General features: G+C 37.4%; 1 protein-coding gene across 1 annotated transcript; it reads right to left on the bottom strand.

The window, feature by feature from the left end:
* Positions 1-51,182: 51,182 nt before the first annotated feature.
* Positions 51,183-53,071, bottom strand: FSHB (follicle stimulating hormone subunit beta). Its single transcript, XM_025879047.1, has 2 exons — positions 52,913-53,071; positions 51,183-51,413 (listed from the first exon to the last, which is right to left on the bottom strand). Exons 1-2 carry the CDS (start codon positions 53,069-53,071, stop codon positions 51,183-51,185), a joined length of 390 nt encoding a protein of 129 aa, XP_025734832.1.
* Positions 53,072-72,089: the final 19,018 nt, after the last annotated feature.

Below are 72,089 nucleotides of genomic sequence, written 5' to 3' on the forward strand. Positions count from 1 at the left end.
GAACATTCCTGAATATTATAAACTTCCTCCTAGTGAAAACAGAAATATAACCACAGGGGCTAATGCTAGAGAGATTTTACAGGTTAACTTTTGCCTTGGCCTTCAAAATATAGTCAGAAATATTGTTTTTCCATCCAATTTCAAAAATTTGAAATGGAATTGAGATTAAGCGAAAAACATATCAGAACATGGTCCCCGCTTCACGGTGGCCAGAGAATCTCTGGACGGAGGGTGGGTGACGAGGGATTGGGCCAGAAAAGAAAGCAGGGGAGGAGGAGGTGGACTTCTGAGAGCTAGATCTTGAGTCCCCAGACCCAACATTCTGGACCTAGAGCCACAGTTTCTCACATGATCCACCTGTTGCTAGAGTTGCATTGGTATGAGGTGCTCTGGCTTGGTTTAAGGCTGACTCAGCCACTATATTTTTTCAGGATGAGCCCGGGAATTGCTGCTGATTGGCTATGACCTCCACTCCAGCCAGGTGCAGACAGTTGTCAATTCCACCAGCAGGTGCAAGAAGCAGTAATAGGGACTTTAAAAAGTTTGCTCTAAAGGCCAGGAAGCAGAATGCAGACATCCTAGATGTGGGTGGGTAATAGGGGGCTAGCTGTGCAGATGAGCTTACTCACAGTTGCTCCTCTTAGTGCCTGCAGACTTTAGCTCCTGACCTGTCTTTCGTTTCTGGGCTGTCCACATGCCCATATATCCCTTTCAGGGCCTTTATAGTTCTCCCACATTCCTGTCTGTCTGCTTCATGGCTGATTTCCAGCCTGTTTACTCTTCAGCTCCGGGTGTGATTACCCCTTGGAAGTCTTAGGTTCAACTAAACTATCATCGGCCAGACTTAAAATAAGCTTCATTTGTGGAGATGTTGGTCAGGAAAAATAGCATGCCAGCAAAGAAATCAAATGTATTCTCTTCGGTGGGAGTAGGTCTTGAAACAATCTGTATGGTCATCCAGGAGCCAGTTTTGCGCCCCGACCCAAGTTTTAGCTCAGGTGTGAGAAGGGGAGATTTAATTGGTAAGTACAATATTCACTCTGGCTTAGAAGCTTTGTGTGCCAAATATGACCTGGTATCTCACATGTTACATACAATCTCAAGAATGAGAACATGTTCCTTCAAGAGGTATGCTTACTTACAAAAGTTAACCCTTTCAGGGACATCAGAAGCTATAGATTCCAAACAGGAATTTATAGTTCATATACATAACTTTCAATCCAGATGCTATTTACCAATCAGGAGTTGTTTTTACCATAAGAACAGTTGCTTAGTAGCACAGCTCTTCTTACACCTTTATCAGATTTCAAGAGAACAGTGGGAAAATGTTAACCCAAGGTCAAGTTTGTAGAAGAGGAGAAAGGGTACTGTTTTACTGAGAAAATATTATTTGAGCAAAGACTTGAAGAAGTGGGAGTTAACCATATGGCTATCTGGTGAAAAGTTCTCCAGGCAGAGGTACAAAATACCCAAGTCGGAGGCATGTCTCAGATGAGTGAGGAATGTGAGGGATGTCAGTGCATCTAGAATAGAGTGAGTGAGGATAAGGTTAGTAGGAATTGGCTAGAGGTGAATGATGGGGGATGCAGCATTAGAAGTGCCTCTTAGGATGTTGTCAGGACTCTGAATGTTTCTCTAAAATAGGGAGGTATTAGAAAGTTTTGAAAAGAAGAGTGATGAAATTGACTTTTATTTTATTTTATTTTTTTTAAAGATTTTATTTATTCATTTGCGAGAGAGACAGAGAGAGAACAAGTAGGGGGAGAGGCAGAGGAAGAGGGAGAAGCAGACTCCCTGCTGAGCAAGGATCCCGATGTGGGACTCGATCCCAGGACCCTGGGATCATGACCTGAGCCAAAGGCAGACGCTTAACCATCTGAGTTACCCAGGCGCCCTTGACTTATATTTTAGAAAGTTCATTCTGAGGGTGCCTGGGTGGCTCAGCTGGTTAAGCATGTGACTCTTGATTTCAGCTCAGGTCATGATATCAGGGTCGTGAGATTGAACCTTGTGTTGGGCTCTGCGCCAAGTGAGGAATCTGCTTGGGATTCTCTCTCTCCTCCCTCTGCCCCTCCCCCTGCTCATGCTCTCTATCTTTCTAAAATAAATAAATAAAATCTTTTTTTTTTTTTTTAAGAGAGTTCCTTCTGTCTCTTGTTTTGGGAATAGACTCTAGGAAAGGGTGGAAGCAGGGTGTCTTGTTGGGAGGCTGTTATAGTAATTCAGTATGGACAGTAATTTGGTCTTGTGTAGTAGCAATTGAAATGAAGGATACTAATTACATTCTTGATATAGACAGAGTGTGCAGTTCCATGTTTAGGTTTGCATTCTCTATAAAATGCAACTCATTAAGGTTATTCAAATATCTTTATAAATGAATATAGAACATAAAGAGCTACAACAAGATTTCCTGAGGAATTCAAAAATATTTGAAATATGGCCAGTAAGAGAATGAAGCAAGTGAAAAAAAAATAAGAAAATAAAATAAAATAAAATAAAAGATCCCTATTGCCCAGACTGAAGTATGAAAATCTTTGAAGGCTGCATTGCAGCCTATGAGAGGCCAGTGCTGTGTTTCTAAGTGTATGGGAAATTTATTATCCTTCTATTTTGTAAATTACCAGGCATTTACTTTCCCTCTCATCTTTACTCAAGTGCTACATTATTGGCCAGCCCCTTCTTTGCCACCCTCTTTAAAACTGAAAACTACTTTCTCCTGACTCCTCACATCCCCAGTACCACTTCCCTACTTTATTTTTCTCCATAGCACTGATCACTGTCTGATATATAATGTATTTACTTATTTATTTATTATCTGTTTCCCCATTAGAATGTAAGTTCGTTTATGAGCAAGTATTTTGTCTGTTTTGTTCATTCTTATATTTCAGTAGTTGACAAATACTAGGCACACATATATTTTTTTAGAGGGGCGACTGGGTGGCTCAGTCGTTAAGCGTCTGCCTTCAGCTCAGGTCATGATCCCAGGGTCCTGGGATCCAGCCCGGGATCGGGCTCCCTGCTGGGCTGGAAGCCTGCTTCTCCCTCTCCCACTCCCCCTGCTTGTGTTCCCTCTCTCGCTGTGTCTCTCTCTGTCAAATAAATAAATAAAATCTTTAAATGGTATATTTAATGCAAACCAGTTTGATTTCAACTTACCTATATATATTTTTTCCTGATGTACTGTTGTATTGGTTGTTTGCTTTTAGTGCAAGCTTGTTTTTGCATGTCTTCTCAATTATGGAAAATTGCAAACACATCAAAAGTAGAGAAAATGGTATTAAGCCCCAAATAGCCATCACCCATCTTTGATGATTATCAACTTAGGAGACATCATTTCCCCATCCTTATCATCACCCCCTCCACAAATTATTTTCAAGCAAGTCTAAGGCATCGTATCATTTTAGTATGTATGTTTAAGAGATTAGGACTCTTAAGATATATAGTTGCAATACTATTATCATACTGCAAAAAAGATATATAGTTGCAATACTATTATCATACTATTCTCATGGGAGAAAAAAAAGGAAATATTTCCATAATGTCAGCAAATACACAGTTAGTGTTTGAGGTTTCTCAGTTGACTTATGTTTATTTTAACAGTTTGTTCAAATCAAAACGTAAGATCTCTATATTGCAATTTGGTGGATGTATCATTTATTACTTCAGTAGTGCTTTATTTTATTTTATTTTATTTTTCAGTAGTGCTTTATAACAAAACCCACAATACTTCTGAGGTAAAAACAAGAAGTTATTGCTAATTGTTAAAAAAAACAAGTTGCAACTGAGTAAATGTAAAGATCTAATTGGTTTTATTCGATTCAGTAATCAGGCAGCATCTCATCTAGCAGGGAGAAGATCTGAATTGTACAAAATGGAAGGTTTTTATAGACAGAAGGACGTTAGGAAGAGAAAGTTAGAAGAGTGGATTATTTCAGGCAAGGTTACCTTCCCTTAGGAGAAGACAGGGGATCTTATCATGCATATTACCTCATTAGTGCTAATTAAGAAATTTCAGACTGATTGGTTTAAAATTCCACAACTGGGGGAGGCGGAAACTTCAGGTAAGTCAGGTATTAAGTCCTGGTGGAGCTTAGCAAAAGTGACTCCATTTGGGGTCTGTTTATTTTTAACACAACCCATCTTTGTCAGTTTGGCAACTCTGTTGCCAAACTTGTGTGGGCTCATTTGCATATCTGGGTTTGGCTGGCTGTTGGCTAAGTGGACAGGCTCTACCTGGGGTGATTTGGATGATTTGGCCCTAATCCATATGTCTGTCACCATCCAGTAAGCTATCCCAGGCATGTTCCCATAGCAATGGCGAAGGAGTGAGACAAACAGTAGCATGCAAGTCTCTTGAAGTTTGGGCTTAGATGTGGCATACCGTCATTTCTATCTCATTCTTCTGGCCAAAACAAGTAACATTACCAAGTCACAGTGTCCAGTTGGAAAGGACTACAAAGTTAAATTACATAGGGTGGGTGAAGAAGAGGGCAATTTTTTATTAGTCTATTGCAGTGAATATATCACGTAAGTCTCTTTTAATCTATTGGTTTCCCCTTCATCTTTCTTTATTTTCCTTGTTGCAATTCATTTGTTAAAGAAAATGCCATTTTATTTTTAAATTTTTTGCTTCACTCAGACTTTAAATACTTACTGTTCACTCACTCTTGCTATTATAGTGGGTCAGTTTTTCAGCCTAAGCATAACTCACACAACTGCCTTTGTGCCGAGACCTTTCTGGACTCTAGATTTAGGACTTCCTTAGATCTCAGTAGAATTTTTTATTAAGGAAATTCTATAGGCAAACTCATAGGTATATGATTGTATTTTCAGATATCTTAATTAAAGTGTGGGTATATATTACCAGTTTCCTTATTAACAAGAAAAAAATCCTATCTATGTTCCTTTTTTCCTCATGGTCAGCTGAAAATAGGAACTGGGAAAATGCAGCCACATGTATGACTAGATGGAGGTTTCTTAGCCTTATCCTGCTAGGTGGATGATTTATTGAGTTCCAAATAACTGACATAATATCTTAATGTTAAATAACATTGTTTATCTTTAAAGTTATGGTGAAATATATTTTAGGAAATTGCCCATAATGCTCTGACATAAAAAATGAGGTTTGACCTGCTTACAGTAAGCCCAGATAGTATAGAAAGATTCTAAATGACTTCCAGTTATTTGTCCATGGGTACTATTAGTAGTTTTTCATCCTTCCTTCCAGAGAAGAAGTTATGCATTCACCAGCATATAGAAATTTTTCTATTTTTTAGTCACAAAAAGGGATCATGCTTTATACATTATTCTGCACTTGCTTTTGTAACTCAACAATATGGCTTAGCAATCTTTCCATTATCAGCTAATATAGATCTCCATCCTTGTATTATGGGCTGTGTGGTATTTCATAGTCTGTGTCTGTCATATTTTATTTAGTAAGAGCTATAATGCTGAAACATGTGTTTCCATTTTCAGCTACAGTAAAAACCCTATACATCCATCTTGGTTGACTTTTGCAAGCATGGCTATAGACAAATTCCAATGGCTCACTAGGTCCAAGCTTAATACACTTTAAATTTTAGGTGTTTTCAAATTGCCTTCAAAATATTGCATAAATTTACACTTCTACCAACAGTGTCAGTGTTGGTCATGGTTAAACTTTAAACATTTTTGCTCATCTTCTAGGTGGAAATAACATCTAGTTTTGGTTTGCATTTCTTGAATTATGAATTTTTCCATGCCTAGTGACCATTTGTTTTTATTTTTAAAAAATTGTATGTTCATATCCTTTGCTTATTTTTATTAGATTGTCTTAAACTTGATTCATGTAACTTCTATGTTAAAGAAATTACTCCTTTCACATATGTATTATAAATATTTCCCTCAGTCTTGAGTATTATTTTTTATTTTTTTGAATATTATTTTTTTAATGACTATTTTTTCATGTTCTCATATGACTTCTAAATTGTATCTTGCTTAGAAAGGTCTTTTCCAGTCTAAGATTTTGAATGCATTTATTGATTCTTTCTTCTAGAACCCTCAGGGGTTTGTTTATATATATATATATATATTTAAAAGATTTTATTTATTTATTTGAGACAGAGAGAATGAGAGAGAGAGAGCACGTGAGAGGGGGTAGGGCCAGAGGGAGAAGCAGACTCTGCCGAGCAGGGAGCCCGATGCGGGACTCGATCCAGGGACTCCAGGATCATGACCTGAGCCAAAGGCAGTCGTTTAACCAACTGAGCCACCCAGGCGCCCTGGGTTTTTTTTATATATATATTTTTTATTTTTTATTTTAATTCCAGTGTCGTTACCATACATTATTATATTAGTTTCAGGTGCATAATATAGTGATTCAACGTTCCAAATGTTACTCGGGTGTAATCTTAATTACATCAAGGTAAGTGTACTCTTAATCCCCTTCACCTATTTCAACCCTCCCCACCCCCACCAACTCCCTTCTAATAACCATGTGTTTTCTATAGTTAAGAGTCTGTTTTTCGTTTGTGTCTTTGCCCCCCGTTTTGTTTGTTTTGTTTCTTACAGTCCACATATAAGTGAAATCATATGGTATTTGTTTTTCTCTGGCTTATTTCTCTTAGGATTATACTCACTAGATCTATCCATTGTTGCAAATGGCAAGACACCAACACTTGTTTTTTCTTGTGTTTTTGATTTTAGCTTTCCTGACAGGTGTGAGGTGATATCTCAGTGCAGTTTTGATTTGCATTTCCCTTATGATGACTGATGTTGAGCATATTTTCATATATCTGTTGACCATCTGTATGTCTTCTTTAGAGAAATGTCTGTTTGTGTCTTCTGCCCATTTTTCAGTTGGGTCATTTGTTTATTTGGTATGAGTTGTATCAGTTTTTTATATAGTTTGGATACTAACCCTTTATTGGATATGTCATTTGCAGATATCTTCTCCCACTCAGTGGATTGTCTTTTATTTTTTGGTTGTTTCCTTTGCTGTGTAGAAGCTTTTTATTTTGAAAAAGTTCTACTTTGAAAGACCTGTACTCTGAAAACTATAAAACACTGATGAGGGGCACCTGGGTGGCTCAGTATATTAATTGTCTGACTTGATTTCGGCTCAGGTCGTGATCTCAGGGTTGTGAGATTGAGCCCCCCTTCGGGCTCTGTGCTGGGTGCAGAATCTCTTGAGATTCTCTCTCTCCCTCTGCCCCTCCCTCTGCTCATGCTCTCTGTCTAAATAAATAAATATTGAAAAAAAAACCAACATTGATGAAAGAAATTGAAGACAACACAAACAAATGGAAAGACATTGTATACTCATGGATTGGAAGAACAAATATTGTTAAAATGTCTATACTACCTGAAGCAATCTATAGATTTATTCATGTAATCCCTATCAAAATACCAACAGCATTTTCTATAGAACTAGAACAAATAATCCTAAAATTTGTATGGAACCACAGAAGACCCTGAATAGGCAAAGCAATATTGAAAAAGAAAAACAAAATTGGAGGTATCACAGTTCCAGACTTAAGTTATATTACAAAGCTATAGTAATCAAAACAGTATGGTACTGGCACAAAAATAGACACATAGATCAATAGAACAGAATAGGCAGCCCAGACCTAAACCCACAATTATTTGGTCAATTAACTTTTGACAGAGCAGGAAAGAATATGCAGTGGGAAAAAGACCATCTCTTCAACAAATGGTTTTTGGAAAACTGGAACTCCATGCAAAAGAATGAATCTGGACCACCTTCTTACACCATACATAAAAAATAAGCTCAAAATGGATTAAGGACCTAAATGTGAGACCTTGAAACCATAAAAATCCTAGAAGAGAGCACCCACAGTAATTTCTCTGACATCAGCCATACCAACATTTTCCTAGGTATGTCTCCTCAGACAAGGGAAACAAAAGCAAAAATAAACTATTGGGACCACATGGATTTATTTTTTTAAGTGTTTAAATCTTAGATCTTTCTGGAAATTATTTAATTGCTACAAATTAGATAAGGATCTGACTTTCTTTTCTTTTTTGTTCTTTTTTTATTAACATATAATGTTTGTTTCAGGGGTCCAGGTCTGTGGTTCATCAGTCTTACACAATACACAGGGCTCACCTCAACACATACCCTCCCCAGTGTCTATCACCCAGCCACCCCATCCCCCTGCCCCTCTCTGTTCCAGCAACCCTCAGTCTGTTTCCTGAGATTAAGAGTCTCTTATGGTTTGTCTCCCTCTGTGGTTTTGTCTTCTTTCATTTTCTTAATTGGTTATCTAGTTGCCTCAACATGATTTATTGAATAATCTGTTCTTTTTGACGATTTATTTGAAATACTTATTTATCAAATGGATTCACATCCAATTTTGAATTCTCTCTTACATTCTATTGATGTTTATGTTTTTTCTTCAGTCCCAAACTAATTTAGCTTTTCACCATGTCTAATTAACAGGGTGAGCTTAAACTTTCTCATTTTCTTTTTCAGAATATTTCTGGCTTTTGGTATATGTTCCTTTTTCCAGTTGGACTTTATTTATTTATTTATTTATAAAAGATTTTATTTATTTATTCATGAGAGACAGAAAGAGAGAGAGAGAGAGAGAGAGAGAGGCAGAGGGAGAAGCAGGGTCCCAAGGAGCAAGGAGCCCAGTGCAGGACTTGATCCCAGGACTCTGGGATCATGACCTGAGCCAAAGGCAGACACTTAAACATCTGAGCCACCCAGGCGCCCTCCAGTTGGACTTTAATTCATGTATACAAAGAGGAGGCTAAAGAAATCTTTTCTTGTCCTCACCTGTGTTTTTTTACACATGAACGTAACAACTGTATATGTGTTTATTTCAACTGGGTACTAGATCAGTGAGAATATAACTGATTTGTATACTCAGAAAGACAAGTGGTGGAAATCTGGACAATTTGTTTTCCATATACATGGTTCCCAATAAGAAATAACAAAATCCTCCATGTAGAATTCTAGAGGCTTGGATGTTTGTGTGTAGGTTGTCAAAACCTTGTGATTCTTATTTCCACAGTGATAAAAACCTACCAATAAATATGAATAATAAGGGATCCAGTAAAAATATTTGAGAATAATCTCTGATTCACTGACTGGGAATTTTCATGCCTTCTTTCCCAAATCTCAAAGTTCACTTGGTGTCATCAAGTATCATTTTTAATTTTGTATGTTTCTTTGACATTTTCCCAATCTTTTTTGGATTCTTCTGTGTTGGCACTAAACTTAGAACAATCTCCTTGGGAACCTGATGCCCTTTCACTTCACTTCTTTCATGTTCTTAAATATTGACAACCATTAGTTAAACTCCTAAAATCCTATCTTTCCCCATGGATTTTATACTAGATTTGATTTATTTTCTTATTTGCACTTCCCATTGTAGAGGAAGTGACAGCTAGCATGTTGCCCTAAATGCTTATACCTCACCCTCTTTTTTAATATAAATTGATATTTTAGCAGCTGGCTGCTCAGCCCAGGGAGATTTCAGAACCAATCAACATTTTTTTGGAATTTTATTAGAACTCTTAATCTTACTGATGCTCTAAGGTATATATCATTATTCCCATTTAGCAGAAGAGTAAACAAGCTAAGAGAGGCTGAGGGGAAAGGAAAACAATAGTTACATTTATTGTGAATTTATATGGTAAGAGTTGTTGGGTGCTTTAGGCTGAGGGCAGTGACGAGGTTTGTTTTGTTGACCCATCCATCCTCCATATCTAGAACACTGCCTGGGACATAATGCATGCTGAATGTTATTTGTTGAAAGCTTGAATGAGCATTCATTCTGCAAGGCTGGATAAAAATGGCTGGTGAATAGAGGCCTGTTCTCCCTGTGTTGAATGTATATGCAGTGTAGCCCTGTTTGTATATGTGTTAAAGAAAAATCTTTAATAAACTTGGATTACTTAGCTCTGTGTTTATCAGACCCAACTATCCTCCCTGACTTTTGGAAACTCCAGCAGGATTTTTATTTTCTAACAGTTTTCATCTTTATATTTTTAGTCCCTCTATGTTAAGGCTAGGGAATATATGCATTGGGGCAATATATAGAAAACTATGCTTATTCTAGAAGCGAGGTATCTGGAATGTATTTCCCTTTGTCAAATGTTGTTACTCTAACTTCTTTAACACTGCAAGCATTATTCTTTAACACTGCAAGCATTATTCTTACGAAGGTAATGTTTGTATTGAATTTTAGATCCATCCCCACGGGTAAGAGTTCCATGGGAGAAAAATGTGTTTCATATCTTAAAATTTCAACTTATATTTTTGGGACAAACTCAGGCTGGTAGTCATTTGGCATTTAATGATGTTTGTGTTATCCACAACACTTCTTTCCATTGGCAGAATTAATCAAGGGTTGATTACACCTCCTCCACAAAGCCACTTGGTTTTTCAGTGTTTCCATCTTCATCGCTTCATATGCCTATGACAGAGCTCATGATTAATCACTCACTTTAAATATTTTGAACAACAGGAGTGCTGTCTTTCTCAACCCTGGAAAGCCTGGGGAAGGCTACCATCACTTACAGCACACATGAGGGGGTACATCACAATAGCCTCAGGGTCTCCTCCAACTCGGAGCCAATTTTTCAGAGAAATATATTTTAAAATTCAAGAGCAGTTGTATGCCTTTTCTTCTAAATTGTTGAGTGATTTAATGTCTTTTTAATGTGAGAACTTATTTGCATTGTCCCGAAGTGTTACAGCTTTTAAACCAATCACAAAATTGTACCAGGCTCCATTTGCTCCCAGATTTCAAGTGCTATAGTAACACGGAAGGAAAAATCCTACTCATTTCCCAAACATTGTTGGCTGTTTCTCTTGCTACTAATGCAAAGTTTTGGTTTTTAATTTGTTGGCTTCTGCAAAGCACAAATCATATTATTGGTTTTAAATGATGATAGATGCTATTATTTTAGATATGTGAGAAAGCAAAACAAGATTGTGGCGTGAAAATTCAATTTTAAATTGCTTGATTAATTTATTTTAGTGGCATATAGCAAAGACTATTCTTTATTATGCTGGAATAAGCCAATTTACTGTAAATCAGTTTAACAAATGAAATGCCCGGAGGTAACTTATAAACTGCAGTACTGTTTTTGTTGTAGTGAATATAAATGAATCAAATGCAAATTCCTGAGACAGTTTGAAAATGTTTCTAGCAACATATGTATATAAATCATTAACCCAACTTTCATAGTTGATTATATTCAGCTAAGATTTTATTTGTTTACATCTTCTCGATTCTGATAGAAATCTGAAATTGCCAACCATTTTAAATTACAGATTTCCTTCTATTTGGTTGGTAAGGAAGGTTCTCCATGCTTCATTCTCACTGGCCATGCTACAGAATGAATGTTTGTGAACCCCAAAATTCAGATGTTGAAACCTGATCACCAATGTGATAGTATTTGGGGTGGGGCCTTTGGAAAGTGGTTAGGTTCAAGTGGGCAAAGCTATCATGAATGGATTAGTGCTTTGATAAAAGAGACTCCAGAGAAACCCTTCCCTCCCCTTTCACCGTGTGAAGACCGCAAAAAGACTTGTCAATGAAACAGGAAGGAGCTCTCACCAGGGGAAAAAAAATGCTACTGGAGGGCACCTGGGTGGTGCGGTTGGTTAAGCGACTGCCTTCGGCTCAGGTCATGATCCCAGACTCCTGGGATCGAGTCCCACATCGGGCTCCTGGCTCAACAGGGAGCCTTCTACTCCCTCAGACCCTCTCCCCTCGCATGCTGTTTCTCTCTCTCAAATAAATAAATAAATAAATAAATAAAATCTTAGGAAAAAAAAAAAGCTACTGGCACCTTGATCTTAGACTTGATAGCCCCCAGAATTGTGAGAAATAAATTTCTGTGGTTTATAAACCACCCAGGCTGCGGTATTCTTTTATAGCAACCTGAACTAAGACAGAGCAGAAGATTGCTTAAATGAAAGGATGGTAAAGCTTTCCTAAAAATCTAAGTGTATAGTGGATTATTATGCAGCCAATGCAACAGGAATTAATATACTTAGAGAACTTTCCATAGATTCCACTGAGTCAGAAAAGCAAGATGTAGAAAAGAGGATTGTTGTATGTACACATAGGTGTGTCCTATGTGTGTATACTTACATATCTCAATATTTAGAGAGATAGAGATATATAGTTATAGATGCAAACATACTGGTTGTTAACATGGGTTTCCCAGGGAGTGAGGTAGAAGGGAATTGAGCCATTTTAAAAGAAAGTAAACACTCACCTAAAATGCAGATATTGTGTTTGTTAAAATGGGCATGTTCATACCAATTGATTTTGTTTTTTAGAGGGGATAGAAATAAGGTACAGTGGAAGTTGCCTTCATTTAAAGAATGGGAAGTATATTAGACTTCTCTGTACTTAAGCAACTTAAGTATTGAAGATTTTATAAGGAAAACTGGAAATCTGACTGATTTGTTTAAAAATTTTTGTAACATGGCATAATCAACCACCTTACTGATAAGCAACTTAATGGTAAGCAAAATCCCTAAGGTGGGTGAATAATCATTATATGGCTTTGTCTCTCCTTTTGTCAGCAAGCCATTACGTAGCACCTAGTAGTGGGCCACATAGAAGTAAGACAGGGCAAACTTCAAGGAATCGAGAGTATAGCTGGGGAGACCAAAGAGCAATTAATTTAAAAATGTTTGCCAAGTTGAAAAGGGAAAGAAGGGAAAGCTTCCCAGGCAGAGAGAACAGTATGTCCAAAGCCCCAGATTTGAGAAAGAGCATGGCATCACAGGAACTGTGAAAAGAATGTGCTTAAGCAATGTAGGGGAGGAAAGCTAGTTGGGAAGAGAAGGGTTAGGATATATCAGGAGACAAAACTAAGGTGAGTTTGGATGAGATTGTATAGTGGCTTAGTGGGCATGCTATGAAGAGCTCCTGTGCCCTACCATAAGTAATGGGGGACTCTAGAAAGTATTAGCGTGGAAGTGACATGATTAGATTTATATTTTTGGAAAAGTAACTCTAGCAGCAAAGCAGAAGATATAGTTGAGAAGAGGTCTGAGGCAGTGAAACCATTTAGGAAACTTTTGCCAAAGACAAATAGGAGAAAATAAGGGTAGACAGAAGAGGAAGGAGATATTGTGGAAGATAATATAAAGGTAGAATTAATAGAATGTAGAGGTTATTATGAAAGGTTGGCCAAGAAAGTCAGAAGTTAAATATGCCTATGCCTCCAGAAAAGTCAGTGTAATAACTAATTCTCCCTCACCAATTTGATGAGAAGGGGTAGAGCTTACATTTAGAACATGCTTATAAACAGACCAGCTAGTAAACACAAAACTAATTTTTACTAAGTGTTTATTATATATCAGGCTAAACATATTACATGCACTATTTCTTCACTAATATGAATTAAATAAATGTATATTGAGTACCAAATATGTGCCTGATAATGCTTTAGATATAATAATATTTAATATATTTCTTTATTATTATTATTTTCATTTTCATTTTATGAATGAGGAAACTGTAACTTGAACATGTTAAGGAACCTGCCCATGATATCACAACTAATAAATGGTGGAGTCAGGACTAGAATCCAGATTTGTTCACATCTCAAATATATCTTTCAAAATTGTGCTGTGTTGCCTTTTTGACATTATGTGGAGTCAGTAGGCTCAGTATTTCCCAGCAAAACAAGATACACAACTTACCTGGTTCCACATTTATTCCAGTGTCTCTAAATAACATGGTTTCATTGATACATTTTCATTTTTCCAAGCTATTAAATTCTCTTTGAAAAACAAGGATATAATCCTTTCCTCTCTTTGCCCCACTAAACACAGGCAACCTTTTTGTCTCTCATACTCTCAATGCAGTGATGATCTAATTTTGGTTTAATATACTCACTATTCTTACATTAGGACTATATTCCCTAATCACACTGAGCCTTGTAGAGATATATCATTACCTTTCCTTTACTACACAATTTTAATATTTGTCTCCTTTTGTTTATTTGCTTCATTTTTTATGTACCTGTTATGAATCCAGCCTTTGACAGCTGTCTAGAATGCCTCTGAGTGCATTCACTCACATTCAGATTTCTGTTCTGTCTTCCTGAGGAAGTCTTTCTTGTACTGTTCCTAACTGTACCATTCTGAATTGATTTCTTCTCTGTCTGACATGTTTGATCACCTTCTTGGTAAAAGGCGAAAGATTTATACGATCTGAAGAGAAACCAGAGTATTGATCACCTTCTTGGGACCTTCTTTCATGATCATCCTGAGATGCCTTTTCCCTTTTTCTCGTTTGTAGCCTGTTTCTGATTTTTCTTGTCTTTCCTATTTAATTCTCATAGAAGATAATTTTTTTTGAAATTTTTTCATGTTTGGAACAGTATTTTTCCTTTATTTTTAAATGGTAGTTTGGCTTGGTAATGAATTCTAGGTTGAAACTAATTTTCTTTCAGAATTTTAAAAAAGGATTCACCATTGTCAACTAGCTTACAGTACTAAGGTTAAGCCCCTATGAATCCCATTTTTCCTTTCTGGTAGATTGAGGGATATTCTCTTTGCCCCCAGTGATTGAAAATTGTCTGATGATAGTTTTTGTTTTGTTTTGTTTTTTTGTTTTGGTCCGGCCTGGGTGATTCTTCCTCCACATAGTCTCTCTTTTATTCTTTCCTCTCCCTTTTCTCCCCACCTCCTACATCTTTAGTTTAGAAGTGTGGTATAAGAAATATATTTGGTCTGGGAGGCCTGGTGGTTCAGTTGGTTAAACGTCTGCCTTCGGCTCAGGTCATGATCCCAGGGTCCTGGGATGGAGCCCCACATCAGGCTCCTTGCTCTGTGGGGAGTCTGCTTCTCCCTCTCCCTCTGCCTCTGCCGCTCGTGTGCACGCGCGCTCTCTCTCTCTCTGACAAATAAAATCTTAAAACAAAACAAAACAAAAGAAATATATTTCGTCTTTTTCCTAGTTTCTGGAACAAAGCTCCTTAAACCCTTGGAAATTCCTGAGTGATAGGAGTGTCATTTGTCCTTCATAGAGAGCCCCTTTTAGGCACATCTGAGCTTTAATGAAATGACTTAGGATGGTACCCCTAGTCAGTATCAGGTTGGTCACCAGAAAGACCAAGTAAAATTAAAGGGATGGAACTCTCAGCCCCACCAACCGACCTCTGGGGCAGAGGGTTGAGGAAGGGGGCAGATTAAACTGTATAAAACCTTTTGAACAATAAGATTTGATGAGATTCTAGGTTGGTGAACTCATCCATATACTTAGGAGGGTGGTACACCCCAGTTCCATGGGGATAGAAACTTGCTTTAGGGACTCTTCTGGACTTCACCCTATGTACTTCTCCATCTGGCTGTTCATCTGTATCCTTTATAATATCCTTTATAAGAAGCTGGTAAATATAAGCAAATGTTTTTCTGAGTTCTGTGAGCAGCTTTTACAAATTGACTCCAAGGAGGGAGCTGTGGGAATTTCTGATTTATAGCCAGTGGGTCGGAAGCACAGGTGAAAACTTTGACTTGTGATTGGAGTCTGAAGTGGAGGGGGGCAGTCTTCTAGGAGTGAGTCATTAACCTGTGGGATCTGATGCTATCTCCAGGTGGATAGTGTCAAAATTGAGTTAAATTGTAGGATACCCAGTCAGCATTTCCTGAGAATTGGAGAATTGCTTGGTGGTGTTAGAAAAAACGCATATTGGGAGAAGCTTTCCTTACAAGTGTGTTTTTCTGTGGCTTTCTGCTTAGTTTTAAGAGGGAACTAAAAAGCTAATTGAAAAAATGAAAACATGAGTATGGCTTGTCAACTGCACTCCCTTGCAGGTTGCTCTGACTAGGCCTTTTGAATGGGGAAATTTTGATGCTTATATCCTCCAGGGCTGGGGAGATCCTTCAGTCCCCTTCTTGGAGGGTGAAAGCTGGCTGAGAGCAACATGTGAGCCCAGTGGGGTAGAGATATCCTCTATTTTTAGTTAAGTGTCCCTTGAGGTCAGCTGTTCTCAGTGACTTCAGTCCAGAAGGGAGGTGCCTCTACGTTACTTTTTTTTTTTTAATTTCTATCTTCCATTCTTTAAAGACAAGATCTCCAGTCTTTTGTTGGAACAGAGCATTGCTAGTTTCCTGACTATTCACAGTGGGTTGGGGATTTGAGACCTACAAGACGTTCAGGTAATTTCCTTTTTTCTTCTTTATTTCTTGAGAGAGAGAGAGCACTCATGGGGGACAGGTGGAGGGAGAGGGAGAGAGAGAATCTCTATGACCAAGTGCAGAGCTGGAAGTGGGGCTGGATCTTACAACCCTGAAATCATGACCTGAGCCGAAATCAAGAGTCTGAGGCTTAACTGATTGAGCTACACAGGTGCCCCAATAATTTACATTTTTAAAGCCCTTATTCCTTAACCCACAGTTTCAGAAATATCTGATAAAGTTTCTACGTCTTTTGCCACGGCTGAGGATTCAATTTTCTTAAGCCTCCTAAGTCATTTTTTTTCCTTTTGCTTTATATTCTCCCCAAATTTGTTTTTGTTTCATCTCATGTTATCCATGTTTTTGTGGATTTGTGCCTTTAAAAAAAAAATCCCTTTACTATTTTAGTGGATTTTTGATAGGTAGTAGAAGTTGGTATGTATATTCAGTCTTCCAACTTTACCTGGAAGTCCAGAAAATGCCGGGTAACTCTGGAGTCTGTTGTGATGTTGTGCTTCTGATTTTGTTTATTAAACTTAATTTCCCTTGTGGCATCCTTTATGGAGATGAAGAACAACTAGCCAAAATACTCTCGTTGAATGAACTGGAACAGCCATGTTTTGTTATTGTTGTCTTTGTTTATTTGTTTGGTTTTGTCTCTGTCATCAACTGGCTTTGTGAGTAGAGTCAAATTCCTTAAATTCTGCTCCTTAGTCTATGTCTCTATAAAACAGAAATAAGACCCTGCACTCACAGTTTATTATGAAGATAACATCAGATAATCTGGCAGTGTTTTGTGAAGTTTTAATGTGTTCCATAAATGCAAACTAATCTCTATGTGAAGACATCTTAGTGTTTTTCATAGTATAAACAATGCCAATTCATAAACCTTTTTTCCCCCACGGATTCTTTTTTTGTTTGTTTGCTTTTATTCCCTGATTATTTTTGTTGCTTTTCCCTGAAACTTCTCTCCCTTTTCCAAGAGCAGCCAATTGCTGTACCCTATCCAAGAGAAGGAAATGATTATACTGCACTCTTTTATGTCAAACTTCTGCCAACACCTCCTGTGGCATTTCTTCACTAAGAAACAATGAGGGAATAAATTCATCTTCAGTTCATTATGTCTTCTCTGTTTCTCCTGCCTTTGGATATTCCATCTGGTTACCCTAGGTGAGGTATTTTTTTCCTTGTGCCATCACCAAAGTTGCAAACTAAATGAGAGTACCTGTCAGCAACTTACCCCAACTGGCAAACTGTGGAATATACCGCTCCACTAGCTGAAGAAAAAGTTCTGACAAAAAAGGGCCTGGATTCAGTGACCTAAGCCAAAAATAGTTACAGGCAGGAAAAAAAAATCAATCATTTGTGATTCTCTGCTGGCAGCAAAGAACTCCAAAATAGCTGCTCTTCTCCTGAACTTTCTCTGAAAGATTAATTGTCTCATGATTGTATGGCATCAGTTCCTGAAATTCATGTGCTAGAGATACAATTCTTGTACACCTTTTGTAAGAAGTTTCTTTTGAGGCTGTTGATGGTTGGAAGCTCTACTTTTTGCAGTATAAAAAGAAAGTGACATGGCTTTTGACATCTGGACTTGATGGAGAAGTTGGGACCAGCTGAGCCCTCTAACTTTAAACAACTAGAAAACTGGAAGAAAAAATATGGAATAACTTTTTTTTAAAGATTTTTTATTTTATTTATTTGAGAGAGAAAGAGAGCACGAGAGTGAGCATGAGCAGGGAGAAGAGGGAGAAGTAGGCTTCCTGCTGAGCAGGGAGCCCCACGTGGGGATCAATCCCAGGACCCTGGGATTGTGATCTGAGCTGAGGGCAGATGCTTAACTGACTGAGCCACACAGGCGCCCCTGGAATAACAATTTTTAAAAACACTAGATAATAGGCATCCCAGAACTCTGGTCCCCGAGAAGGGAAACAAATAAGGTGAGTCCTAAAATCACTTTGGTTTCCTGCCAGAGGAAGAGGGATGGGAATCCTAGGATGAACAGAATGATCCCTCTGATTTCAGGAGACAGATCACAGTGTGGAGAAGGGATGAGATAGCTGGCATCTGCAGGACAGAGTACAGGAAAGGAGAAAGCTATGCAGAGAAAGAGTTCCAAAAATCTGCATATGAGTCCCTTGGGTCTGATGCTGAATACAAATCCAGAGATTTATAGGTAGAAACTAGTGAGGCCAGGAAAAGATAATTGGGTAGTTATTAGCTGAGAATTCCCATAGTGCACACAGGGCTGGGAGATGTTAAAATTCTGACCAGCTAGAGTAGAAAGCCCTCATTTAAAACCTAGGACATTTCCAGAGAAACCCCAGAAAGGTCATAATTTAGAAGTATGGCAAAACACTATTTAAAAGCTGAAACAAATCTAGCATTCAAGAATGTAAAATTAACAATGACTGACATCCAATAAGATACTAAAGCAGTAAAAAACTTTAAAACAACTATTATTAATATGCTTAAACGTAAAATGAAAACATGAAAATAATAAGAGAATTATAAACTATAAAAAAGAACCAAATGGAACTTATGGAGCAGAATAATACAATACCTAATACATTTACTGGATGCGATTAATAGCAGATTAGATACTATAAAATAAAAACATCAGTGAACTTTAGTATATAAAAATAGAGTCTATCCAACTGAAAGAGAAAAAAGGCTGAAAAAAATCAACAGAGCCTCAGTAACCTGTGGAAAATATCAATTTATTTGGAGTCCCAGAAAAGGAGATTAGAGGGCAGGAAAATATATGAAGAAATAGTGGCTGGAAAATACTCAAACTTGATGAAAATTATAAAGACCCAGTGCCAAGAAGTTCAGTGAACCCCAAGTAGGTTAGACTCAAAACCACCTGGAGGTTGTCCACCAAGAAAGAATTCCTGAAAACTTAAGCAAACAGGCATTTATTTGGAAAATTAGAGTAGCAATTCAGGAGACACAGATTCAGGTAGAAACCTGAATGTGCTCTGAGGAAGACAATGAGGGGGCAGAGTTATAAAGACAAAAGTTCGTAAGTGCAATTCTTTTTTAGGTCCTTTACGCAAAACAGGGATTGAAACTAGGTTAACTGGGATTGGTCTGGTTAATGCGAATGAGGGATTAAATTTGTTAAACTGCATTGGCTTCTTTGGAAGTGAAGAATGGCGGTGATTCAGTTGTCATGGTGAGGAGGAAGTTAAGTCCAGGCTGAGGATTTGTGGCTGGCAAAAAGTTCACATTTCCTCCTATGGGGATATGCATAAATTTCTCCTCCCTTGTGGCCTCCCAACCCTATTTTAAAAGAGACTCTCTTAACTAGGCTTGCTTGCTCCATTTTGAACTCTCCTTTTCAAGGTACATCAGAATCAGATTGCTAAAATTTAGGTTCATATAGGTAGGCAAAGGCTTTAACCAGTCAGCTCAGTTTGGGGTACTAGATATGTCATCTGGTAGAGCCCATGGATGGGTGGAACTTGCTATTAGGGTCTCTTCTGAAGTGAGGCTACTGCCTGTGTTCTGAGGTGGGGGAGGGCTGAGCTGCTGGCTCAGCTCCACATTCAAGCAGATCACTGGGTGGGCTCCCTATTTGGGCAGGTATGTAGGCTGAACTCCGTGGCTGAATGGAGCTGTAGAATGGACTCTGTGGTTGCCCATGTTCTGTGGCCATGCTTCCTGAATGGATGAAACTGGAGGCTATGCTCAACATTTAGGCAGGGATACATATTTGCTTTCCTGCCTGGGCAGGTTGGTAGAATAGATTCCACAGCTGCTACAGCCTGTTAACTGGGTACCCAAATCAGGCAGAATTGCCTGTTAGCCTAAAGAGGTTAAACTGAGGCAAGCTTGAATTACCAGAAATTGAGTTCATTTGGGAATAGCAAGGAGTTGTAATTCAGGAAATGCAAACTATAGCAAGCTAAAAGTGAGTCCATTGAAGTTTTGGGGTGGGCTGTGTTCGTGGACAAAGAGTGCAAAAAGGGGGAAGTCCAGCCAGAGTCTAAGCAATAAGTTCATTGGCTTGAGGATGGGGAGAGATTCTTGGCGGATGTTCATTGGTCAGGATATAAGTTCCAGTTTTTTGCAAGTCAGGATCAGACATTTAGGGAAAATCAGTTTCTTAGTTCTAAAGTTTCCTTTTCCTGGGAGTGCATGCATGAGATTCTCTATTCCATATCCTTCAGTTTCATTTTACACTGAAATTCTTTCACATGCCAAAGAAGCTTCCTGGACAGAGAGGGCTACTCCCTCGGCTCTGCAGATGGGCAGAGCCCTTGGCTAAGATTTCTGCTCCAGTGCCACTGCAAGCAGGATTGAAGTCCAACTCATATCTAATGAAGGAATTGCAGCTAGAGTAAAGAAAGAACTTTTATAATTCAATAATAAGATAACTCGATTTTTTAAAAAATGGGCCAAAATTTGAATAGATACATTATCAAAGAACATGTACAAGTGGAAAATAAGCACATGAAAAGAGGTTCAACATTATTAATCGATAAATACCATGAAATGCCACAACACACTTAGTAGAATGACTAAAATAAAAAATACTGTAATAACAAGAGTTGGTGAGGATAGGAGCAGCTGGAACCATCATGTGTTGCTGTGGGAATGCAAAATGGTGTGACCATTTTAGAAAACAGTTTGGTGATTTCTTATAAATTTAAAAATATACTTAACATTACTACCCAGCAATCCTATTCCTATGTATTTATCGAGAAGAAAGGAAGAAAGGAAGGAAGGAAGGAAGGGGGAGGGAGGGAAGAAGAAAGGCAGAAAGGAAGGAAGGAAGGGGGAGGGAGGGAAGGAAGAAGAAAGGCAAGAAGGAAGGAAGGGGGAGGGAAGGAAGAAGGAAGGAAGAAAGAAAGAAGGGAAGGAAGGGAAGGGAAGGAAAGGAAGGAAAGAAAGAAAACAAAAGCCATATCATAGTTACACAAAGATTTGCACCCAAATGTTAAGGGGAACATTATAATGACCCATAACTAAAAATCCATATGTCTATCAATTTCTGAATGGATAAGCAATGGATATGATATATCCATTCAATGAAATATTACTCAACAGTAATATAGAGCAGAATACTGTACACCAGTAATCAATGCCAGGAAGGACTCCAACTACATGAAAAATAGAAAAGATAATCACAATGCCAGCCCCCAGGAATAGAAGTCCAAACACTTTTTTTCCACTGGATTGTGGTATTAGTGTTGCCAAAGAAAACACAACATAGTCCAGCACTGGGTGGAACGATGCTTTCGTTCACATAGAGAAGAGCAGAGCAATATCCACTCCAATAGTGTGTGTCAGTCTCTCATGGCTAGTTGGTACCCCTGGCAGCTGACAGGGAAATTGGCCTACATGCACCACTCTGTAGCAGAAGGACCCTGACCCCTCACATGTAGAGTCTGAAATATGAAATCTGCGGCCATGCCTGAGGCCCATTGACCTATATGTTTAAGCAGAACAAAAGAATACTTATTCAGCATGAAACAGGAATAGATATTCCCACACAAGTCAATAAGCCTGGCACAAGCTATGTGGGCTCCTTATCTCTTGATGAAGAGGTTGTTCAGGCCCAAGACCCGTTGTGTGGCTGAGCAGTTGGAAGACTATATGTATGAAACTTTCTCAACAAATAAATGAAGTTCTGATCCATGCAGCAATATGGATATATATCACAAGCTCAGTGAAATAAGCCAGGACACAAAAGACTATACAATGCATTATTTCATTTGTAGGAAATTATAGAAAAGGCAAAATTTCTGTCACAGAAATCCAATTAGTAGTTGCCAAGGACCAGGGATTGGGGAAGGAGATTGACTATGAAAAGCATGAGGAAACATTTTGACAAAAATCAATCTATATGTGATGGCTTTACAAGACTATATATTTTTCAGAACCTATCGATCGTACACTTAAACTAAGGATATAGTAATCAGGAAAACAGATAAGGATCTTCCCTCACGAAGCTTACATTCTCTCTGCAGTTAACTATGCATGGCCTCAAACTAATAGAGAACTTTAATAATTTATGCTGATTATTGGCCAGAACTTGTTAAGAGGTATCTTCTAGGCTGTAAGACCCATGTCCAGAGCTGCCGCTCCAAATTCCACGAAAATGCCTGTGTTTGCTGTCATAGTGTATTAGTTAAGGCCGCCATAACAAAATACCATAGACTAAGTGACTGAAACAGCAGAAATTTATTTTCTCACAGTTCTGGAGGCTAAAAGTCCAAGATTAAGGTGTTGTCAGGTTTGGTTTTTCTGTGACTTGCACATAGCCACTGTCTGTGTTCTCACATAGTCTTTCCTTTGTATTCATGTACCTACAGTGCCTCTTTATGTGTCTAAATTTCTTTTGCTTATAAGGACACCAGTTAGAGTGAATGAATCCCATCCATATGATCTCCTTTTAATCTGATTACATCTTTAAAGGTCTTGTCTCCAAATATAGTCACATTCTTGGGAGTTAGGGTTTCAACACATAAATTTTGAAGGGACACAATTTAGCCCTATAACACAGTTTCATGCTTTTCCAGGCTCCTTTGTCATGCATCTGCTGAGCATCCAAAGCCCTACTTCTTAACTTCCTGAGAAATGAATCACAAAAATGAGCTTTGGAAAAATCTAATATACTTTAAGTTACTTAGAACATTGCAAGGACAATAAACAGGGATTGCAAAGAAGCACCAGTCTCCGTTCTCAAAATCCAAGTTGAAGAGTTCCCTTGTATAGGTCTCATGGGCTCCCTACAGAGGGATTCCACATGATATTTTCCTTTGTGCTTTCTTCAAGCAAGAGATACATACTGTAGGGAATCTCTGAGGGCTTACCTGATTTTCACATGTTATTCTCTTCTATAAGTAACATTTAGTATCTTAAAAACATGGGTTAGGGGGAACACTGAAAGGAATGTGTACCCTATATCTTGGGTGTCTAGCCCAATATCCAACCAATTATAGTTCCTGGAAGTATCTTCTCTCTAAATTGGCTGTGAGCTTCTTGAGGGCAGTAGTTTACTCCTGTTGTTTCTTGGTAACTTTTATAGTACCAAGCTTAGTACTATGACTATAGTGGAGACTAAATAACTGTTGAATAAATATTTTACAGACAAAGTTAAGAGACTCTCAAAGGCATGAACTACATTCCCCAGAATCTTCCTTATTACATAGTCCTCCACGAGAGTGTGTGGAGGTAGAAGAGAAGGAGAAGCTTCAGAGACCATTGAAAGCAGATATGTGAGCAGACCTGAAGTTCAGACTCCTTCTAGGCTTGGTAATTATCACGTTGGTCCAGTAGACTGAGCTGGTCAGTGGAAGATTACCTGAGGTTCTTGAGATTCACAGTAGCTTCAAAGTGAACCCGTTAGATATACCCATTGGCTGGGAGCAGATTGGATGAATTTGTGTGAGGAGCTTCCCAGAATTTCATCAGATTGGTAGCAGATTTTGGTTCATCTTTTGAAAACCACCCATATTAGTACATCAGACTGAGATAGTTGGTGGCAACTTTTCTGATTTTTGTACCCAACTTTTCCTACTTTGCTAAAGCTCAAATTGCCATTGAAAAGACCTATTATATCTGGAATACAAGGAGAGGCTTCAGTTTTCCCCTCTGAAGTCTGGTTGGTACATGAGGTTACATAACTGAGCAGAATTGGAAACTGCTCCAGGAGAGAAGGATAGAGTAAGAAGAAACCTCAGAGTTCTACAAAATTTCTTGTTTTGCAAATAAGGAAATAAAGTTTAAGTAATTTAGAGATTTCTATGAGAGAAGTAGAATTGCCTGAAGAATCTGACTTTATCCTAGCTATAGCAATTAGATAAGAAAAAGAAATAAAAGGCATTCAAATTAGTAAGAAAGGAGTTAAAAACTGTCACTATTTGCAGATGACATGATACTATATATTGAAAGCCCTAAAAACTCTCCTAAAATACTTTTAGAAATAATAAATGAATTCTGTAAAGTTGCAGGATACAAAATTAATACACAGAATTGGTAGTGTTTGTATATACTAATAACAAAGTAGCAGAATGAGAAATTAAGAAAAAAAATCTATTTACAATTATGCCAAAAAGAATAAATAGGAATAAACATAGCCAAAGAGGTGAAAGACCTGTACTCAGAAAACTATGAAACATTAATGAAAGAAATTGGAGATGATATAAACAAATGGAAGGCTATTCCATGCTCATGGATTAGAAGAATTGTTAGAATGTACTACATACTACCCAAAGCAATCTACAGATTCAATGCATACCTTATCAAAATACCAACAGTATTTTTCATAGAACTAGAACAAATAATCCTAAAATTTGTATGGAACCACAAAAAACCCTGAATAGCCAAAACAATCATGAGAAAGAAGAACAAAGCTGGAGGTATCACAATCCTAGATTTCAAGATATACTACAAAGCTATGGTAATCAAAACAGTATGGTACCGGCACAAAAAGAGACATATAGATCAATAGCACAGAACAGAAAGCCCAGAAATCAACCCACAATTATATGGTCAGTCTGTGACAAAAGAGGCAAGAATCTACAATGTGAAAAAGTCTCTTAAATGGTGCTAGAAAAACTGGACAGCTATGTGCAAAAGAATGAAACTGGACCACTTTCTTACACCATATACAAAAATAAACTCAAAATGGATTAAAGACCTAAATGTGAGACCTGAAACCATAAAACTATTAGAAAAAAACATAGGCAGTAATTTCTTTGATTTTGACCATAGCAACATTTTTCTGGCTATGTCTCCTAAGGCAAGGGAAACAAAAGCAAAAATAAACTATTTGGGACTACATCAGAATAAAAAGCTTTTGCACAGTGAAAGAAATCATCAACAAAATGAAAATGCAGCTGACTGAATGGGAGAAGATTCTTGCAAATGATATATCCAACAAGGGGCTAGTATCTAAAATATATAAAGAATTTATACAACTCAGCATACAAAAGACAAAATGGGAGGACCTGAATAGACATTTTTCCAAATAAGACACGTAGATGACCAACAGACATGTGAAAAGATGCTCAAAACCACTAATCATCAGGAAAATGCAAATCAAAACCACCTTACACCTGTCAGAATGGCTCTAATAAAAAAGACAAGAATAACAAGGAATAGCCTTACATTTGTTTGGTGGTTCCTCAAAAAATTAAAAATAGAAATACAATATGATTCAATAATTGCACTACTGGTCACTTACCCAATGAAAATGAAAACATGAATTTGAAAAGATATATGCACCCCTATGTGAATTACAGCATTACTTACAATAGCCAAGATATGCAAACAACCTAAATGTCCATCAATAGACAAATGAATAAGAAACATGTGACATATACACAAAATAGGATATTATGCAGCCATAAGAAGGATGAGATCTTATCATTTGAGGTAATATGGATGGACTTAGAGGATATTATGCTGAGTGAAATAAGTCAGAATAAGAAAGACAGATACCATATGATTTCACTCATGTGGAGTCTAAGAATCAAAACAAATGAGTAAACAAAAAGGAGAAACAGACCCATAATACAGAGAACAAACTGATGGTTGCCAGAGGGGAGTGGGGGTGTCAGAATGGGCAAAATGAATGAAGGAGAGTGAGAGATACAGGCCTCCAGTTATGGAATGAATAAATCACAAGGATAAAAGGTAACAGCATATGGAATATGGTCAATAGTATTGTACTAGCATTGTATGGTGACTGACAGATGGTAGCTATGCTTGTGGTGAGCTTAGCATGGAGTGTGGACTTGTGGAATCAATATATTGTACACTTGAAACTAATGTAACATTGTGTATCAACTATAATTCAATAAAAAATATCTGACTTTAATCGGATGCTTTTCTATTTTCATGACACTACATTTACCTTTACAAATGCACAGACATAAAGGATTATTTTATTTAGGCAATTACTGATGGATTTATTTATTTTGTGAATGTGAGATATTCTCCTTCTCCCTCTCTTTCTGAATTCTAGTGAGAGCGCTAAAGAGCATTTGCTGCAATGCAAGGTTGAACTGTATCTGTGGAGAGAAGATTGTTCAAGATTCCTTGGACAATCTAGAGAAGCTGCAGCTTAAGGGGGAAGTAGGGCAACATGGAAATGGAAAGTCCATATTACATAATTTTTTAAAACTCAGGATAAATAAAAACAATGAAAAAATATGAAATAAATTTGAATTAACTCAGATATTTTATGATGATGAAAGAGAATTACCAAGATGTCCTATGTTGCAGGATTGAATAAATAAGTAATAGTATATCAGGACAATAGAATTTTCTACATCTATGAAATCAGCTTAATAATGAGTTTTTAATATGAGAATATTTTTGACATAGCAATGACTGGAACACAAGAACTATTCAGAATTATAAACTGTCACCTCAACTATATTTAAAAAGTGTGCAAAAAAGGTCAAAGGAAATCTAAAATTATTCTAGTATTTGCTTGAGGTGGTAGGATTGTAGGAAAACATTTTTTCTTTTGCATTTTCTCTTGTTTAAACTTCCCAACTTTTCTATAATTACCATATTACACTTCTCATCAAAATTAAAATTAAAGAGGAAAAACTCGTGGTTTTAAGAAGTGATACGTAAGTAGAGTAGTTAATTAAGGACAAGGTGAAGGGTTTTTTTTCCTAAAGAAAATTTCAGCTACCTCTTTTTCTCTTCATGAACTGCTTGCTGTTTCATAGTAGAATATTTGCAATAAAGCCTTCATGTCTGACTGACTCGGTGATGGGCAATTTTTAGGAGGTTCTTTCATACAGTCTGAGAAGTGCATAAATCCTTTTTTCCTGTGTGTTATGTAGCTAATGAGGATGGAGGCAGTTTTCTTAAATGATTCTGTAATAGGTTTAGCTTTTAAGTTTTTTTTTTTGTCTTTCTTAAATCAAATTTCAAATTTTAACACATACCGCAGGAAATCTCTTGGGTCATAAGCAGGTTCACAAAACACTATGCTGAGTAAAACAAAAACAGTCCCTTCCTCAGAAGAAAATATTCTCCTTACTTTCACAAATTCTCCTTTAATTTTACAAATGGTCATGACCGCCATGGAAACAGAATCTCTTTACAGAATTACCCAGACATCTTTTTGTAGGTTAATAAACCTCTAGGGTTGATATTTGATTTTGTATTTTGTAGACATTGCTCAAAGGATGGAGCCAGTGCCTCCTATTTTTCATATTATGTGGCTTGTTGACATTTGAATTTTCAAAATATCAAGGATTTCTCTATGACTCATTTGAGTCAAGTACTTTTTTCCCCCTCTGAATGATGGGTTGCTGGTTCAGAATACGTGATAAAATTAGAAATGCCAATATTTCATTCAGCCTACTTTAAAAAATCTATCTTTCCACTTTTGGCTTATCAATCTGGAAACTAATTTGATTATTCAATTTAGTACAGAGCTTTTATCTGGATTTTAGTTTTATTTTCATGAACAAAATAGCCTGAGGCACACTGATAAAATTTGTATTGAAAAATGGCACCAGTCATTGGTAAAACTGAGCGCAACATAGAATCTATAAAGGCCCTTTAATTTCTGGGAGTTTGTGTTTCTAAAGTGTTTTGAGAGTGGTTATGATAAACACTTGCCTTGAGAACAGACATATGCTTTGTAGCAAACATTGATGATATCTTTGGGGAAATTTTTATAGTAGATTCACATGCAGGTATAAGAAATAATACAGAGTACCCTTGTGTGCACTCTGCCCAGATTCCCTAAATGGTCACATTTTGCAAAACCATAGTATGATACCACAACCAGGATACTGACATTGATGCAATCCACCTATTTTATTCAAATTTCCCAGTTTCACTTGCACTCATGCATTTGTTACTGTGTATTTAGTTCTCTGCAGTTTTATCAAATGCATATGTTCAGGTATCCTCCACCACAGTCGGTACTGATCTGTTTCAATGCAAGAGTCCTTCCTGTTGACTTTTATAACTATACCTCCTTCCCTCTTAGTACCATTACTTTCACAAGTAATGTGTTCTCCATTTCAAAAATGCTATATGTATAAATGGAATCATACAATGTGTAACCTTTGGAGATTGATTTTTTTTATTCAACATAATTTCCTGGATTCACCCAAATTGTATGTATCAATAGCTTGTTCCTTTTTATGGCTGTGTAGTACTCATGGCATGTCTGTACCTCAGTTTGTTTAACAGTTGCCTGTTGAAGGACATTGGGCTGTTACCAGCCCAATGTGAAAATAAGTTTTCATTTCTCTGGGAAAAATGCCCGAGTGAAATTGCTGCATAAAATGGCAGTTGCTTGTTTAGTTTTATAACAAGCTGCCAAACTGTTTTCTAGAATGGCTGTACCATTTTACATTTCTACCAGCAGTATATGAAAGATCCCACCAAATGCTCCTCAGCATTTGGTATTCTCGTTATTTATTTTATGATAGGCATGTAGCAATATCTCATTGTGATTTTAATTTGCATTTCCTTGATAGCTAATGATATTAAAAATCTTTCCAAGTGCTTATTTGCCATCTGTGTGCCTACATTTGTAAAGTCAAGTCTTTTGCTCATTCTTTATTGTCTTTTTCTCTTATTGTTGAGTTTTAAGAGTTCTTTGCATATTCTAGATACAAGTTCTTTGTCAGATATATGATTTGCAAATATTTCCACCCCCACCCCAATCTATAGCTTGTCTTTTCATTCTTATAACAATGTCTTTTGTAGAACTTTTTTTTAAAAAATTTTGATGACATCTAGTTTATCTTTTTTTTCTTCTTTCTTTTATGGATTATGCTCTTGGTGTCATCTAAGAAAACTTTGCCTATCTCTACATCAAAATCATATTTGTGATCTTCCAGGCTCAACCATAGACATTTACAGGATAGTGGCTGGCAAGCCTCGGGGGGATGCTCTCTCCCCACACCAGCCAGTACAAAGGCAGTGCACTGTAGTTTTCTTGAGGGAGTTGCCAACAAGCACTCTCCTCTGACCCCCCAACTCCCATCAGCTATACTCCTATGCATATCTGCATTCCTAGCCTAGGCTCCTCCAGTTTGAGGCTTCTTTATTTAGGACCTTGGTTGAGACACTTCCCAACCTTATTGAGACCTTATTGAGGTCCTTGGCTGAATTACTTTTCTCTACTTTGTCTCAATACCTTTCCACTTTTAGCCATTTCCCTCATCCTCTCTCCAGTCCATGAATCCATAGGAGGCAGGAACCATTTATTCAGGGCTCCTGAGACAATTCCCTCCATTTGTGCTGGATCCGTATGACCCTTATCTTGTGCCATTCTTTGGGGGAAAGTGGAACACCAGGGGGACAGCACCTCTTGCTTACGCTGTCACATTAAGGAAACAAAAGTTTGATTGTTACTTTCAGTTTGGTTCATTGTTCTAATTGACCACCTTCATGCCTGTTTTTTTTTTTTTTTTTTTTTTTTTTTTTTTTTTAGTGTTCATACTATTAGTATTCATATTCAATTCCATGATTCACTTTTTTTTATGATTCACTTTTAATTAAGTTTTTGTATAAAGTGTGACATTTAGATTGAGATGCTTGGGTTTTTATTTTGTTTTGTTTTTGGGTTTTCTTTTTTCTTTTTTTTTTTGCCTATGAATGCCAATTGCCCTAGCACCATGTTTTGAAAAGGCTGTTCTTTTTCTTTTGAATTGCTTTTGCACCTTTTTGAAATATCGCTTGAGTATAATTGTTGTTTGTGTAAATTTTCTTTGTTTTCCATTTTATTCCATTGATTTATGTGTGTATGCCTCTTCCAATATCACAGTCTTCATTACTGCAGCGATATAGTAAGTCTTAATATCAAGTAAAATGATTCCTTTCAGAAAAACTAATGATGTAATGTATGGTGATTAACATAACAATAAAAAATTTAAAGAAATGATTCCTTTCATTTTATTCTTTGTCAAGATTAGTTTAACTGTTCCTAGTGCCTGTGCCTTTCCATATGAATTTTAGAATAAGCTTGTCTGTACAAAAATACCTTATTGGGGGAATTGAATTAAACACAGAGATCACTGTGGTGGAGAATTGATATCTTTACCATGTTGAGTCTTTCAATCCATGAATACCATATGTCTCCATTTATTAGATGTTTGATTTTGTTCATAAACATTTTATAATATTCTACATACAGATTCTATGTTTTGCTAACTTTATACCCCAAAATTTCATTTTCTTCAGAGTGATTATAAATTGTATCATTTTTAAATTTTGTATTCCACACATTTATTGTAAGTATTTAGAAATGCAATTGGTTTTTGTGTGTTGATCTTGTATTATTCAACCTTTGTAATTTTAGAGGTTTTTTGTGTTGTTTTTGTGGCTTCCCTGAGATTTTCTATGTAGACAATCAGGTCATCTGTCAGAAGAGAATATTTTATTCCTTCCTTTCCAATTTGTATGCCTTTTGTTTATTTTTCTTATTGCCCTGGCTGAGACTTCTAGTACCATGTTGAAACAAAATGTGGTGAGAATGATCATCCTTGCCCTATTCCTGATTTTAGGAAGACAAAAATTTTACCATTAAATGTAAATGTAGATTTTTGTATATGCTCTTTATCAAATTAAGATCATTTTTCAATTGCTGAATTTTGCATTTAGCATGAATGGTTGATGGATTTTGTCAAATGATTTTTTTCTGCACCAGTTGATATGATCATATGATTTTTCTTCTTTCGTCTACTGATGCAGTAGATTACATTGATTTTGAATATTGAGCAGGCTTCCGTAGCAGTAACTCCTACTTTGCCATGGTGTATAAATCTTTCTATGGATTGTTTGGAATTGACTTGCTAACATTTATTGAAGATTTTTGCTTCTAAGTTGATGAGAATTATTGTTCTGTAGTTTTTACTTTTTTTTCTTTTTCCTTTTTAAAATTGTCTTTGTCTGGTTTGGTATAACTGGCCTAATAACATGGGTTTGTAATGGGGAACCGTGGTGATGCAGTTAAGCATCCGACTCTTGGTTTGGGCTCAGGTCATGATCTCAGAGCTGTGAGACTGAGCCCCAGGTGCGGCTCTGTGCTGAGCATGGAGTCTCCTTGAGTTTCTTGTTTAATTCCATTATGGTTAGAGAACACATTCTGTGTGATTTCAGTTCTTTTAAATTTGCTGAGGTTAGCTTTTATGGCTCAGGATATAGTCTTTCTTGGTGAATGTTCCACAGCACTTGAGGATAAAAATGTATTCTGCTATTATTGGTGGTGGAATGTTCTATATAAGTTAATTAGAACCTCTTAGTTGATTGTGTTGTTCAGATCTTTTAACACTTTCTGCTTTTCTTTCTAGTACTTCTATCAGATGCTGAAAAGGGGTCTTGAAGTATTCAGCTATAATTATGGTTTTGTCATTATGCCACCCCCTTTTTGTCTCTAAGTAATTTTCTTTGCTCTGAATCTACTTTATTACATATTACCATAGACACTCCTGCTTTAAAAAAATTAATTGATGTTTCCATGGCATACCATTTAACATCCTTATACTTCAAAACTACCTATATTGAATTTAAAATGAGTTTCTTGTGATCTGCATGTAGTTGGATCTTTTTAAACACATTCTTGAAGAGGGTGTGAGGAGATGGTAGAAGGGTAGAGGTAACTGCTTCCCCTGGCCCCCTTTTGTTGTTAGGCCTCCTGATCAATCCAGTAATGTTGGGTTTGCCTCTTGTTGTCTAAGGGACCCTAGCTGGATAGTGGAGACGAATGAGACTCCCTAGGTTGGGGGTTAGTAAATAGGTCTGTGTTGCCTTCTCCTAGGTGGAAGGACTTAAGATGCCCTGCTGCTGTTGTCCCTCTAATTGGGATCCTAAATAAGTTCACTTTCTTCTGAACACCTTTCAAAATTCTCCTTTGGTTGCCTTTTATGTTATTTCCAGGGTTCATTGTTGTGCTTAGAGGGGTGGAGGAGCAGGGAGAAATGGGTCTATACCATTTTGTCCAGACCAAACCTCATTATATTTTGTATGTCATCTTACTAGATTATAGATTCACTGAATGAAAGATCTGCCTTATACTTCTTGGTGTCTTTCATAGTCCCTAATACAGCTTCTTGTAATTATAGCTTTTTAGTAAATATTTGCGATTTTTAGGGGGAATGTCTACAATTGTGAACTTTGAGTTATTTCTAGACCAAATAACTATAGGTTTAAATGCCCATTTGTAATTGTTTTCATATTGAATAGCAATCTTTCTTATTGATTATTAAATGGATACTTTTGTGTCATTTTGGAAAATTTTAGAGGTTGCCGCCATCATTGCAACATTGCTTGTCCTACATTTCTTTCAGGATTTCTATATGTTGGTTATAGACCTTCAGCTTGAGCAGATTTTTAGGTTACTTACAGATCCTGTAAACAAAGATCATAAGAGTAAACTGTTAATATGAGAAAGTGATCTTGATAAAATTTTACATTCTGAAATAGATGAAATATTTATTTAAAAGTCAGCTGCAGGAATTAAGAGGGAAAGACCTAGAGATTTTGAAAGTAGAGCATAAGAGGTTGGTTTTTAAAAACACAGTTTTCAACTAAAAGTAGATTAGCCATGTAGCTTGTTTTAACATTGTTCAATTCACTTGACTTGATCCCTGCTAAACTTAAGATATACTGGTTTGGTTTTCTGGCCTTACCTTACACATTCTATAGTGTTAACATATAATTACCTTCCCAATAACAATTTCAGTCATTTATTTGTCTGTCATGCTTCAGAGAACTTTAAACTCTTCTTATTTTTAAATGGGCCAAAATGGTACTTTACCCTGGCAGCTATTGTATAATACTTGATCAGTGGCTGCGTATTCCAGTTACCACATTTCTTTCACAAATATATTTCCTTTAAAAGATTTAATTTTTGGTTCTGCTGAAGTCATTGTGAAGGTGGCTCTGTTCCAAGTGGGTAGGATAAAAGGTTTATTCTCATGGACTGTCATTTGGAAAGGGGACTAGGAGCTAGGTTTTTACTGAACAAAAATCCCACTTACTGAGCTGAGATGAATGACTGTGAAAAGAGAAAATGTATACAATCACTCAAAATTCAAGTAGAAGTTAATGTAAAATATCTGAAGTGGACAGGTATTTCTCTTTTCTTCTGTAGCTTTCATTTCTGTACTATGCAACCTCGCACTTTGGTTGTGTTTTGTTTTATAGTTTGTTTTTTCCTCTGGTTTCGTGTTATTTTACTTGCCATTATATATAAGCAGCTTATGGATCAGAATGAAGTCTCATAATTTATCTGCTTTCTCCTGTGTTCCTTCAACTTTTTCTTTTGATTAGATGATCTTATATTTCAGAGGTTGTGACCAGTCCTAATTTTAAATCTTCTACCGTGCTATTGCACAAGCCATCAACATAATCCACAATTCTGTCACTACAGTGTATAAATGAGATTCAACAAACTGGATCTCATAATTGAAAAAATACAGTAATTCTTCAGCAAGATGAACTCTCTTAATATTTGCAAGGATATGTGATTTCTGCTCTAATGATGGAGCTAGCAATAAATAGTCATATTGATATTGAAAGCGATAGCTAGAGTGATGTATTTCGGACCAATTTTTGGTTCAGAAAATAAATCCATCCTATCTATATTGCTAGCTCAGTACCTGGTTACATTATAGGATGTTAGAAGACAGAATATCATATTATATTTATCACAGTTTCTGTTGTTGCTAAAACCTATGGGAGAGGGAGGAAAAGGGTAATTTCACCCATAGAATATTCAACTTTATATTTTAATGATACATCTTAAAAAATAATTGTCATATCTGCTGACTTTAGGTGTGAGAAATGAATGTCTCTAAAAGTGGATATGATAAATTCTGTTTTGTTAGTGTTTCTTTGAGAGATCTTTCAGATATCTAAGTGGAAATACATCTTAATGCTGTTTTTCTCTGGGTAAGCAAGTAACATTCTCTTATGAAACAATAAGCTATCAGAACAGAAAGAAATCATCAGGACTCTTTGGTTTAATGACCTGTATTTTTAATTTTCAATTTTAGTAACGGAATCATTTTTCAGACAACAGAGAGGATCCCAGGGACCCTAGTGTGAGGATTACCTTGGTTTTAGGACTACTTGATGTTGGCACCATGCTGGCCCTTCTTAATCATATTATAAACTCCCTCATTTGCTTGAGTTTCTAATTCTTATACACTGAAAAAAACCCCAGAATCCCTGACAAATATAATAGGTTTATTTACAATAAAATTGAGAGTAAAAAATCATAAAGTATCTTAAGGCTTATCTTTTCTTCTCAAATTTCAGTCAGAGTCTGTGATAGTTACTTTGTTTAATATTCAACAAATAATTCTTGAATGCCTACCATAAGTCAAGCACTGAAGTTCTAGGCTCCGAAGACAGAGTTGCAAACAAGAAGTAGTTTCTATCCTGAAGGAGTGCTTATAGTCTAGAGGACTTAGCATCAGAAAAGACATTAAATTATCTACTAAAATCATCCTGACTTTAGTCTTTACCTCCACCAGCCTATTTGCTTTATAAGCTATTATGGAATTGTGTAGACAGCCCATAAACTGTCCTGATTCAAGTCCCATGCATCTTGAGTCTAGCCAGTCCAGCCAGGGTGTAGCTGGAGGCACATTCCATGTAAAACAGATTTGGGCTATGTATCTTGACTGGAAGATCTAGACCCGTTTTTGGGGGAGATGGATGAGAGCTTTTGACAGCTATATTAGTTTTTTATTGCTGTCATAACAAATAATCACAAATGTGGCTTAAAATAACACATATTTATTATTTTACAGTTGTGTCGATTACAAGTCCAACAAAGGTCTCACTGGGCTAAATTCAGGGTATAAGCTGGGCTGTGTGCTTTTCTTGAAGCTTTAGTTCTAGAAGAATTTATTTATTTGCTTTTTCCAGCTTCTTGAGGCCACCCATATTCCTTAGTTCATGGCCTCCTTCTTCCATCTCCAAAGCCAACAATGGCAGGTCAAGTCTTCGCATTGCATCATTATGACCTTCCGTGGTCACATTTCTCCATGACTCTCCGCTTCTGCCTCCCTCTAATCTAGGATAATCACCCCATCTCAAGATTCTTAATCACATCTGTAAAGTCCCTTTTGCTATGTAAGGTAATATATTCACAGGTTCCAATGTTTAAGGCATGGACGTTTTGCCTACCACAGCAGGTTTTATAAACCTAAAGGGTTCTGATATGGCCTATGATTCACTAAAAGAAATTCAACACTGTGTAGTCTTTATATTTAGCCATTCCAGTGGTAGAGGCTGCTAGTCTTTTCACAGCATGGGACAAAATAATGTTAAATTGGCTGGTGATATAATCATTTTTGTTTGGGACTGAATGTTTGTGTCTCCCCCCCCCCCCCACCCCTTCATATGTCGAAGTCCCAACCCTCAATGTGACTGTATTTGGAAATGGGTAATTAAGTTAGGTCACAAGGGTGGAGCCCTGATCAATAGGATTAGTGGCCTTATAAGAAGAGATGTGAGAGCTCTCATTCTTTCTCTTTTTCTGTCTCTCCCTCTCTCCCTGCCTGCCATGTGGGAATGCAACAAGAAGATGGCCATCAACAAGCCAGGAAGAGAGTTCTTGCCAGGAACTGAATTGGTTAGTACCTTGATCTGGGACTTCTAGTTTTCAGAACTGGGAGAAAATAAACTTCTTTTGGTTGAGCTACCCACTCTGTGGTTTTGTGTTATGGCAGCCTGAGTGACTAAGAGAATTTGGAACTGAGAAGTGGGGTGCTGCTTCAAAAAATAACTAAAAGTGTGGAAATGACTTTGGAATGAGGTGATATGTAGAGGCTGAAGGAGTTTTGAGGTACATGCTAAAAAAAAGCCAAATTGCCATGAAATGACTGTTGGTAGAATTATGGATGTTAAAGGTGATTCTGGTGAGAGCTCAGAAAGAAAAGAATACTGGAGAGAAGGCTTCCATTTCATTAGAGAATATGTAAATAATCATGAATAGAGTGCTGGTAATGGACATAAAGGCATTTTGGTGAGGTCTTAGATGGAATTGAGGAATAGCTTGTTGGAAACTGAAGGAAAGGCGATCCTTGTTGTAATGTGACAAAGAACTTAGCTGAATTGTGTTGTATGTTTTGTGAAAGGTAGAACCTGCAAACTATGTAACTGAATATTTAGCAGAAGAGATTTATAAGCAAAGTATTGACGGTGCAGCTTGGATTCTCCTTACTGCTTATGGTAAAATGCTAGAAGAGAGAGATGAATTGAAGAAAGAACTATGAAGCAAAAAAGAACTGGAAAATTCTCAGACTATTCATATTGCAAAAAATGAGAAAGCTTATTCTCAAGAGAACACCGAGAGTGTGGCGGAACAAGCATTTAATAAAGAGATTCTGGATATAACTCATGGATTTAATCAGCCCTCTTAGCAGGAACCAGAGATAGAGATGGGATTATATCATCAAAGAGAGTGCCAGTTTGAAATAATCTGGCAGAGAAAGTGGATGGAATGAATTAAGACTGTCAGACTTCTTGGATTCTGCAGGACCAGAGCACAGAACTCTTTGGGTGTGAACATGGGCTATTCTTCAAGGAAGGGGAAGAATGATTCAGAAGGCTACTCAGAGATCATCAGGGCTGCCACTTCCACCATGGACCTAGAGGGCAAGGCTGTTTTCTTCTCCTTGGTTTCAGAGGACAGAGCCTCTACAGAGAGCCATGTGAGCAAGTGCCCTTGCAAAGACCGGGGGTGCAAAGAGCCTGAGGGATGGGGCCTCACTGCAGAGCTATGGGGGTGGTGCTTCCACCCCAGTGGCCTGGAAGGCAAGATGTAGAGCCAAAGGGGATTATTCGCAAGACTTAAAATCTAATGGAATTTATCTTGCTAGGTTTTGGACTTGTCTGGCCCTTGTCACTCCTTCTTTCTTTCCTATTTCTCTTTTCTGGAATGGGAATGCCTGTCTTCTGCCTTTCCTACCATCTTATTTTGGAGGTACATAACTAGTTTCACAGGTTCACAACTGAAGAGAAATTTTGACTCAAGGTGAATCATACTTTGAGTCTAACCCATATTTGACTTAGATGATATTTGGATGAGATTTTGGACTTCAGTCTTTAGAATTGATGCTAGAATGAGTTAACACTTTGAGGGCTACTGGGATGGAATGAATCCGTTAGAAGGACAGGAATTTTGGTGGGCCAGATATGGAATATTATGGACTGATGTGTCTCCCCAAAATTCATATGTTGAACCCCAAGCCCCAGCGTGACTATATTTGGAGATAGAGCCTTTATGTGGCTAATTAAGATTAAATGAAGTCATAAGGTCTGGGCCCAGATCTGATAGTGATAGGATTAGTGTTTGCATAAGAACACTCAGAAAATACATAAAACATGGAGAGAGGAGAAAGATCCCTCCCTTTTAATAGAATGTGTTTGAACTTAAATGACCATCAAATTAATATAGACTGCTAATTACTTATGATGTTATATATGAATCTCATGGCAACTGCAAACTTCAAACCTATAACAGGTACACAAAAAATAAAGAGAGAGAAAGCCAAACATAACACTACAGAAGTTTATCAGTCACAAAGACAGCAAGAGAAAAAGAGAGGAATAGAGAAGAACTACAGAAACAACCAGAAAACAAATGACAACATGGCAATATGTACATACCCATCAATAATTACTTTGTATGTAAATGGTCTGAATGTTCCAATCAAGACATAGAGTGGCAGAATGGATAAAAAAATTAAGACCCATCTATATGCTGCCTATAAGAGACCTAAAGATGTATACAGACTGAGGTGAAGGGATGGAAAAACATTTACTATGCAGATGGAAGAAAAAAAAAAAAGCCAGGGTAGCAATATTTATATCAGACAAAACAGACTTTAAAACAAAGACTGTAACAAGAGACAAAGAAGGAGATTACATAATGATAAAGGTTTCCATTCAGCATGAGGCTATAACAATTGTAGATATCTGTGCACCCAACACTGGAGCGCCTAAATGCATAAAGCAAATATTAACTGACATAAAGAGATCAATTGATGGCAATATAACAATAGGGGGCTTTAACACCCCATTTACATCAATGAGGAAATAGTATCTTTGAATGACCCATTGGACCAAATGGACTTAACAGATATATACAGAACATTCCATCCAAAACCAACAGAATACATATTCTTTTCAAGTGTGCATGGAACATTATCCAGAATAGGTCATATGTTAGGCCACAAAAAAAGCCTCAATAAATTTAAGATGATTGAAATCATACCATGCATCTTTTCTGACCACAACGTCATGAAGCTAGAAATAAATGACAAGAAAAAAACTGGAATAAACACAAGCACATGGAGGCTAAACAACATTGACCAATGGGTCAGTGAAGCAATCGCAGAAGAAAAAAAAAATACATGGAGACAAGCGCAAATATAAACAATGGCCCCAAATTTTGGGGATTCAGCAAAAGCAGTTCTAAGAGAGAAATATATAGCAATACAGATCTATCTCAAGAAACAAGGAAGAGCTCAAATAAACAATCTAACCTTATGCCTAAAAGAACTAGAAAAAGAAAAAAGCCCAAGGTGAGTAAAAGGAAGGAAATAAAAAGCTCAGAGCATAAATAAATTACACAGAGACTATATAGATATCTAAGTCTGTATCAACATCTATATCTATCTACCTATCTGTATCAATTAAACCAAGAGCTGGTTGTTTGAAAAGATAAAATTGATAAAGCTTTAGCCAGACTCATCAAGAAAAAAAGAGAAAGGACCCAAATAGAATCAGAAATAAGGGAGAAGTAACAAATGACACCATAGAAATGCAAAGGATTATAAGAAAATACTATGAAAAATTACATGCCAACAAATTGGACAACCCAGAAGAAATGGATAAATGCCTACAAACATACAATCTTCCAAAACTGAATCAAGAATGGAAGATTGAACAGACTGATTACCACTAACAAAATTAAATTGGCAATCAAAAAACTACCAAAAAATAAAAGTTCAGGACCAGATAGATTCACAGGTGAATTCTGCTAAACATTTAAAGAAGAGTTAATACCTATTCTCCTCAAACTATTCCAAAAAATAGAAGAAGGGAGAAAGCTTCCAGATACATTCGATGAGGCCTGATACCATAACCAAATACACCACAAAAAATCTATAGGCCAATATCCTTGATAAACATAGGTGCAGAAATCCTCAACAAAATAATAGCAAATAACCTACAACAATACATTAAAAAGATCATTCACCACGATCAAGTGGGATTTATTCTGGGGAAACAAGGATGGTTCAATATTTGCAAATCAATCAATGCAATATACCACATCAACAAAATGAAGGATAAAAATCATATGATCACCTCAATAGATGCAGAAAAAGCATTTGATAAAGTACAACATCCATTCATGATAAAAATCCTCAACAAAATGGCTTTACAGGGAACATACCTCAACATAACAAAGGCCATATGTGAAAAGCCCACAGCTGACATCATACTCAGTAATAAAAAACTGAAGACTTTTCTCCTAAGATCAGAAACAAGACAAGGATGTCCACTCTCACCACTTTTATTCAACATAGTCCTAGCCAGAGCAGTCACACAGGAAAAAGAAATAAGAGGCATCCTTATTGGTAAAGAAGAGTTAAACTTTTCGTTATTTGCAGATGACATATTATACATAGAACATCTTAAAGATTCCTTTAGAAAACTAGAAATAATAAATGAATTGAGTAAAAGTGCAGGATACAAAATTAATACACAGAAATCGGTAGCATTTCTAAACATTAATAATGAAGTATCAGAAAAATTGAGGAAACAGTTCCATTTACAGTTGCACCAAAACGAATAAAATACCTAGGAATAAACTTAACCAAAGAGGTGAAAGACCTGTACTCTGAAAACTATGAAACATTAATGAAAGAAATTGGAGATGACACAAACAAATGGAAGGATATTCCATGCTCATGGGTTAGAAGAATTAATATTGTTAATGTGGATGTATTACTCAAAGCAACCTACAGATTCATTGCAATCCCTGTCAAAATACCAATAGCGGGGCATCTAGGTGGCTCAGATGGTTAAGCGTCTGTCTTTGGCTCAGGTCATGATCTCCAGGTCCTGGGATTGAGCCCCATGTTGGGCTCCCAGCTCAGCGGGAGTCTGCTTCTCTCTCTCCCTCTGCTTCTCCTCATGCTTGTGCTCTCTCGGTGTCTGTTTCTATCTCTCTCAATCATAAATAAAAAAAATCTAAAAAAAAAAAATACCAACAGCATTTTTCACAGAACTAGAACAAATAGTACTAAAATTTGCATGGAACCACAAAAAACCCTAAATAGACAAAGCAATCTTGAGAAAGAAAAACAAAGCTGAAATTCCAGATTTCAAGTTATATTACAATGCTGTAGTAATCAAAATAGTATGGTACTGGCACACAAAAAAATAGATACATGGATCAATAGAGCAGAATAGAGAGCCCAGAAATAAACCCACACGTATATGGTCGCTTAATCTCTGACAAAGGAGGCAAGAATATACAATGGGGAAAAGATAGTCTCTTCAATAAATGGTACTGGGAAAACTGAACAGCTATGTGTAAAAAAGAATGAAACTGGACCACTTTCTAACACTATACACAAAATTAAGCTCGAAATAAAGACCTAATGTGAGACCTGAAAGCATAAAAATCCTAGAAGATAACACAGTAATTTCTCTGACACTTGTGAACATAACATAAAGTATAAATTCCTTATAGAATCTCTATGTTGTACACCTAAAACTACTCTAAGATTGTGTGTCAAACATGCTATTTGAGTATAATACTTAAAAAACAGAAGAGACACAAAAATGCTCTCTTCCTCTCTCCTGTCTCCTCCCCTCCTCCCTCTTCCCTCTTGTCCCCTTCTCTCTTTTTCCCTTCCTCTTTTCCTCCTTTCTTCCCTTTTCCCCCACCATGTGAAGCAGTGAGAAGGTGGCTTTCTGTAATCCAGAAAGAATGCTTTCACTAGGAACTGAATTGTCCAGCACCTTGATACAGGATTTCTAGCCTCCAGAATTTCTGTTGTTTCTGCCGTCTGGTCTGTGGTATTTGGTTATGGCAGCCTGAACTAAGTCAATTCCTGAAACTGCTTTGTTTCTGTCTTCCTTTTTTCTCTCATTGGCCCATGTGTCTCCTTGCAGCCTCTGCCCATTTGTCTTTGTCACAATTTTTATTTAGGAAAATGAAGAAGGACATATAACATGTTCAAGGCTGGATGAGAATTTTACCCAGAGGAAAATTAAATTTTGGGCCAGCATCCTGCAGGTGCATATTAAGTGAACTGGTGGGGAAAATGGAATTCAGGAGATGATAAAATTACATTTGAGTAGAGATGTAGTTATCTCAGTGCCTGTGTCTATCTAGAGATCATTTCCATTTCCGTTTCCTGAGCGTGTCATGTACTAGCACTCCCCACTACATTTCTTTGGGTATCAAGAATAGATTACTCAAGAATGATTTGAAGGAAAATGTACAGCTAGAGGAAGGTTCCTGCATCAGACTGAAGATAGGGAAAAATAAAACCCATGAGCATAATATTTCTTTTTGATCACTTGATTCATTACAATGTATTAGGCAGGCTGTATAATAGGATGTTAGAATGAAAGTTTCAAGACACTGAGATGTAATAGGTTTCAGATATTAAAATGAACCCTGAGATAGACCATTCACTAGGAATTTCAGAGCAGACAGACAAAACTTTTTAGAGAACCTCATTCTCATTAGGGAATTAACTAAATGTAGATGGTTGGAAATGAGAGGATTTTATGAAGATGAATACTTGGGAGGAGCTTATATGAAATTCCTTCTCTATATACTCAATTGCAAAGTGTACAGGTACCCTCTCCTCATTTCCAGTTCAAGGGTAGGAGGCTTCAATGTGACCATTCAGAGAGCTTGATATACATTCTCTAGAGTTAGTAGGCACTGTGACTGATAATGGGACTCATGCCTGAGAAAGCTAAAAGTTAAGAAACTGCCTAAAGCTTCCTGTGGTTTCAAAGTAGAGAGCAGGATCTGGAAAGCAACTTATCTCCTCTCCAATATTGGGCCAATGACTTAAGAATTCTGGGGTCTGACTGGGAAGACCATTTTAGGAATGTCTGTTTAATAAAGGATCCTGCTCCAGAGGGTTTTTGCCAGATGCTAGAGATATAATGTTGAATGAAGAAGCTGAGGGACTCAGGAGAAGCCTGCCTATGGTGATGCACTGCCCATGTCAGGGAACTGCAGTTAGAGAGTCCCAGCAGAGACACTTCTGGAGAACACAGACACATGCTCAGAGAGATTCAGCTTCAAACAGTTGTCAGGTCCTAAGAGCAGGCAATCATCTTTTTTGTCCTTCTTTTCCCTACTCTGTATTCCCATCCAGAGGTGCCAGCAAACTGCAGGCAGGGAATAGAAATCCCATATGGAGAGAGACAGTTAAGAATCAACTACCTACTCCAGCAAGGATGGAAAAAGTTCAATATCAGCTCCTGTTTGAAGTTTTTGTAGTTAGCTGGGACTGGAGGCTTGGGGTTATTATTGTGTCTGTGCAGTGATGATGAAGATTTTATTACCCAAGAATGACCAGTGATGCCATGTAACCTGATAATTTTCATGAAGTGGCAGGGGAAGGACAGCTGCCTCTGAGCAGTTTCAAAGGGACAGTGGGAGAACAAATAAAATTGCTTTTAGGATCACACTCAATGAATCCTGCTTGTTCAGTGTACTGATGACAGTAGCATATAATATTTATACACTGGGGCCAGTGTATGGAAAGGGGACTGAAATCAGATCAATATGCCTATCTTGAAAAGGATGAATCACTTTTTTTTTTTTCAAAGGCAGAACAACCACTTAGAGAGCTTTTCAAGGCCCTTGTAATTGTTGGGTCTGACTTCAGAAATATTTGTTTGAGATACAGCAATCAATCTGCCTGCCATGTTCAACTTCCCTTTCTAAATTAAACTGCCTTTTTACCTCACCCTTGCTCAAGAAAACAACATCAGGCTATTTGCTTGTGGGAGGCCAATGAAGGGATGAAAGTTATATTTTGCTTTCACAGGCAGCCTGCTTTTAGGGAACTCAGAAGCCTACTGTTGGGGTACCTAATGATCTTCATCATGACCTGTGTGAAGAGCTGTACCCAAGCAGAGATGATAACATTTGAGTCAATCAGATCTTCTCTCTTGGAAATTTAAGCTAAGAGACCCAAAGAGAAGTTCTGATGGATGGTGGGTGCTGTGCTGAAAATTAACAGCCACATCCATAATAAGGATATTGGAGCTGCTGTGCCGAGAGAAAAAGATGCTAGAAATGAGCTCTGGGGGCCCCGGAACAAGAATGTTGCCTTGGTGCCTTTAGGTATTCTAGTTTTAGTTCTAATTCCATGAGCATTCTTACAGTAAAATCTTCCTTTCTTGTAAAGAAATGTGATGGGTGTCTGTCCTTTGCCACCAAAAAAGCTCTGTCAGGAGGAGTGTGGTGAACTGGGCACTGATTTCACTGCACACTCATCACAGCCACATCTTCAGTGCTCACCTCGATCTGAGCGGCTGTACGATGGACTTTTGTTTTTATGCTTATTTTAAGGTCAACTGATGGCCTTAATGGAACGTCTGCTATTATTTATTTGGTTCTAAATGGATATTTATTATTTTCACTATTTAATCTGAGTTGACTGTTTATAGATCCATGTCTTCACATGGGCCAACAGGCCGTATTCTACATATGGACTTTAAATATGATCATTACGTATATTACTTCAAAGTGGCTCAGATTGTTTTGTTATTATTGATGTTATGTGGCGATCTTTCCAGGATCTGTATTGGAGCTTGAGAAAAAACTGCTAAAGGAGTAGACTATCTTAGTCTAGATTTTGAAAAATTATATTAAGATAGAAATAAATATATTCCACATGTGGGAACCTTTGAGGATTTATTGCTTAATAATTACACAATTACAATTTTTTGCCTAGTTCCTCTGTACTTTACCACTCTGCCTCGTCTTAAACTCTAGCATTTGGTCTAACTAATATTACCTCTCCCTCAGGGTTACCCTCTGTTTTCCCAGGTGAGTTGAGGCTTTGAAATAATTCCATTTGAAAGGCAGCATCTTATCCTAGTGTGATATGGGTTGCTGACTTCACTAAAAACTAATCAGTGACCTGAGGGTCAAATTTTAAGGTCTACTCAACTACCTCTACACGGACTCTCAAAATACCCTCACAATGAAACCTGTGGAGAAACAGTGGAGCATAGTAGATAGTACACAGGCATGGAAGTTATGAGAACTTTCTGAATCTTGGATTCCCCACTTAATATCTCTATGATCATACTGCCTCAAGGAAAGAGACTTTACCAAGGAAACAGGCAGGAGGCACTAGCTTGCCTATTTGTGGGGGTATTTTTACTGGTCATCAGGGCTCTCCAGTATCATTCCCTGAATCTACTTTCAGACTGAAAGATGAAAGTAGTTTCATTTAGGGAAATTGCATGCACACACACACATCCAGGCTCAAAGTTAAAATACTAATTGACAAATTTATTTTCCTTTTTTGACCAGAAGCTAGTAATCTAGGGTGTATATGTGATCAATAATAGATAACTAATTTTGTACTTGGTTCATGTGGATTTGTATGAAACATTATATTTGAGTTCCCTGAGCACTGTGGGTCTCTGGATTAGTTAAAGTAGCATTACCTGTTGTAAACCCTCAACTCTCAGGGGCTTAACACAAGAGAAGTTTATTTCTTGATGATGTTAAATCCTCTCAGAGGGAGCAGTTATGTGGGGGTGCGTGGGTCCTCTGGTCATTCAGAGATATAGGCTGATGGATGTTCTGCTGTTTTCTATACATGACTTCTAAGATTGCTTTAAGCAAAACAAACAAACAAATAAACAAAAAACCCAAAACAGCCAGGCAAGAGGGGAAGAGAGTATTATTCATTCATTTATGGAAGGGATTTATGAGCCAGACCTAGAATTAGGGCACATCATTTCTTTTTTTTTTTTAAAGGTTCTTTTTTTTTTTTTTAAAGATTTGTTTATTATTTATTTTGAGAGAGTGAGAATGAGAGAGAGAGAGTACATGAGAGGGGGGAGGGTCAGAGGGAGAAGCAGACTCCCCGCCGAGCAGGGAGCCTGATGCGGGACTCGATCCTGGGACTCCAGGATCATGACCTGAGCTGAAGGCAGTCGCCCAACCAACTGAGCCACCCAGGCACCCAGGGCACATCATTTCTAATAACCTTCCATTGGCAGGACTCAATCACAAAAACCTTTCTACAGGTGAGATTGGGAAAGGTAGACTAGTTATGTTCCCAAGAAGAATAAAAAAAAGGGTTTGGGGGAGCATATAACGATTTCTATCACAGTACAAATATCTAAGAACAAATAGAGTTTCATCTTTCTCCCTCATGTCAGACCACCTCCTTGCCTCTCCAAAGATCTAATCCATCCCTGAGTCCAATTCCAGGCCCTGATTTCCAGATGATAAAGTTCTCACCATCATTCCAGATGTGGCTCCTCATGTGCTAGCAATCCATGAACTAAAAAGACAAGTTATCTTTCTTGTCCCTCTCCACCTAGTATTCAGTGATGAAGTAGGGGCACTTTCACCCCATGACACTAATCACAATAACACTACCATTCATAAAAGGGAAGACTAGGAGACACAGCTCAGTAGATTAAGCAATGATCAAATCCTACTGGGCAAGCTTTATGAAATCCTGCTGACTTGGCATTTGAGGAAATTCCTTAATTGGATACTGATTCTTTTCTCTAGAGGAACATTTTTTTCCTTGTCCATTGTTCTCCATAGCTCCTGCCTCCACCATCCTGAAGGTTATTATTATCCATTATCTTTCATGGCAGCATTTAAAGTAGTTATGGAGGGCGCCTGGGTGGCTCAGTTGGTTAGGCGACTGCCTTCGGCTCAGGTCATGATCTGGAGTCCCGGGATCGAGTCCCGCATCGGGCTCCCTGCTCAGCGGGGGGTCTGCTTCTCCCTCTGACCCTCTTCCCTCTCGTGCTATCTCTCATTCTCTCTCAAATAAATAAATAAAATCTTTAAAAAAAATAAATAAAGTAGTTATGGAGAGTTGCCCTCCTTGGGGTTGTACAAGTTTAGTAGCCTACTTCCTGCTCACCAAGTTTGGGGACCCAAAGGTTGTTCAAATAATCAAAGGCATTTTTAGTCCAGTCTTTTGGTTTTGTTGCTAATCAGCTCTCTCAAATACTTTCATTTTGTTCCTGGTGCCTATAAATACATCTAAAGTTCTTTTCCTTAGCATGATTATCAATCTGGATTTATTTATTTTTTTGATTCCTTACAACTTAATGGTTCTACTATGGATACTATCTGAGATAAAGACCTAGACGGGAAGACCACACCTTAAATCTGTCTTTACCTCAGGACTGAATCTTACAGAACTTTGTTCCTCAAATCCATTTTATCTCTTACTATTTGGGATCTAGAAGCATTAAGCTTTTATAAACCTCAAGTCTTCAAATTCCTAGACTTTCTCCATTCCTTTTCATGTCTATTTCCAAACAAACTATCGGTTTAATAACTAAAAAGTAAAAGCCAATTCCATTAACATTTGAACTCTTTGCAAACTTTTTCCTTATAGGACAGGTTGGCAGACTTCTTATGTAAAGGTCTAGATTGTAAATTATTTTATTTTATTTATTTTTTTATTTTTATTTTTTAAAGATTTTTATTTATTTATTGAGAGAGAGAGAGAATGGTAGAGAGAGAGCATGAGAGGGAAGAAGGTCAGAGGGAGAAGCAGACTCCCCGCTGAGCAGGGAGCCCGATGCGGGACTCGATCCTGGGACTCCAGGATCGTGACCTGAGCCGAAGGCAGTCGCTTAACCAACTGAGCCACCCAGGCGCCCGATTGTAAATTATTTTAGACTTTGTGGACCATAAACAGCTTTTGTCACAATTACTGAATTCTGTTGTAGTACAAAAATAGCCATAGATAATTGGCTATGTACTAATAAACTTTATTTTTTAAAAAAGTTGATGGGCCAGATTTGGACTGCAGGCCCCAATTTGCTGATCTCTTCTTTAAAGCAAAAGGCTCTGTAGGCATGTGATTGGCCTTCATGTTTTACAGGTGAAAGTTTTACTCTGATTATTACTGTTGTACAACTAAGCTAGTGTTATATATGCTATTTTTTTTATTAATGCAGCACTCTACTTCCAGTACCAATTTATATATTATTCAAAATGTAAAATCATGCATTTTTTCCTAACTGATAAACCCACAAATGCCAACAGCTTAGCCCAATAGAAAGTTTCTTCACTGATCTAAAGTCTATCCAGTCTGCTATAAGGGTTGTTGATGTTGGGGCACATTACTCCATGCAGGCATTCAGGAATCCAGGCTGACAGTGGCTCTGTTATCATCAATGCAAAGCTTTCAAGGTTCTCCTGGGTATTGACATTCAGCTGATATAGGAAGAGAATGGATGATCACTTATGAGAGGATTTCATGGGCCAGATATGGAGTATCTCACAGTACTTCCGCTCACATTCCATTGACTGGAACATGGATATAACTCGATTGTAGGGAAGGCTAGGAAATGGAGTCCAGCTTTACAGCCAGGAAGAAGTAGGCACAGATCTTGGTGGACATACTGAATTCTCTGCCTCAATTCCTAAATGAATATTAATGACTGAACCTTGCACACAAGCTGTGTGACTTTAGGCTCAGGGCCCATCTTGCCTTTCTTATAATAGGCATAAAATCAGGATTAAATGTACAAAGCATATAAAGATGCTTTGTCACTTGTTAACTAGCAAACACTTTACATGTATGAAAGAACATAATGGACACCTGTATAGCATTCCCCCAGAATTATATATGTTAACATTATACCATATTTGTGATTCAGATTTATTTTAAGATATAAACATTATAAATGTAGTTTGAGGCTTCTTAAGTACTTTCCTCCAATTCTGTTCCTCTTTATCCTTCCTTACTACCATGAACTCAGTGTTTGTGATTCTTATGCACTGGCATCACATTTTTTATTACTTAAACTGGTCAGTAAGTCAGCACTACTGAATTCTACCATAGTCAGCCAGATCTCTTATGGGAGGAAAGACATGGTATTCTGGTTAAAGCATTCCAGGGGTGAGAGGCTTGAATTCATCCCTCAACCCTAATAGCCAGTCTCTAGGTATAGCAGCCTCTTGGGAATGAGGGAACAGAGAGATAGGAAGTTGAGAGGTAGTCACAGATCAGACCATGATGGGCCTCATGTGTCAGCTGAATATTAAGATTTTATCCTGAAAATGCAGAGAATTTCATTCATTATTAGACATGGTCAAAGTTGTGGTTTAGATGGATTATTCTTATAGCCAGGTGAGGACTGCTAAGAGGTTGCAAAACCTTTGTTGTAGTGCTAAGGAGAGAGAATATGGGCTTCAACTAAAATGGTGACCCATGGGGATAGGCCTTGTCTTCACAAGCACTTTGAGAGCTCACAAATTTTCTTTCTTGCTGCTTCAGAAAGGATTGTATTTCAGTTTGGCATGGGGGTGCCTCAAGCAGAAACTGCTGCTTCTTCCTAGCATTTTGACTTTGACCTTCTAAGCTAAGTTATAGAAGTCTCTCTATATCAAGATTATAGTTCTTCTGTTGGACTCCTAAAGCACCTTGCATTCATTATCTTTTTAAATCTTCACAGCAACCCTGTGAGATAGTTACCATTTTTACTCCATTTTAAAAATGAGGAAAGTGATGCCCAGAGTGGTTAAATAGCTTGCCTAATATTACTAGGAAGAGCCTAAGCTATGTTGTTTTACTTAAGTCTGACTTACTATCTTGATACCATCTTATCTCTTTCATGGCATAACAGCTAGGATTTACTGAGGAATTGCTATGTGCCAGGCACTGACTGTTCTAAGTCCTTTACATGTGCTATCCCATTTAATCATCCATACAACCCTTTGAGGTAAATAATATTATTATGCTCATTTTACAGCTGAGGAAACTGAGATCTAGAGAATTTAACTTGTTTAAGATGCTACATCTGGACAAGGTGATTAAGACAAGTTAACTCTGGAGCCATTGCCTTGTACTACCTCTAACGGGAAGGCAACTATTTTGATTTCCAAAAGTACGGGGAGAAGGAAAACACTATGCTATAGTTTAAAGCTCTTATTAAGCTTTGTTAATATAGCCCTAATCTCAGTGTGTCAAAATATTGTGGAGAATTTAACTATAAGCCACAATCAGTACCAGATTTGAATGGGCATAGCTTGATTACTGATATGTACAATTTTGCTTCAATCTTTGCCAAAATGACTTCTTAGTATGGCAGAGTAGTCACAGGAGAGCTAGCCAAGAGCTAGGAGGCCAGGGTTCTAATCCTGTTTCTGCCATGAATGGTCTTTGAGTTCTTGGGTGGGTCAATTAATTTCCTTAGATTTCAGTTGTTCCATTTCAAAAATTCAAGAAATGAACTAGAGTACTTCCAGTGTCCCCACCCACTCTGTGATTCTCTCTTTGCCTTTTTTCCTCCCCATTCCATCAGATACTGACTTCAAAAAATTACAGGAAACTTAAATAAGGAAACACTTCTAGAAATGCAACAAATTAATTTTAATATTTCCAAAGGTGAGGACAAGTAAATATTATAGAATAACTAGGAATTATTTTTAATATTCTTTCTACTAATATTATAAATGTAATTCATATTTTAGTCATTTGCTTATACATGAAAAAAATCTAAATCTATGACTCTGGGGCTAGCATCTTTTTTAAAAAAATAAGGTTTAAATAAATTAAACAAAACGAGTATGAAACAAGTACATAACTAAGAGAGGTAACACCTTGAAAAGAAATCAACTCATGAAATAGTTTTAATATTTATCCTCTTGAAAGAAACCGATTTGGGAGAACATGGAGAGACAAAAGAAAAGACTGATATACAGAAGATTCTAGAAAACAGGAGGTCCTCCACCCCCCGACTATTTCTTTATGAAAAAGCTATTTCTTTACACAAATGTATTTGTAGATAAGATAAATGTACTTACTAAGTTGACAAAATTGCTTTCAAATCTACTTTAACATCCACCTCTCTCTAAAGGAGTGGATCCTAGCCTGGAGGGCAGGGTGATATAGTTTTTTTTTTTTTCTCTACTTCCCAAAGGGAGTTTTGCAGGAACCTGACAGTATTTGTTCAATTTGTTTAAATGATGAAATAGATGTGGGCCTGGGAAAATAAGCCCATATTAACATTTCTTGTTTTTGCCCTTAACTAAAGGGCTTGGTAGTAATAGCTTAGAAATTCTGAGCTCTGGTAATCCCCATATGCACTGAGTGATTCAGCAAAATGAAGCCTATCTCAGTATTCCTTGTGACACAGGAGAGGGGAGGTGGAGCGAATACCCCTACTTCCATGGACTGATTGGCATTGCTGAGGGCAGCCTCATCAGCCAGCCTCCAACATCCTCTTTTGGTGTTTCCTACCTTTACCTTTCTGATTTTTACTTTCCTTAAGGAAGCCATTGTTGACTTTCTTAATATTAATTTCAGGCATGGTGCCAGGCATTGAGACTACGATCATGAAGATGCTGGCTCTACTCTTGAGGGCTCCAGAGTCTAAAAGAAGAATGCTGTATTTAGTCCTCTGACCCATTCCCATCTCATTTTCTTCCCCTGGGCCTAGGTAACTCTATCTCTAAGAGGAAGGGATTGCCTGAGAGGATTTCTACGATTATCAGGTAGGAAAGCACCCACATGTCTGTAAGTTAAGTAAGACTGATTAAAATTTATGGAATCCAAACCTAGGTATACAGGGTGGAGTGTTGAGAGGTGATAGGATCCTGGCCCCAGCATTCTTAATTCCTGGAGTTCCTTCTCTGCCCAGAGAGCAGAGATCGGGGGTCTAATGATCTCTGGGCCCCACTGGTTAGCCGCCTGGGCACATATATACACATAGACTTCTTGGATATCTTGGTCCTTCAGGACAAGGGTAGGTCACCTGAAATGTCCATTGCTCTTTATTCTTTCATTTCACTGAAGGAGCAGTAGCTGGGCCCCAAGCCTCTCACAGTGCAGTCAGTGCTGTCACTGTCACACCTGCCACAGTGACATTCAGTGGCTACTGGATAAGTATATAGGGAATCTGCCTGGTGAGCACAGCCAGGCAACTTCACAGTCTCATACACCAGCTCTTTGAAGGTACATGTTTTCTGGATGTTGGGCCTGGCTGGGTCCTTGTACACTAGATCCTGTGGAGTTTAAAAACAGGAGAGTTAGGCTAAAATATTCTGGAAGTTTCTATTTAGCATAATCAGAATGAGATGGGAATTTAATACTGCTTGCTCTAGCATTTACCCATTAAAGCTCACTTAAGGAATTTCTAACCAAGGAAATATGATCTCATAAATGTCCTATATGCTATACCACATTTCTTGGTTCTGGAAATCTTACAGAATATATGTCATTCCTTTTCCTACTCCTTACATCTATATCAAATCTTAAATATTTCTCAAACTATAGAGAAACTTTAAATATCAACATAGAAAAATGATGAAATAAAGCGATAGCAGAAATTTTAAGTTGATTTTTGTATTTAGTCGAAAGCTATGTTAATGACAACATGAACCATAAAACACTGAATTTCAATTTCTCAGAAAATATTTCCAAATACATTGTCCCCGTGTGTTTATAAAAAGCCAAAACACATGAGAAAATGTCAATACTTAGCTTAACATGACCATGAAGTCACATGGAAAATTTTAAATATTCCACTGTCTTGTAGATATTTCCTACCCCTAAATGCTATATGTTCTGCAGGGCTCTCAGTTTCAAAGTATACACAGTTTGCATATGAGAACTTTTAATCCAGGCAGAACGGGTTTGTTCCAACAGTTTCAAGTAAAATTATTTGCACCAAGGGAAGAAATTGGCATTGCTGTTTAACTTATTTCAATATCGTGCTATCGGGTCTGTTGATCAAACTCATTTACCATCCAATAAAATATATTTCATTAAAAAGTTACTTTCAATTGCAGTTTATAGGATGAAATTTTGCATAGATAACCAGGTGTTATAGGAGAAAAAAGTAAAGAAAATAAAGTAGAAACTCTTTACTTGGATTAATGCAAAAGAAACTGTGTGAAAACAAACTAGTGGTTTTATGCTTCTGTGCCTTGGTTTTCTCAATGGCATGAAGAAGGGAGTAGGTTTGCTGATTCATTTTGGTTCTAATAGTCCGCAAGTATGGATTGTGTTCTGAGGCTGCTTGTTGCCATTTATAATCAGGTGGGTGAATAAAACAATTTTTATAATATGTCTATTTGTGTTTTCATGTGGCTTGGAAAAATATATTTTGATACTATCTCTGTTGCAAAGAGATGGCTTCAGTTACACAAAATGGCTTTTGGGGAATATGGTAGGTCTATTATTAGTATGTGTATGTTTACATGTTTATCTCTCTCTATATAAAATCTACCATAGCACTACTTTTTTTGAAGTGCAGAGTTGGCATATTACCAAGTTGATCAGATCAAATCTGACATTTTGCTAGATTTACCCTAATCAAATCCAAGCCCAAACATCTAACTGATATCATGGTATTTAATCCCAATCATAACACAGACACTATTGACTAAGGGACTCATGGCTATTACTTGGGAAAGTTAAAATATTCATAAAGTAGGAATTAATGAAGCCTGCCTTGGACAGACCCTTAGCACCCTCACTTCTAGCAAAGCAGATTTCCTACCCGGGTGTAGCAGTAGCCAGCACACCATGTGGTATTGATGCTTATGCAGAAGCGACATTCCTCCTTTTCCACTGTGATGGTGATGTTGGTCAGCTCACAGCTCTTGGAGCAGATTGCTCTCCAGCAGCAGAAAAGGAAGCAAAATTGGACTGACTTCATCCTGGGCTATAAAGCAAACAATTAAGGCTCATGAGAAACCAAAAAAACCCCCAAAATTATAATCATGTAAGTTGACCAAAGCAAAAATAATTGATCTTCCCATCCTCCCCAGTCACATTTTGCTCCAGCATTTTTTTCCCTTCCCTTACTTCTTTCTCAAACATTTCTTCTTATTCTCCTTCTCCTTCATTTTTTTTATCAAGTAGACCCATATTAAGATCAAAACTCCAATATAGTGATTTAAGCAGAGCAGTATTTAAAGATCAGAGTATTTAAGTGATTATTCTGAGGATGGTAGTTGTGATAATCATGTTTGTCCCTTCATTATCATTTTAAGGACCATTTTTGTTTAAAAAATGAAAAGGAAATTCTATACTATAAAATTGGTTCATCAGTTTTAGCATTCGCTTTTGCTCACCTTTGTTTAAAATAAGACTATTTCAAGAGGCCAGGTGAATTGGTCTATATAAAGTTCAGTTGCTTGCTTACAGTGACTACAGTGTATTAACCATATTTAAGAAGCCGGGTTGACACGCATAAATCATCTACACAACAGTAGTTGAAAAAGGTCTAGATTTGTTCTCCAGATCCTGAAAAACCTATAATTTCAAAAGTAACTGTCACCACTTGTTAACTGTAAATGCCAAGACTCACCTTTGGTTAGCTGCCTTATCCGGGGAAAGCTGTATACGGAGTCAAGTCTCACTTCACCTTTTATACAAAATCATGTGCAACTAACACCTTGTGGATTTGTTGGGTATTAATAAGACCAATGTTAGCCTGAAGCTTGCTGTAAGTGAATCAGTGTTTAGGTAGACAGGGAGATCAAGCCTTACTAAAGTAGTCTAAACGCAGTTGATCAGGAAAAATAATGTTACCAGAGATGATGATTTTGTACAAATTAAATTTGATATAGTAGCACACCCACTCCTTTACCTTGTCAAATTAAATGTGATTCTAGGTTTTTCTTTTGTATCTTTAACTCAGGGAATTCAGAATCCTTTCCAAGTATTGCTTTAGCCCCTTTGAGGGGGTGCATGAAAAAGATATGGTTAATAAATTGTTCTGAGAGCAGCTTGAAAGCTGTAAGTGAAGAAACAAACAAATGGAAAGTCTTTCATGATCTGTCTCCTATCTAAAGTGTAAACTCTATTTCTCTTTACCTCCCGCATCCAGGTCCCCTAATCTCAAATATTATTCTTTGATGCTGTACTTGTAATTCTCTAAACGTTCTGCTGATTCATTTCTCCAGATCTTTGCAAATGCAGTATTTGTCCTGCCTGAAATATCTTTGTTTCTTACCTGTGTCTCCAGCATTGCTCCCATCCCTGGCAAATTTTCAACCTTCAAAGCTCACCTGTGAGAATTTAGGATGGGAGATAGAGGACAGCTTTAATAACTACCTTCTGTTTGCAATCATTAATATAACTCTGTTTCTCCCAGTAGAGTATGAGCTCCTTGGAAACTGGGATTGATTTAACAGATATTTATTATTTAAACAGTGTGGCTGGAGCAAAAGAACAATGGTAGAAATATTAGGATATGATGTCAAAGATAAAACAGGAGTCAAATCATGTAGGACCTTGGTTTTTGCTGTCTGTGAGAGGGGACCAATTGCAGGATTTTGAGTAGACATGTGGCATGATTTGATTTAGGTCTAAAAGGATCCCTTCAGCTGGTGTTTCGCTAATGTCGAGGAAGAAAGGTAGAAACAGGAAGACCTATTAGATGCTATTGCAGCAACCCAGGTGAGAAATGATATTTATTCAGACTAGTGTGGTAGCAATGGAGGTAATGGGATATAAAATTGATTCTGGATATATGTTGAAAGTAGAGCCAACAGAATTTTTTGACGGATGAATGTTGAGCATGAGAGAAAGAAAAGAGTCAAGAATGACTGAAGATTCTGGCTTGAGCAACTTGAAGGATAAACTTGCTATCAACTGAAATGGGAAGGCTGTCAATGTTGTAAGTTTTAAACAAAGATGAGGTGTTCCATATAGGCATGTTGTGCTTGAGATGTTTTTAAGATCTCTAAGTAGAATGATGAATCTAAATTTTGGGAGAAATATATTGGCTGGTATTATAAGGTATAAATTTGGGCATTGTCATCAACATGAGCCTAGAAAGAGATTACCAAGTGAGTGGGTGTAAATAGAGAAGATGGAAGGACTAATTTGAGCCTGGCATACTCCAACATTAAGAGGTCAAGGATAAGATGAAGGGTTTTTTTTGCTTCCTTCCTGAGAAGGGCCGCTGAGGAAAGAGAGGAATGGAGAGACTGTGTGTCCCAGAAGCTAAGAGAGCATATCAAGGAATGACAGCTGCGCTAAATGCTGCTGACAGGTTAAGATGAGGACCATGAATTGCACAATATATGTGGCAATGTGAAGGTCATTCATGTCCTTGGCTAGAGAAGTTTCTTTGGAGTGAGGGGAACAAAACCACGATTGGAGTGTGTTTAAGTTACTGGTAAGAGAAAAAAAAAGTTGAATATAGACAACTTTTTCCAGGAGTTTTGACACAAAGATGACCAAATAGATGGGTGATTTGGTAAAGTGGAAGTAGGGCAAAGATAATTTTCTTTTGATTTTTATGTTTTAAGATGGAAGGAATAACTGCATGTATATACAGTAATGCCAATGATTAGGTAGAGAGAGAAAAAATGACTATGTTGGAAGAAGAGAGGAGAATTTCTGAAGTGTTCTTGGTTGGAAAGCTTATCCCAGTATCAGGCAGGAGGCAGAGCTTGTGAATGCAGGTGCTGGTGGGTGGGGAGGTGTGGTGGGTGCAGAAGGTGGTAGGTGGTAGATGTGGTGAAAGGCTCTGTGCAGGCTGTCCTGTGATTAATTTTATTTTCTCAGAAAAGTTTGAAGTAAGGTCATTATTCTGAGAATAAGGATGGTGGATGAATTGTTGAGGGTTTGTAGGGTGAGGAAAAAATCTGAATAGTTGTCTGAGACTGGGAGAGGGATTGAGTTGGCAATGATAGGCATAGTAATTGCCATAGTAATTGCCTACCAGTTTTAAGGGCTCGCTTGAGGTTTATGGTTAAAAAGTTAACATAAGACCACCTAACATGGATGTGCATTTTTCTTTTGCCCAATTTAACAGGAGGGATTCAGGCTTATGGGTGACAAATAGTTGGATTTATCCAAGGTTATGATTTTATCAACATGTGTGACAAAGATAAAACATAATAAAGTCCTGGATATTGTGAGTATTAATTCAACATTTATGTAAGTGATATCTGGAATACAGAAATATTTGAAATCCCTTAGCAATGGGTAAGTAAGCATATTATCAAGATTATAGAATGAATAATTAAATTTCATATGATATACATTAAATGAAATATATTCATGATTCCTGGAAAATTATAAATCCTTTCAATTTTTCTAAAAGAATACTCAAAATGTTATGATTACACATTGTATTATGAAATGAACTCTATATTATCTATGTGTGTTCACAAAATATATTTATGTAAATATATGTAAACATAATGTGTTTTAATGACTAACATTGTGTAGTTGTATTTCTTCCTTATATACTCACTTTAAGATATGAACAGCTTCTTTTTGTTGAGTACCTACTACATCCCAAGCATTTAACTAAACACTAAATATGTGATCACATATAATCTTTACAAAAACTCTTTAAAGGAATTACTATTATTGCTCTTTGGAAGATTGGAAAACTGAGGCTAAATGACTTACCCAAGACTGTGGAACCTTTAAAGAGCAAGACTGGTGCTCATACCTAGGTTTCTTTGGCTCCAAAGCAGAGGGCAACTTGTTGAGCCCTGCTGACCTCAGTGGTTTATAATTCTTACCAATTCCATTAGTTAGAGTGGGGCCAAGACTGAAGCCATTCAAAACTTGGGCAGATATTCCAAATGTCTGTGTTTATATTTCTATCCATATTTAGGTCAGAGGTCTCACCAGATAACCTAGTTCCCTTTGCCTGTCAGGAGACCCCCAGACCTTTCTCCCAATTCCAAGCCTCTTATAGCCCATCTGATTAGTTTATCTGATTAGTGTATTTCCTAATTAGGTGACATTGCTCACACAGAGGTGTTGAAATGTTTTATTGATGAAAATATAGAGATCTTTCTTATTTATCTTTGTATTCCCAATAGGAATAGAATTTCTAATACACAGTAGGCACTAACACACTTGTTGAACAAACTGAAAAACAAATCCCTCATAGTTTCCCATTATGCTACACTGGTCCATAGCCTGTTTGCTATATCGGATGCATTCCTTGTTCTTGCTCTGTTCTGTTCTCTGTTTTGTGGGGCTAGGGAGGGTATGGGGGAGAAGGCCTCTGCAGGCTGCCTTTCCAAACTGCAATGTCAGTAGGCTTTGCCTCTGTGAAGGAAATTTGGAGAGCAAGAGGAAAGAAGTCAGAGTATTTCTCTCTACATTCTTCTTTTCTTGGCAGTAGCTACAGTTTCTCCCTGGGTCCAGGTCACATCAAACCGCTGCTCCCTCAGTTTCCAGCCTACAGTTTCCTTCTGTGAGGAAACCCCTCTTGTGACTTGAACTTCTGCTGGGTACTCTCACATTTTGGCTCTGGAAACCCCACTTGTGTCCTCTAATCCTGAGGGTAAGTGGGACTTCCTGCTGTTGCTGACCTTAGGGTTGCCTCATTTTCCCTGTCTGGCTTCTTAACAATTCTAATACTCGATAATCAACTCTCTGGATTAAATTCCCTCTGTTTTATATATTAGGGGTGACTTCTGTTTTCCTGGTTAGAAACTGATAACACCCTCCTTTATTTCTAGCTCTCTATTGGGTTTTATTAACTTCATATTTAATGAAATATTTAACATTATTCAGGGAGACCCTATGTCAAATTCTCACGTTATTGAAGCACCTCTCCATTTGAAGCATCTCCCCATTTCACAAAATCAGATGTATTTTTTTTCCTCTTCCTTGAAAGACAAAAGGTTCTGTTCCTTAGGCCTGAGATACATTTCTCATCTCCTTTTCATCTAAGCTACTCCTACAAGCACTATTACAAAATTTCATTTAGATGTAGCTTCTTCTAGGAGGCATTCACTCCACCTTACACAGTATTCATTACTCGCTCTCAGTCCAGTACTTTGTTTGTGTTCCCTTAGTTTCCAGTACTTATCTCAATGTTAACACTCATCACATTATATTTCAAATGTACAGCAGATTTCTCTTGTGAATTCTGGTGAACCAGTGACCTCAACTGTGTGAGGATCCCTAGAATTTCTACGTGTACATATACTCACATTCTTCTTTCATTTATAAAGAATTTTAAAGTCATTTTTAAATGTTTGGGTTTAAAAATAGAAAATTAAGTACTTATGCCATATTTTGATAAATTACTTGCTCCTTTTATGATCTGGTATCCTTTTCCTCCTTTTCTTTGCCTATGTGGTACATGTTTCATAATGTAAATTTTTAAAAAAATGCTTAATATACTTAAATAACTTCTAATTTAAATGTATCAATTTTAGTTATTCAAATTTATCTTAGTTACTTAAATTTATTTCCTTTATTTAAATTACAAAGTAATACGTAATATATATTATGGAATATTTCCATATAAAATGCTAATTTTTTATTAAGTTTTTACCCTAACAAATTACCCAACAACAATAGTATAGAGCTGCACTGTCCAATATGGTAGTTACCACCCACATGTGGCTATTAAACACTTGAAATACAGCTAGTCCAAACTAAGATGTGCTGTAAGTATAAAATACCCACTGGATTTCAAAGATAAATAAGAAAGCATATATACTATCTCAATAATTTTTGTGTTGGTTACATTGAAATGACATTATTTTGGATATATTAGGCTAAATAAGTTATTAGGTCAATCTCACCTATTCCTTTTACGCTAAAATGTAGTTACTAGAAAATTTGAAAATTTGAAATCACAGAAATGGCTCATGTTATATTTCTACTGGACAGCACTAGTATAGAACTTGTTGGCTAAATAAGTAAATTTTGACAGGTCCTAAGGTAAGTGGGACTTACCTTAGGTCTAATGGTCTAATGTCTGGCCCTTCTGTATTATACATTGCCACGTTAGATCAACTGATATAACTGAAAAATAATAAAGTGAAAGCCTATTGGTTGCCAGTGTTTATTAATATGAAGACACAATGATGCACTTTATATTTTTCAGTGATGGGGTCAGGAGGGTCAGTCTTCATATTAGCAGGTAAACTTCTTGTTCTTATCCACTGCGCAGTCAGATGGAACTTTATTTCATCATTTGAGGCAGTAACATACTGTGAACAATGAAACAAAATCTAATGCTCATCTCTGTTGCATTTTCTTTTCTCAGAGCAAGATGGAATAAACTGGCATAGTGTTCTCTTGACAGGAACTCTTTTAAACACTCACAATATTCCATGATATTGTTCCAGTAAGAAGTCAGTACATTTGGTATCAGTCAACTGATAATGCATGAAGCTAAAAATACTTCCTAGGCTTTATAGCAATTGTGTTTTACATAGAGTAAGCATTCAGTAAACACTTAGGATTTGATTTTTGTTTTGATGCTGGTTGGCAAGTTTCTAGAAACTAAAGTATGAAGCACTAAGAATGGGATTTACATCTAAGTAAGTAACAATATATTGATGCTTGATGTGCCTATGCTGAAAATAATACGAAGATAGTAATCTAATGATGGGGAAGCAGATTCCAATTGTTTTTATATCTTTTGTTTTAGGAGGGAATATCTTATATACATGTACAGGCACACATATACATATAGACATACATAGGAAAATGCTGACATAACAGTTTATGGTGCTTTCACAGCTTCCTTAAGTTCATGCATGTCCTTTGAGAAAAGTATTATTGTTCTCATTTTACAGAATACGAACATTTTTTAAAGTACTTACTCTATACCAGTGTGCTAAATACTTACCTGCATGGCACCATTGAGTGTTCTCAACAGCCTTATGAAGTATATGATTACTGTCATCTATGCATTATAAATAAAGAAATGAGTGTCAGAGCAGTGCATTAAGATGCCTTGTCACAGTAAGTAAATGTCAGAGCTTCAATTCCAGACTATGCAAGAAGACTCCAGAGTCCCTCGTATTCTTCCTTTGGCCATATAACTGTTTGCTAGACAGAATGGATCTAATGGAGGAGAAGCAGAATCTGAGCAAGGAGAGAGAAGAAAAAAGGTAAGGACACTTGAATGTCCTTATCAAAAAGCTAGATTCTGAAACCAAGTCAATGGAATAAAAAGCCGGGACACTAAAGAATGAATTAATTTTTATTGAACATGTAAGTGCTCACCTTAATGCTAAGTATTTTGTATGCACCATTTTAATTGAATTAACCATCACAAAAACCATAATATAAGTACTATAATCATCTCCACTTTAGAGATGAGGAAACTGTGACATAGAGAGTTCAAATATCTTTACCAAGGCCAGATAGCTGGTAAATGGGGGAGCTAAAAGTCCAACTCAAGAGTCTGTTTCTAAGGCCTGTGCTTTTCCCTACTATAGTATTCTACCAGCTACTGTCATTGGAACACAATTCAGCCTATGTTAGAATAAATACATGAGTACCTCTGTGCCCTTTAGAGTGAATTTTTATTCCTTCGCTGTATGTGTGTAAAGTGAATTATGCTGGAAGACCAAGATATTGTCTAACCTTCTTCAAAAGAAGAAAGTTTCTCAAAATAAAACCTGTCATTCTCAGAAAGCATGAAGTGAAAATGAGGCAGGAAACATATTCTTAGATAATTCAGCCATCACTGTGGCATAGACAAATCACCAAATATTCCATTTACCTACGTTATCTAGTTTCCTGTATTTAGACTGGGGACATGTGACTAATTCTGGCCAGTGGGTTATGAACACAAGTGAAGTGTATTATTTTGCGCTGAGGCAATAGAAATCTCTTACATGACTCTGATGCTCTCTCCTTTATGTGTGTACTGCAGAGGCTTCATCGTCCAGGTGGTGCAGCTGTAAGTTGGTAGAACCTCTGACAGCCTATGTCCTTGGGCAGATGTGTAGAGCACAATCTCCTGTGACTCATGTTAGATATCTAGCATAGGAAAGAAATTAACCTTTACTGTGTTAAGTCATTGAGAATTTGAGGTTCTTTCGTTACTGCACCGTAACCCAGTCTATTCTGAGTAAGAAGCCTCTACCAGGTTACTTGGAGGGCATGTCAATAGTCTACTTGACTCTGTATGATGCCAAATCACAGGGAGAGGAAGAAAAATACATCCAAAGCCTGGAATCTGTTCTAACATGATTTTCAGAATTGTCCTCTTTGCATTTCCAAAGCTTTCAATCTTTACCACACCTTTTGCTCACTCTGTGTTCTCTCTGTTCTTCTAGCAGAGCATGGCAAAATCATAGCATCTATACAAGTATACAAGTTGCTTTTGACAAACAACAGCAGAAGCAGCAATAGTGGTAGCAAAACTAAATACTCCAGAAAGTTACAAAAACTGATTTTTTAGCTCTTCTGCTTGTCCTAAATATCCAGGGTAGGTTCTGCAAAACAGAGTTGCTAGAACTTTAATTTTGCCTGAAGAGTAATAACTTCTGTTATGAAGATCTAATCCCATAACTAATAATAATAGAAAGAAGGTTGGAGAGACCAGGTTGATAGTGTGATTCTTCATAAATATTGGCAATTTCTAGAGAATTTCCTTTTCTTTCTCTGATAAACCAGTGGGCCCTATTTGAATCACCTAATCTCAGACCACATACCTTTGTTTCTGGTCTTTTGCTGTCTTGGCATCTACCCACCACATTTTATTAAGAGACCTAAAAGGAGAATGGAGATAATTTGAATGAGAGACATATATGTTTAAAGGAGATAAAAGATTATTGCTATATTTTGCCTCAAGAGTTATTTATGTCATATTTCAAAAATACTTTCACCTTTATCACCTCTGTTTATTCCCAGTCGATTTTTAGAACAGTCTTTTAAGGTAAGGCAGAGAGTTAAACCACTGAGTGACTTGCTGACAGTTACATCAAATGCTAGAATTTTGGCTTTTACCTCAACTTGTTATAAGAATATGGAATTTAAAGAATTCTATTTTAGGTAACTCCAGAGTTTATTATTAGCCCAGAAAAAGGTAGTGGTTTCAGGAGCACAATGTGACAGAGACTGCTAGTTGTTTCCTGATGTTCATTCTTTCTCCATTCTCCCATAGCAGCAGAATTTTCAGCTGGGCACATGGCTGCCCAGAACAAAGAGTAAACTGTCCCCACCTCCCTTGCAGCCAGGAATGGCCATGTTTTGAACAAAAAGATGTGATTAAAATGTTGGGTGACAGCTTTCAGGAACTTCAGGAGACAGGTGGCAAGTAACTTTTGCCCTTTTTTCTTCTTTTTAATTCTCCCTTCATCCTGCTTTTATAATATGGATGTGTCATTTTGGGCGAGGAGGGTGAAGGCTATGTTGTAGAGTTGGTGGTACAATGACCTGGAAAGTATATGAGTTGTGGAGGACTTTTCAAAGCAAAGCTGCCAGTCCAGACTCAATCTGCATAGTTTTAGAATTTTACATGAAAGGGAAAATAATTTCTATCTTGTTTGGGCCACTATTATTTTGGGTCTCCATTATTTGAAGCTGAATGAATTTCACTGATATGTATAGTCAAAGCCATTATCTCAGGGTAGAGCTCCAATTCTTAGGCCAAATGCCTAGGATAACTAGTTTTTTTGTTTTTGTTTTTAGGATAAATGGGTTTTATAGAGTCTGTGGAGGGCAGGAAAAACCTATGGTACCTTGAGATAAACCCAAGAATGAGTCTTGGTGTTAAGATCTTGGAAATATCAAAATGGGAGAAATTGCATTTAAAAACTGCTTGTTTTTGTCATCTAAATGATGGAGATTTTAATCATCTTTGGTGGAGAAACTTAGACAAAAATACAGGGGATATGAAAGATTTCTTTGTTTCCTTTATTCTTTTTTCCTTCTCTGCACTGGTAGTGAGGGAATCTTTTGACACAGTGCATCAATGCGATGTTACTTAGAGATAAGGAAGGAATGTTTGACTATAGTTTCTCAGCTATGAAGGATTTGAAAAATCTAAGCTACAACCGTGGAGGAGTGGGGAAGAAAGGTATGTATGGCTTGATCTGGGAGAGAGCAGCAGGCCAAGAGCAGGAGGGTAGAAAAGAGAAGCAAGAGAGAGATCAGGAGACAGAAGATGCCCGAGTGTCCATCTGAGGCTGGCTCAGGCTTGATGAAAGTGATCAGGAAAAGTGGAGGGATATTTAGGTGACCTTCTGTGGGTATTCCTGAGAGATTAACAAGATTTTTTCTAATAATCATTCACCTTTATGTCTACCCACTGCTGTGGGTGATAGGAGAAGGGTTACATAAAACTAAACTTCTCTTATAAAATGGATGTGTTTGTGAAGGTATGACTGGGGCACCAATTAGAAGGAAAATGCCATGTTGGTTTAATGTGAACTTGGGGAAATATATCTTCAAATGACTAGATCTAGACTAACCTAAGGAGGAAGAACTGTTGCATGTTGTGGGAGAAAGATGTGTCGGTTCTTGTTTGGGGACTTGCTCTGGGAAGATGAAAGAAATGTTTCTTTGGGGCCCAAGTGACAAAGTGTGGCACAGAGTTAGAGAAGAAGATTTTCCTATCTCAACAGGAAAGCCAGTGTCCCTCTTTTCCATTTTAGCAGTTTCAGCAACATCCATGGTGTGAACTTTGGCATTCATATGATGGGCGTTATTTACAGTGGGGACTACTCTCAATCTTAGGGAGAGCCAGAGCATGAGAGGAAACATGGCAGACATAGGGTAAAGAATGCAGCTGGATAACTGGTCTGTGGGCATGTGAGGCATCTCTTTGCAAACCTCCTAAAGAATTGTGGACACTTGGTGGTGGGGTGGTGGTGTTAGGATTCTCCTTGAGATGGTTGGAAAGGGAGAGGGCTAAGGGTCGTCAAAATCTGGGCATATAGTGAATCATAAGTAGTTAAATGAGGATTCATCAAAACAGAAGACTGAACATTTTTCAAAGGGAAAAGTCTGTGCAAAGCCCAGAGAAAAATGAGAGCACAGTGCCTACTAAGAGTAGCTCTAAGTGGGGTATGTGGGAACTTGACAGAGTTGACAACTGTGCAGCAGAGACTGAGACTTATATAGAGACTGGTGTATGTGCCAGCTAACCAACTTAGTGGGTTAGCCCTAAGCTTCGTTTAGGGATCAGAATTCTGGGGAAACTCTGAAAGGGTTATTATTTTTAAAAACAAAAAGAAACCAGCTGCAGTCAATAGAGAATCTTCTTATTTAGATTTTAAAATATGAGATGGGATTTTTTATAGCAAAAAAAAGCAAGCAAGCAATCAAGAAAGAAAGAAAGAAAATAAATTTCCCTTTTTGGCACCACAGTGTTTTTATTCAGTATCACTCCTTTTTCCATTCTCAGACCAGCAAATTTCCTCCAATAAACTAATAAAAGCAGTTTCAGTTAAGTACTTCTATCTCTGAACAATTTCTTTTGATGTGACATTTCTGCAGACACTACTATTTTAAAAGGCACAGCCTAAAAGAATAGTTAAAAAAAAAAAGAGTGCTTTTGTGTGGGTTGGCACATTTAAGGATTAAAAAAAAATGGGTCATAGGGCTTTTGAAGTGGGTGGAGAGCATATATTATAGTCTTGTGTACCATTCTAGAAGATGACAGGCAGCTTAATTTTAATTAAATAAGTTGACCCCAGCATGATGAAAGACATAAAAGCCCATTTTGATTTGTAACTCAAGCTGATAGGCCATGAGGTCATTAAGAGTGTGTTCGAAGCATCGGAAACTGCCTGGTTTTTGTTCACGCAACCTCCCTTCTGCTTCTGTACTCTCTCAGGTATGCTAAAACAACTCCAGCTTTCACAAAAGAAGTTCTTTGAAAATCCTTATTGCTTCCCAAGAATATTTCCAGTTCCATGCTGGAGAGACTTGTACTTGATAACAAATGACTCTTACTAGGGACGTAACAGTAATAGTAAATACCAGATCTCAAAGAATTTTCTTGTGGTTGTTGCCAAAGTAGAAAAAGGCATAGTAGAAATAGAGAATAATCAATGAATATATTCAAGTAAGTCAGTATTCTGTATTCTCTATTCAGTATTCTGTAGGATTATATAGGGAAAACTTAACTCTATTGTGGTCTATATCTGAGGTTGCCAAACTTTTTTTATAAAGAGCCAGATAGTAAATATTTTAGGTTTTGTGTGTATCTTAGTGCATTTTGGGCTGCTGTAACAAGACTAAGTAGCTTATAAACAATAGAAATTTATTTCTCAAAGTTCTGGAGGCTAGAAGCCTAAGACCATGGCTTTGGCAGATTCAGTTTCCATTGAGAACTTGTTTCTTTGTTCATAGGTGGCCATCTTCTCGCTCTGTCCTCACATGGTGGATGGCTAGGGAGCTCTGTGGGGTCCCTTTTAGATAACCGCTAATCCCATGCATAACCCCACCCTCATGACTGAAGCACCAACCAAAAGCCCCACCTCCTAATACCATCAAATTGGGGATTAGGTTTCACTGAATGAATGTATATAGAGACTAGTATAGGCATAGTATATAGTATATATAGTGCCAGCTAACCAATTTAGCGGATAAGCTCCAAACTAATCCACAAGCATTCAGTCCAGAGCAACAGGTCACATGGTCTCTACTGCAGTGATTCAGCTCTGCCTTTATAGTGAGGAAGTGGCCACAGATGGCACATAAATGAATAGGTGTAGCTATGTTCCAAAGTTCCAAGGAAACTTTATCTGTGAAAACTGGCAGTGGGTCAGATTTGGCCAGTTAGCTGTGGTTTGCAGACTCCTCGTCTATATTGTCTGAGTTGAACTGTATAGTGATGGAGAGTAACTAACAGTGAAGTTGTAAACCAACAGTTCTCAAAATGTGGTCTCAGGGACAGCAGCATCAGCATCATCTGGGAACTTATTAGAAATGCAAGTTATTTTGCCTCACCCTTGACCTACTAAATCAGAACCTATATACGGGATGGGGCCCAGCAGTATGTATTTTAAGAAGCCCTCCAGGTGATTCTGATACACACTTGTTTGAGAATCATTGTGGGCAAAGCTTGTTTGGTTGAGTACAACAGAAATCTACCTAAGCTAGCTCAGATAAATACCTTACTGAAAATCAGAATAGGGGCACCTGGTAGCTCAGTTAGGTGTCTGCCTTCAGCTCAGGTCATGATCTTGGGGTCCTAGGATCAAGCCCCGTATTGGGCTCCCTGCTTAGTGGGAAGACTGCTTCTCCCTCTCCCACTGCTCCTCCCCCCTGCTTGTGCTCTCTTTCTCAGATAAATGAATAAAATCTTAAAAAAAAAAAGAAAATCAGAGTAATTAACAGTAGCTCCTACAACAGGCAATCTCCAAAATCTTGGTAACTTGGCTCAGAAGTTTCTTTTTTTGCTTATGTCACAGTCTCTTTTGTGTTGGGTGGCCTCTGTGTTATTGCTTTTGCTACCTGGAGCTCTTGGTCTCTGAGGTCACTGCAGTAGAGGAAGAGACAGATGGAGGATTGGATTTTTCACAGTATTTCTAAGTGCCAAGGTTGGAAGTAGCCTGATTACTGCTCCCTGAACTTTAACATGCAGTAGAATCACCTGGGATCTTATTAAAATGAAGATTCTGACTCAGGAGGTTGCAGGTGGAGCCAGGAATTGTGCATTTCTTTTTTTTTTTTTTTAAAGATTTTATTTATTTATTTGACAGAGAGAGAGAGACAGAGAGAGAGGGAACACAAGCAGGGGGAGTGGGAGAGGGAGAAGCAGGCTTCCCGCCGAGCAGGGAGCCCGACACGGGGCTCGATCCCAGGACCCTGGGACCATGACCTGAGCTGAAGGCAGACGCTTAACGACTGAGCCACCCAGGCGCCCCAGGAATTGTGCATTTCTAACAAGTTTTAATGTGATCATGCTGCTATCCTGTAGTCCACATGTTGAGAAAATGGGGCTTACTTCCCTTCTAAATACATCCTATTAGTCTGAGTCCTTCACTTGGCCTAAACCTAACTCCAAAGAGGTTGAGGAACATAGTCTTCCTATGTGCCCAGGAAGAGGCATTATTTCTGTTACATGAGACTGCAGTAAGCAACTGTATGGAGTCAGGGTTGGAAATGATCTCTGAGGCTCCATGGTTACTGTGATAGGCTAATGATGTCACCCCACCCACCCCGATTGTCCGCATCCTAATTCCCTTAGCCTGCTATATTACCTTATATGATAAGGGACTTTGAAGGTGTGATGAAGGATCTTGAGATGGGAAGACTATCCTGAATTATTTGGTTAGGTCTAATGTAATCATCTAGGTCCATACAAAAGGGAGAGGCATGAGGGTCATAATAGGGACATATAGGGGAGACCATGTGACAACAGAAGGAGAGAAAATACGGTGATGGAAGCAGAGGTTGGAGTGATGCCACAGCTGGAAGGGAGCCACAAGCCAAGGAGTGCAGGTGCCTCACAGAAGCTGGAAAAGGCAGGGGAAGGGACTCTCCCCTATAGCCTCCAGAAGGAATGCAGCTCTGCCAACACTTTGATTTTAACACAGTGAGACCCATTTTGGACTTCTGATCTCTAGAATTATAAGATAATCTGTGTTGCTTTAAGTCACTGAACTTATAATATTTTTTTACAAGGTTGAATTTGCTTTTGTTGGTGGCAAGTGCCAGAGGCCCTACTTATGGTTGAGTTGGTGTTTTGCCCTCAAAGAGTCAAGGTAGCCAGAAGCTTTTGTCTCTACCCACTAACTGGATTAATGGATAATACAGAGCTCAGTCAGAGAGTGGAAGTAGGGGTAGTAGTCACCAAGGCCAGGGGCTGAATGGGGAAGGAGGGTTGGGTGGCACCCAGCTGGGATGCCTGGGTTAGCACGACAGTGTAGGCAGCATCCTGAGCCAAATGAAAGGGCTGAAGCTTCCTGGAAGGGATGGGCAAGCAGTACCCTAGGTGGGGTTCTACAGGCTTGAGGGGCCATGAGATTAGGAGTCACATGCTCTACCAATTGAGCCAGCCCACAGGGGAGGATAGCTCTGCAGAAGCCCCCAGGTTAGCTTTGAGTTGGTGCACCTGAGAAGCTTGCAGTAATTTGTTACTGCAGCCACAACTCTCCTGGCTTCTTTCTTCTCAAGTCTTCTTTTCTCTTTTAATGGGCTTCTATTGCTTATTCTGTATATGACTGTGTAGCTATCAGTTCAACTCTATATTCTGATCTTTTAGCTCCACTTTCTTTTAAATACTGGAATTTGGCTCTCTTATTTAGATTTTTCAGGTGAGAAAATTTTTGAATAAAATCAATTTATAGATGAGCCTCCTTTAAGGTCAATTAACCTGGTCCCATTAACTATGTTCAAGAATTAGATTCACCTGGTTAATGTCCAATTAGGAGCTGAGAGTAAGACAGGTAATTATAAGTATATTTAATATTGTATGCAAGAAAAGGAAAAGATTATCATTTGTATTTGCTAGTTACTGTGCTAGACTGGCTTATTTCACTTCTTATAATGTCCTCAAAGTTCATCCATGTTCTAGCATGTGACAGGATTTCCTTTTATTTTTTTTAAGAGAGTGGATAGTGTCTATTTTATTTATTTTTAAAATTTATTTTTTTAAGTAGGCTTTATGCCCAGTTTGGGGTTTGAACTCACAGTCCTGAGAGATTAGGAGTCACATGCTCTACCAATTGAGCCAGTCAGGCACCTCTATTTTTTTTAATTTTTTAAGTTTCTATTTTAATTAATTAAATTAATTAATTTTTTTAATTCGTTAGATAACATACAGTGTTTATTAGTTTCAGATATACAATATAGTGATTCAACAATTCCATATATTGCCTGGTACCATCACAAGTGCACTCCTTAGTCCCCATTACCTATTTGACCCATCTTCCCACTCACTGCCCCTCTGGTAACCATCAGTTTGTTTTCCATAATTAAAAGTGTGTTTCTTGGTTTGTCTTTCTCTCTCTCTCTCTCTCTCTCTCCCTCCCTCCCTCCTTTTTTCCCCCCTTTGCTCCTTTGTTTTGTTTCTTAAATTGCACATAGAATGAAATCATATGGTATTTGTCTTTCTCTGACTGATTTACTTTGCTTTGCATTTTATTCTCTAGGTCCATCCATGTTGTTGCAAATAGCAGGATTTCATTCTTTTTAATGGCTGAGTAATATTCCATTATATGTATATACAACTTCTTCATCCATTCATCAATTGATGGACATTTGGGCTGCTTCTGTATCTTGGTTATTGTAAATAATGCTGCTATAAACATAGGGGTGCACGTGTCCCTTTGAATTAGTGTTTTTGTATTCTTTGCATAAATACCCAGTAGTGTGATTGCTGGGTCAAAGGGTAGTTCTATTTTTAACTTTCTGAGGAAACTCCATACTGTTTTCCACAGTGGCTGTACCAGTTTGCATTCCCACCAACAGTGCATGAGGGTTCCTTTTTCTCTACATCCTCACCAACATTTGTTATTTCTTGGGTTGTTGTTATTAGCCATTCTGACAGGTGTGAGGTGATATCACATTTTATTTCCCTGATGATGAGTGTTGAAGAGCATCTTCTCTTGTGTCTTTGGAGAAATATCTGTTCATGCCTTCTGCCCATTTTTAAAATTTTTATTTATTTGTTTGACAGAGGGAGAGGGGGAAGCAGATTTCCTACTGAGCAGGGAGCCTGATGCGGAGCTCGAGCTCAGGACCCTGAGATTATGACCTGAGCCAAAGGCAGAGGCTTGACCTACTGAGACATCCAGGTACCCCTCTTCTGCCCATTTTTAATTGGATTGTTTTGGGGGTGTTGAGTTTTGTAAGTTATTTATTTTGGATACTAATCTTTTATTGGTTATGTCATTTGCAAATATTTTCTTCCATTCCATAGGTTGCCTTTCAGTTTTTGTTTGTTTGTTTGTTTGTTTCCTTTGCTGTGCAGAAGCTTTTAGTTTTCATGTAGTCCCAATAGTTTATTTTTGCTTTTGTTTCCCTTGCCTCAGAGGACATATCTAGAAAAAAAGTTGCTATGGCTGATGTCAGGGAAGTTACTGCCTTTGTTCCCTGCTAGGATTTTTATGGTTTCAGGTCTCACATTTAGATCTCTAATCCATTTTGAATTTATTTTTGTATATGATATAAGAAAGTGGTCCAGTTTCATTTTTTTTTGTATGTTGCTGTCCCATTTTACCAACACTATTTGTTGAAGAGACTGTCTTTTCTCACTGCATATTCTTTCCTGCTCTGTCAAAGATTAATTGACCATATAATTGTGGGTTTATTTCTGGGTTTTCTATTCTGTTTCATTGATCTATGTGTCTATTTTTGTGACAGTACCATACTGTTTTGATTACTACAGTTTTGTAATATAACTTGAAGCCTGGAATTGTTATGCCTCCAGTTTTGCTTTTCTTTTTCAAAATTGCTTTGACTATTTGGGATCTTTGTGGTCCATTACAAATTTTAGGGTTGTTTGTTCTAGTTCTGTGAAAAAAATGCTGTTGCTATTTTGATAGGGATTGCACTGAATCTGTAGATTTCTTTGGGTACTATGGACATTTTACAATATTTGTTCTTCCAATCCATGAGCATGGAATATTTTTCCATTTCTTTGTGTCATCTTCAATTTCTTTCTTCAGTGTTTTATAATTTTCAGGGTACAGGTCTTTCACCTCTTTGGTTAGGTTTATTCCTTTGGTGCAATTGTAAATGGGATTATTTTCTTAATTTCTCTTTCTGCTATTTTATTATTGGTGTACAGAAATGCAAGAGATTTCTGTACATTGATCTTGTATCCTGCAACTTTACTGAGTTCATTTATCAGTTCTAGCAGTTTGTTGGTGGAGTCTTTCAGGTCCTCTATATATAGTATCATATCATCATGTCATCTGCAAATAGTGAAAGTTTTACTTCTTCCTTACCAATTTGGATACTTTTTATTTCTTTTTGTTGTCCGATTGCTATGGCTAGGACTTGCAGTACTATGCTGAATAAAAGTTGAGAGAGTGGACATCCTTGTCTTGTTCCTGACCTTAAGAGAAAAGCTCTCAGTTTTTCCCCATTAAGGATGATGTTGGCTGTGGGTTTTTCATATATGGCCTTTATTATGTTGAGGTATGTTCCCTCTAGCCCTACTTTGTTGAGGGTTTTTATCATGAATGGATGTTATACTTTGTCAAATGCTTTTTCTATGTCTATTAAAATGATCATATGGTTCTTCTTTCTCTTATTGATGTGATGTCTCATGTTGATTGATTTGAGAATATTGAACTACCCTTGCAACTTAGGAATAAATCCCACTTGACCACCGTGAATGACTTTTTAAATATATTGTTGGATTCGGTTTGCTAGTATTTTGTTGAGGATTTTTGCATCTATGTTCATCAGAAATACTGGCCTGTAGTTCTCTTTTTGTGTGTGTGTTGTCTTTATCTGGTTTTTGTATTGGGGTAATGCTAGCCTCATAGGGTGAATTTGGAAGTTTTCTTTTCTGTTTTTTGGAATAGTTTGAGAAGAATGGGAATTAACTCTTTTTAAATGTTTGGTAAAATTCGCCTGTAAAGCCATCTAGCCCTGGACTTTTGTTTATTGGGAGTTTTTTGACATTCAGTTTCTCTGCTGGTTATCAGTCTGTTCAAATTTTCTCTTTTTTCCTGATTCAGCTTTGGTAGGTTATGTTATAGGAATTTATCCATTTCTTCTAGGTTGTGCAATTTTTGGCATATAGTTTTTTCATAATACTCTCTTATAATTGTTTGTATTTCTGTGGTGTTAGTTGTTATTTATCCTCTCATTTGTGATTTTGTTTATTTGATTCCTTCCTTTTTTTTCTTGGTATGTTTAGTTAGAGGTTTATCAATTTTATTGCTTTTTTCCAAAGATTAAACTCCTTGTTTCATTGATCTGTTTTATTATTTTTTGTGTTTCTAAATCATTTATTTCTGCTCTAATCTTTATTATTTCCTTCCTTCTTCTGGTTTCTTTTTTTATTAATTTTATTTTAT

This window comes from Callorhinus ursinus, unplaced genomic scaffold (genome assembly GCF_003265705.2).
Source record: "Callorhinus ursinus isolate GAN/ISIS: 27379988/994484 unplaced genomic scaffold, GSC_fseal_2.0 scaffold21, whole genome shotgun sequence".
In the NCBI taxonomy this organism is placed as follows: domain Eukaryota; kingdom Metazoa; phylum Chordata; class Mammalia; order Carnivora; family Otariidae; genus Callorhinus; species Callorhinus ursinus.

Excerpts from the sequence above, each read along its gene's own strand:
- FSHB (XM_025879047.1), bottom strand. The coding sequence starts at position 53,071 with ATGAAGTCAGTCCAATTTTGCTTCCTTTTCTGCTGCTGGAGAGCAATC. Across the intron at positions 51,414-52,912 it reads CTGGCTACTGCTACACCCGG|GATCTAGTGTACAAGGACCC; the intron begins GTAGGAAATCTG and ends TAAACTCCACAG.